The sequence below is a fragment of the Camelus dromedarius genome, chromosome 16, assembly GCF_036321535.1.
Source record: "Camelus dromedarius isolate mCamDro1 chromosome 16, mCamDro1.pat, whole genome shotgun sequence".
Taxonomy (NCBI): domain Eukaryota; kingdom Metazoa; phylum Chordata; class Mammalia; order Artiodactyla; family Camelidae; genus Camelus; species Camelus dromedarius.
Genome location: NC_087451.1, coordinates 58,181,378 through 58,253,466, shown reverse-complemented (window position 1 = coordinate 58,253,466; position 72,089 = coordinate 58,181,378). Strand labels below are relative to the sequence as shown.

The following is a 72,089-nucleotide window of genomic DNA, read 5'->3' as shown; positions in this document are numbered from 1 at the left end:
AATGAAAGCCAGTGGAGTCTGTCTCTGCTGAATACTAAGATCTCTTTAAGGAGGAAAGCAGTATTACAAAACTGAATTGCTTTAGATATTTCGCTTGCCTCTCAAGGGGGAGCTGGTGACGTGATTCTCACTGCCTATTATACTTTTATACCTGATGAATCTAGAAATGTAATCTTACTTTCAAATGGTATGAGATCTCAAATTCAGGACAAAGGAGATGCAGAGGACTATGCATCAGAAGTGAATACCAAAGAATCTAACTAGTTTTCAGGTGCCCCAGACGATGCTCCGATTCAGCAGGAAGCAGCTAGAGGAGAGTAATGCCCATTTCCCTACTCCCATAGAAATGGAAGGAATTAACTAACAGTGGGGATTTGAAAGAGTGGGAAACTAACAAGATGGCTATTGAGTTGTTCAGGCCTGTACTTCTAGCTAAACTGATCTTATGACTAACATGCTCCCCTCCCTATGTATACTTGACTTAGAATAACTTATCCTTTTACCCTAGAGGTCTTGAAAGAAGATCATGGTCTGAACTTCAAGAAATTAGGCAGACCCTCCTAAATTCCTCCATGACAGCAAGTTCTTATCAAGATGAAAATAATGTAGCTCCCGCTCACACCCTGATTATCACCTTCTCTGTTTCACCCAGTTTTTCTATAAAACTTCAAGACCCAAACCCCAAGATGGGTTCACAGTAGTTTAAGGCATTAGCCTGCTATGATTCCCTTTGCCTGGCAAAGCAATAAAGCTGTTCTTTTCTATCTGAAAGAAAGAAAGAAAGAAAGAAAGAAAGAAAGAAAGAAAGAAAGAAAGAAAGAAAGAAAGAGAAGGAAGAAAGAGGAAGGAAGGAAGAAAAAGGAAGGAAGGAAGAAAAAGGAAGGAAGAAAAAAGAACACTGTTAAAATGGCTATACAATCCAAAGCAATCTACAAATTCAATACAATTCCTATTAAAATACTCATGAAATTTTTCACTGGACTAGAACAAATAATCCTAAAATTTATATGAAACCACAAAAGACCCCAAATTACTAAAGCAATCTTGAGAGAAAAGAACAAAGCTAGAGGCACCACCTTTCCAGACTTCAAACTACACTACAAATCTATAGCAATCAAAACAGCATGGTATTGTAACAAAACTAGACATATGAGTCAGTGGAACAGAATAGAAAGCCCAGAAATAAACACACACACTTGTGTTCAATTAAGCTACAACAAAGGAGGCAAGAATACACAGTGGAGAAGATTGCTCCTTCAATAACTGGTACTGGGAAACCTGGACAGCCACATGTAAAACAATAAAATTAGAACATTTCCTCACATCACATACAAAATACACTCAAAATGGATTAAGGAGCTAAATGTAAGACCTAAAGCCATAAAACTCCTAGAAAAGAACGTAGGCAAAACATTCTCCAATATAAATCATAGCAATTTTTTCCCAGGTCACTCTCCCAAAGCAACAGAAATAAAAGCAAAAATAAACAAATGGGACATAATCAAACTTACAAGCTTTTGTACAGTAAAGAAAAGCATAAACAAAATGAAAAGACAACCTACAGACTGGGAGAAAATATTTGCAAATGATGTGACTGACAAGAGATTAATTTCCAAAATATAACAGCTCATACAACTCAATAACAAAAAAACAAACAACCCAATTAAGAAATGGGCGGAAGACCTAAATAGACATTTCTCCAAAGGACACATACAGATGATCAATAGGCACGTGGAAAGATGCTCAAAGTCACTAATTATCAGAGAAATGCAAAACAAAACTACAATGAAGTGTCACCTCACACAGGCCAGAATGGCTATCATTAAAAAATCCACAAGCAATAAATGCTGAAGAGGGTGTGGAGAAAATGAAACCTTTTCACACTGTTGGTGGGAATGTAAATCGGTGCAGCCACTATGGAAAACAATATGGAGGTTCCTTAAAAAACTAAAAGTAAAGTTGCCACATGATCCAGCAATCTCACTCTTGGGTATACCCAGAGAAGACAAAAACTCTAATGGAAAAGATACATGCACACCAATGTTCACAGCACTATTTACAATAGCCAAGATAGGGAAGCAACCTAAATGTCCATCCATAGAAAATGGATAAATATAGGTAGGTAGGTAGATAGATAGATAGATAGATAGATAGATAGATAGATAGATAGATAGATAGATAGATAGATACAACAAATGAACTTATTTATAAAACAGAAATAGACTCACACGTAGAAAACAAACTTATGGTTACCAAACAGGAAAGGGGCAAGAGGGATAAAATGGAAGTTTGAGATACAAACTACTATATATAAAATAGATAACCAAAAAGGCCCTACTGTATAGCACAGAGAACTATATTCAATATATTGTAATAACTTATAATAAAAAATAATATGAAAACAATATATATAACTGAATCACTTTACTGTACACTAGAAACTAACACAATATTGTAAATCAACTGTACTTCAATAATTAATTAATTAATTAAATGAGCTTCTTGTAGAAAATAAAGTAGATAAGCAACAATATATTTTATTTATGTCCATTATCTTGTAATAACTTTTAATGGAATATACTCTGTAAAAATGCTGAACCATTATGCTGCAACCTGAAACTAATATAATACTATAAATCAATTGAAGTATATTTCAAAAAAAATTATCCCTGGGGTTCTCATTAATCAAATTATAGAAGTTGAAGCAAGGGGAACAAGAGATCACTTTCACTATATGATTGTTTTTTAAAGCTTGTCCAGTGCTTATAAATATGCAGCCAGGAATGAGGTTTGCTGCACTAAGTACCTTGATACTAAAACCTGACCCCTGAGTAGGTGCAGATCTGATTGCAAACAGACCCGAGACATACAGCACCAAATTGGGCCCAAAGAATGAAGATGAGTCCTTTTCCCAATTCAGGCCATGGTACGGGAAAGGGTTTTCCTCTGTTAACTGGCACTGATTATGAAAGAACTTGTCAAACTGCCTAAGTTTTCTGGGCATCTGCATATCCACTATGAGACCTTTAATTGAACTTAGTCCCCAGGACATGTCAAGAGACAGCTAGGGAAAGAATACCACCATCCAGTCTCCCTATCAAACTCAATCTCCTACTCGATTCAATCAAAGAATTTTTCCCACAAGATTTATGAGTTAATTGTCCTCAGTCTTCAGCATCTCTGAAATAGCTTGGGAAGACCCTTCCACCCCAAATGCCAGTCACTGAGAGAGCTGGCTATACTGCAGGATATGTTTGCAAGTGAGGCAGAACTTGGTTTATGTGCACACACTCCTGGGTCATGAGTGCTGTAAAATCCTTGCCAAAGATGGTGACAGCCCTAGCATTCTCCAGACTCTTCATGTAGAATCTAACATCAAGTGTAGCATCTCAGCCCTGGCCTTGGTACTTAATGTGCTAGGGTAAGCCCTGAGTTCCTGTATTTGCATGAGATTGCAGCTTTTCCTTTTTAGCTCCCCATCTCAACCCTAACCCTCACTCAAGCCCATCCTTTTTGGCTAGGGGGTCTAACAACTCCTTTGTATTTGCAAACCCTCCAGCACTGGAAGCTAAATCTTATTCTTTGTGCTCTGTGCCCCTGTTCACTAGCTGAAAATTTGCTGTGAAGGGATGTGAAAATGGGCACCTTATCCTCTTAAATATCACTGGTCTTCTTCTGCTTACATGCCCACTATCAAACCCTGAACTAGACTCTCTGAATTCCAACATCTGCTCCAACAAACTGGACTATTTCACAGCTATTTTAACATTGGATGTTGGTTTTCTAAGCCACTCTAACGGGATCTATTGACTACAGTTTTGTCAGTGTCCTTGAATTCTGTCTTCCTCTTCCTTTTTTCCCAGCTTTATTGAGATATATTTGACATATAACATTGTGTAAGTTAAGGTATATGACATGATGATTTGATATATGCATCCAGTGCCAAATGATTACCACATTAAAGTTAGTAAACACATCCATCACCTCACATAGTTTCCTTTTTAGTATGTGGTGACAACATTTAGATCTAATCTTTTAGCTTCTTTCAAATATATGATACAGTAATGTTGATGATAGTCACCATGCCATACATTACATCCCCATAGCTTATTTATCTTATAACTGGAAGTTTTTACCCTTTGACCACCATCACCCATTCCCTCGACCCCCAGCCCCTGGCAACCACCAATCTACTCTGTTTCTATGAGTTCAGGTTTTTAGATTTTTAGATTCCATGTATAATTGAAATCATATAGTATTTGTCTTTCTCCTCTGGCTTATTTCACTTAGCATAATGTCCTCAGGGTCTATCCATGCTATCACAAATGGCAGGATTCAGTTCTTTTTTATGGGTGAATAATATTCCAGTGTGTGTATGTGTGTACGTGTGTACACATATAATAGTATAAAACATTTTCTTTTTCCATACATCCATCAGCAGACACTTAGGCTGTTTCCGTGTCTTGACTATTGTAAATAATGCTGCAGTGAACATGGGACTGTAGAAATCTCTTTAAGATAGTGATTTCATTTCCTTAAAATATATACCCAGATGTGGGGTTGCAGATTATATGGTAACTCCAGGTTTAATTTTTTGAAACTCCATATTGGTATTCATAGTGGCTGCACCAATTTACATCCCTACCAATAGTGCATAAGAGTTCCCTTTCCTCCACATCCTTTTCAATACTTGTTATTTCTTATCTTTTTAATGATAGCCAACCTAACAGGTGTGAGGTGACATCTCGTAGTTTTGATTTGCATTTCCCTGATAATTAGTGGTGTTGAGCACCTTTTCAAGTATCTGTTGGCCATTTGTATGTCTGCTTTTGAAAAATGTCTATTCAGGTCTTTTACCCCCTTTTTAATCAGAGTATGTAGTTTTTTGCAGTTGAGTTTTATGAGTTCTGTCTCTATTTTGGATATTAACCCCTTATCAGATACATTGTTTGCAAATATTTTCTCCCATTCCATAGGGTGTCTTTTTATTTTGTTATTTCTTTTGCTGTGTAGGGTTTTTTTAAATTTTATATGATCCTATTTGTTTATTTTTTCTTTTGTTGTTTGTGCTTTTCATGTTATAGCCCAAAAGTTATTGCCAAGATCAATGTCAAGGACCTTTTTCCCTATGTTTTCTTAGGAGTTTTACACTTTCAGTTCTTATGTTTACGTCGTTAATATATTTCAAGTTGATTTTTGAAAGTGGTGTAAGATAGAGGTCCAACTTCATTCTTCTGCATGTCAATATCCAGTTTTCCCAACACCATTGATTGAAGAGACTATCCTTCCCCATTGAATAATATTGGCTCCTTTATCAAATATTATTTCACCATATTTGCATGGGTTTATTTTTGAGTTCTCAATTCTGTAGTTATATTAGTTTCCTTTGATGGTGTCATATTTGCCTGATTCTTCATGATTCATGTAGCTTTGCATTAATGTCTATGCATCGGAAGGACACCTTGCCCAGTCTTTACACACTAGTTCTGGCAGTTCCCCAGGCTGATGGGATTACCTCTGGGATCATGCTCATACTGCACTGGAGCTGTTATGAGGCTGTTGCTGGGTCTACTGTGGGGTGTGCAGTTGGCGGCTTGTCACCAGAGGTTCAGGAGGGCATGGAACCTGTCTGCTCCCTGGATGGATGGCATTGCCTCCAGGACCCTGTTCAGCAGGGTGGCACTAGGACAAGGGTCCATTTGAGGGTCCACAGTTGAGTCCTCAGACAGCTCACCCATTACCAGGTACATGGGCTGCTATGGCTCCTTCCAGGTCACTGGGTGTGTCTCTGGGTGAGCAGGCCTAGCCCAGGTCCATGGCTGAGAGAGGCTGGAACCATGTCTCAGGGCTGTTTCAGGGTCCACAACCATGATTGAGGTCTACAGACCTGACTTTAGAGGCACAGGTGGGTACATCTCCCACCAGGTTCTCGGGCAGGCTGGACTGCTCCCTGACCATAGCTGGAAGGGCTGATTATAGGACCATTTCAGAATCTCCTGAGGCTCAGACAGGAGTGTATCCCATCGGATCCCAATACCAGCAGGACCACTCACAGACTGTGACTGCAAGGGACTGGAGTACACGGCCCTTTCAGAGTCTCCAGGATTGCAGATGAGAATGTCTCCCACAGGGTGGCTGGACCAGCAAGACTGCTGGCAGACTGTGTCAACCTCTGTTTTACTCAGCCCTGACTTCCTGCAGCACCTCCCCAGGATCCAGGTTCCTGAGGTTCTAGTACATTCCATGAAGACCCTATCAGAATTGTGACTCTTGAAGATTTAGATTTCTTCAAATGGAAAGAAATGGTATTTTTTTTTATAACTTTGTCTTTTTCAGGAAAAAAAAAAAACAGACTTTGATTGCACACCATACACCACAATAGAATTTTGGAAGGAAAAAATTGCTATGCCCTTGAGCAGCCAATAATTTTCATCTCTGGTAGTCCTAATCAGTTAGCAGGGGCTGCCTTGAGAACTAGCCTGAGGAGAATTCTGAGGCTGTCTCTGGGCTTGGCTAGAAATCTTAGCTTGATCTATTAGCAATGTCTGTCGTGGACAAGGAGAGGAAGTAGGAGGATATATGTCAAATATCTTCAGATGTTTTATTTTCTTTCAAGTTAGCCATAGTTAGGCCCCAAACCTAGGTTTCCTAACACCCAGTTGTTTACACATTCCATTGAAAAACATCCAAGAAACATACATCTGAGTTAATCAAATAGAAATTAGGTATAATCTGTTGCATTACAAAACAGCTCTTTGCCTTGAAATTTTTTCGCATGGAAAATATCAAGTGTTTAGTAAATTAAAGGATGGTTTGCAGATCAGTAAGTACTTGACTGTGAATCCTGGGAGCAGATCATTGGGACTCTCACTAAATGACCATCAGAGAGAAATTAAGCTTAAAATATAAGCTCAGAGATGATCATGTAAACTAGCAGTGAAATAAGACAGAGTTTATAAGAATTCCATTTATCCTGAGCTTTTCAGAATCATAGCTCCTAAGGGGATAAATATATACTCAAATTTCAAGGGAAAATGGAGACATAATATTTTACTTTTAGGTCTTCATAAGGTGTGCAAATGATTCTTTTTGGTATACATGACTTATGTAGTTAAACATTCATTTTAAAAAAAGAAAAAGAAGAGTTTTAAAGTTTAAATACTCTTTGAGACAGCAATTTTGCTTGAGTTGATGAATTAGCCAGATGTCATATGAAAAGACATAATACCCCTTTTCTGGGAAAATAAACCTCCAAGTAACTTTGCTAATTGTAACTGACTTGTAATGAGACATGATAAAATAAACAGTAGATTAAGAGAGGATATCCAGGGACTGGGACTTGATAGACATAAGTCTCCTAGGAAGGAGTTGAATGAAGAAGGAAGGAAGGAACTCTGGCCCTAAAGACTCAATAAAACTGACTCCCCATTGGTCACTGAGCTCTGCTGGGCCAGCACTGGCTATGGCCCCTGGAAACACAGGTTTCTCAGAGGAGTAAAGTGAAAGGAGCTCTTCCTCCAAGAAGACGTTAGCTCCCTTGTAGACTTGCTGGTTAACTGTCTTTCTGGTTGATTTGATGGCATGCCAGTGAGCTGGTGCCCTGCAGCACTATACCTGACTCAAGCTTACAGGCCAGGATTTAGGTAACAAGGCCCCACACTTGCCCCAGTGAGGGTTCAGAGCCAGCTGCCTGCCCCTGGTCAAGTCCCTATTTCACCATCACCTTCAAATCTGCTGTAGCATCTTGGAAGAATAAAGATCCCTAACAATGAATGAAATGGAGTTCTACTTCCATTGCAGCAAGAGAAGTAAATCAACATTTTTTTAAGATTCAAGCTGCAATCTGTATTACACCAATAAACTTCAGGAATTGAGACTGCATTGTACAAGTACACAGGAAAAGCTCACTGATTTTTTAACCTACTTTTTTTAATAAAAGAAGGCAAAACAAAATTATATCAATATTTTTATGGACTAAAACTATATATCTATGTCAAGTGGCTGCCTTTGACAATTTTTTTAACTGCATAATTACAAATCTGCAAGATGCATGATATATAATGAAATCGCTGGTGTAACCTTAACTGATTTGATGTTCATAGGTGTCTCTCTTGTTTTGCAAATTATAACCTGCAAAATGATGGCATGCCTGGAAAGCAGTGATCAGAACTCACAAAGCTTAGCACCAAGAGTCAGAAAACGCCCATGAGAAACCACCACAGACAGATTTATGATGACATTAGACAATACGCATATGGCATTAATTATACCCTCTGTGTTTTGCTAGATTGCAGCCCCAGACAGTGTGTCAGGCAGTAACACCGCATCCACAATGTTTCTCAGCCACTTACCAGTGACATCTTGACATCTTTGTCAAAAACAACTTGCATACTAGAAGCCACAGGCTCAGACCAAGAAATTGAAGACTCTAAATGGTCAATCCTGACTCCAACTGGTGGGCAGACAGGTGAACCTAGGCTAATAAAGAGAAAGTATAACTTCTCACCCATAAGACAAATCTCAGGATTTAAGGGGGAAATGACAGAATGACTGAGAAACTGGAGACAGGACTAGAGAAGTAGGGAGAAATTTTTCGAATATTTTTAACTAGGGCAAGAGAAGTTTAGAGATGGGAATAAGAAAAGGGAGGGGGGAGGGAATGTTAATGTCTATCTTTATATTTTTGAATTATTGATCCTCATGACCAGAAAGGACCTACAACTTCTAGCCAACTCTTTATCCTTAAACCCTGATATAACATCCCATCAAAAGGCCATCCTAAACCTCCCAGCAGAATTCCAACCACAAAAACTCACTACCTCCCAAAGGAACCCATTTGATCTTTGGACAACTTTGATGATTAGCAAGTTCACCTTCCTGTTTCCCTACAACTGACAACTGCTAAAGGAAACATGGAATGACTCTGCTCCTCCTTCAAGTGACAGCCCTTCAAGTATTTCATAGAGGCTATTTTATAAAAGCTACAGACAACCCTTCCTCATTTGTCATATATCTGTCTCTAACCCACTGGGACATTATCGTAAGAAGCAATAAAAAGAAAGTATTTAAATAAAGCATTGTATGAAAAACACATGGAAGTATTTGATAATAAAGAACTGTTAAGGGATGATTTTTCACCAAAAAAAAATAAGCATGATTCTCCTACAAATAAAAAATAGACACACGTTAAAGATTTTAACTCATTATTAAATAAGGGAACCAGTAAAATGTTACAACCAGTTCAAAGGGCAAACCAAAGAATAGACACACATAAAAAAATGAAGAATGGTTGAAATGAACATGCAAATAGGAACAAAACTAGCTTCTTTCACAGTAGGGGAAGGAAGCCAATTAAACCGCTACTTGGACAGGACAAAATTTACACATCTGTAGACAAGGATTATTTTGCTTTGCTATCAGTTATCTACAATTCATAGAGTTTAAAAAGCTCAAAGGCAATGAAAGATGTATTAGTTTTCTAGGGCTACATTAACAAAGTACCACAAACTGGGTGGCTTAAAAAAAGAATTTATTGTCTCACAGTTCTGCAGGTCTCTTTTTTTTATGTTTTCAATTGAAGTACAGTTGATTTACAATGTTGTGTTAGTTTTAAGAGTATAGCAAATTGATTCAGTTATACGCTTAAATATACACATATATTTTTTCAGATTTTGTCCATTATAGGTTATTACAAGATATTGAATATAGATCCCTGTGCTATAGAGTAGGTCTTTCTTGGTTATCTATTTTATATATAGTAGTTTGTATCTGTTAATCCCAAACTCCTAATTTATCCCTCTCCCAACACTCCCCTTTGGTAACCGTAAGTTTGTTTTCTATATCTGTGAGTCTCTTTCTGTTTTTTAAATAAGCTCATTTGTATCTTTTTTAGATTCCCCATATAAGGGCTATCACATGACATTAGTCTTTTTCTGTCTGACTTACTTCACTTAGTACGATAATCTCTAGGTCCATCCATGTTGCTGCAAATAGTATTATCTCATTTTTTTATTTTTTATTGAAGTGTAGTTGATTTACAATGTTAGTTTCAGGTACACAGCAAAGTGATTCAGTTATATATATACATACATACATTTTTTTTCTTTTCAGATTCTTTTCCATTATATATTATTACAAGAAATTAAATATAGTTCCCTGTGTTATACAGTTCATTTATTTTATATATAGTAATATGTATCTGTTACTCTCCAACCCCTAATTTATACATCCCCACTCTTTCCCCTTTGCTGACCATAGTGTGTTTTCTCTGTCTGTGAGTCTGTTTTTGGTTTGTAAGTAGAATTTGTATCATTTTTTTCCCTTCCACATATAAGCAATATCATATATTTGTCTTCCTCTCTCTGACTTACTTCACTCAGTATGATCATCTCTAGGTCCATTCATGCTGCTGCAAATGGCATCATTTCATTCTTTTTTTATGGCTGAGTAATATTCCACTGTGTATACACACCACATCTTTATCCAATCATCTGTTGATGGATGTTTAGGTTGTTTCCTTGTTTTGGTTATTGTAAGTAGTACTGCTATGAACATCGGTGTGCATATATCTTTTCAAATTATAGTTTTCTCTGGATATATGCCCAGAAGTGGGACTGCTGGATGATATGCTAAGTCTATTTTTAGTTTTTTAAGGAACCTCCATACTGTTACCCATAGTGGCTACACCAGTTTACATTCCCAAAGAGCAATAGAAGCAGACTTCCCTGCATTGTACTTCAGACAAGTGAGACAAGTGAGATGGGCACTTTTTGTGGCCTTCTTAATGTACCCCCACCTTGTATTGATTCATTTTTGCCAGTAGACCAATGTTCTGATGCATGTACAGTGATGAGGAGTGGGAATTGTAGAGTCTCTAGGACTAGATTGTTATTTGGTCCAAACTGGAGCTTCTCTTTTTATCAAACCAACATGTATTGAATTTCCAATCTTCTTTTTCCCTTTTCTGAGGCCAAATGTTGGGCTTCTCTAGCTAATTTTCATAAGTTATCATTTGGGGAAATATCCCTTTGGACCATGACAGACAGTTTGGCTGCTGTTGGTTCCTTTAACAGCAACATTCCTTAAAGAAATGCCCTCGAAGTGAATTTCCTTAGCTTCCAGAGAGTCAAGTTTAGAATGCCCCAAAATCTTAATAATAGCTAAAGTGGTATGTAAAAACATCTAGTAATTTCTGAACATTAGAGCCATTATTTTTATTTCTGCTGGAAGTAAGGAAGCCATGCTGCTTCCACAACATTCCAAAGTCATGAGCTCCTCTGAAAGCATATCCACTGTCAGTATAAATGTTGGCAGTTTTGCCCTTGGCTAAAATGTAAGCTCATGTAAGAGCATGTAATTCAGTCTATTAGGCTGAAGTAGCCATAGGTAAAGATGCTTCCTGAACGACATCTTTTTTTTAATTTTTGCAATAGCATACCCAGCACAATATTTGCCATTGTCATCTTTTAAATAAGAACAATCAGTGAATGATGAGAAGTCAGCATTACCCAAAGTAATTTCCTGCAGATCATCACCAGGAGCCAGGAGGTGATCCATTACCATCAAGCAAGCATAAGGGAACTCATCAGAGAAGGAAGGGAGAAGAGTAGCAGGGTTAATATTATTACAAAGTGAAAGAGTTTTGTGAAGAGCAGTTAATAAGAGAACTTCATAGAAGGTGAAGTAGCTGACTGAGAAATGTTGAGTGTGATGAAAATTCAGGAGGCTTCTACAGGAGGCACAAAAATGGTTAAAGGAGATCCCACAATTTTCTCAATGATCTTAACCAAAAGGGTAGTGGCAGCAGTGGCTCTAAGGCAAGGGGGTATCCCTATGCCATAGGGTCCAGTTGTTGGTTAAAATATCCTGTGAGTATGGTGGTCCTCATGTTTTTGGGTGAGTACCCCAACAGCATTCCTATCCCTTGCATATACAGAAAAAGGAAAGAGGGAATCTGATATTTCTGAGTGAATATATTAAATTCCTCAGCATATCAATAAGGATATTCAGTTACTTTGGGAAAACTTTTGACTGTGGCTCTCAGTTCAGCTTTTATCCAGGAAATATATAAAAGTAAGGGTTCAGCTTCTAGATCCTCAGAAGGCTTAATTTTAATGGGAGAGATTCTGACAGGTTTAGAGGAAAAAGGAGTGGGAAGAGCTTCAAAGAAAAAGGGAAATTCAGTGACAGAATTAGTATGGGGGAGCTGAGGGAATAGAGGAAGTGTAGGCAGCACAGAAGGGGACAGGCAAGATGGCACTGGAGGTGGAGCCTGAGACAAAGGAGGCAGGGGGGGAGGAGCACGAGGCTTCAGAAGCCGTTTTATCTTCCTTTAAGTGTTTGCCTCAGTTAATCTTAAAATGTTATTTGGCAGAGAAGCAATTTAGGCTCCTGATAATGTTTTTGAAAGTCTCAAAATATCAATCAAAATAGGAATTCCATTCAATTTTGGAAATTTTAGAGTTATAGTGGTCCAATTTGGTTTTAAGAAAAGTAAGTTTGGAGATTTCAAAAGTTCCCCTTAATGACCATTAATGTTCTAAATTGCCTTTGATTAGGTCAGCCCACCTAATTAGAAATGCTCATGATGAAGAACCGTGGTTTTCAAACATAAAATTGTCCAGGATCCCTGCCAGGGAGGCAGTCTCAAAATATTTAGATAACTGGGATCCCATTTTGAGGTTTTTCTTTGGAGTAAGATAATAATTTTTTTATTGTACACCTGTAATTTATTTTTAATTTTTTTAAACTTTTTTTTGATTTATAATCATTTTACAATGTGTCAAATTCCAGTGTTCAGCACAATTTTTCAGTCATTCATGGACATTTACACACTCATTGTCACATTTTTTTCTCTGTGAGTTATCATAACATTTTGTGTATATTTCCCTGTGCTATACAGTGTAATCTTGTTTATCTATTCTACAATTTTGAAATCCCAGTCTATCCCTTCCCACCCTCCACCCCCCTGGCAACCACAAGTCTGTATTCTCTGTCTATGAGTCTATTTCTGTCCTGTATTTATGCTTTGTTTTTGTCTGTTTGTTTGTTTGTTTGTTTTTGTTTTTGTTTTTTAGATTCCACATATGAGCAATCTCATATGGTATTTTTCTTTCTCTATCTGGCATACTTCACTTAGAATGACATTCTCCAGGAGCATCCATCTTGCTGCAAATGGCGTTATGTTGTCGGTTTTTATGGCTGAGTAGTATTCCATTGTATAAATATACCACATCTTCTTTATCCAGTCACCTGTTGATGGACATTTAGGCTGTTTCCATGTTTTGGCTATTGTAAATAGTGCAGCTATGAACATTGGGGTGCAGGTGTCATCCTGAAGTAGGGTTCCTTCTGGATACAAGCCCAGGAGTGGGAGTCCTGGGTCATATGGTAAGTCTATTCCTAGTCTTTTGAGGAATCTCCACACTGTTAAGATAATAATTTTTGAACAGCCTGAATGCCTCAAACAGGTTGCAGGATTAATACCAGCCATTTCTAAAGAAACAATCTGGTCCCAGAGGAGCCAGGCTGAAAGCAGCTCAGAACAGTCCCAATAGAACAGGCTTTATTCCAGAGGGAATTGGGCTGAAGCTTGAACCAGCACATCTCCAAACAAACAGCCTCTGGGAGAAAAGGGAACCGTCCTTCACTGCTGGTGGGAATGCAGTTTGGTGCAGCCACTGTGGAAAACAGTATGGAGATTCCTCAAAAGACTAGGAATAGACTTACCATATGACTCAGGAATCCTGCTCCTGGGCATATATCCAGAAGGAACTATACTTCAGGATGACACCTGCACCCCAATGTTCATAGAAGCATTATTTACAGTAGCCAAGACATGGAAACAGCCTAAATGTCCATCAACAGGTGACTGGATAAAGAAGATGGGGTATATTTATACAATGGAATACTACTCAGCCATAAAAACCAACAACATAACACCATTTGCAGCAACATGGATGCTCCTGGAGAAGGTCATTCTAAGTGAAGTAAGCCAGAATGAGAAAGAAAAATACCATATGAGATTGCTCATATGTGGAATCTAAAAAACAAACAAACAAAACAAAGCATAAATACAAAACAGAAATAGACTCACAGACATAGAATACAAACTTGTGGTTGCCAAGGGGGCGGGAGGTGGGAAGAGATAGACTGGGATTTCAAAATTGTATAATAGATAAACAAGATTATACTGTATAGCACAGGGAAATATATACAAGATCTTATGGTAGCTCACAGAGAAAAAAATGTGACAATGAATATATATGTTCATGTATAACTAAAAAATTGTGCTCTACACTGGAATTTGACACAGCATTGTAAAATGATTATAAATCAATAAAAAATATTAAAAAAAAAAAAAAGAAAGAAAGAATGAAACAGCCTCTGTGGCCTAAAAACTAGTCAGTTCTAGTTGGGAGAGTCTGATTTCAGAACCAGGCCAAAGTGCCAAACAGGTAGTCACATAAAGGGCAAGGCCCTAAAAGAAAGGACAAAACCTTAAAATAGATCCCAAAGAAAGCCTGTAGAGCTTCCAATTGGAAAAATGGCAGAAGCTTGGATCCAGGAGAAATACTTACCCTCAAACCCCAGGACCAGTGAGAAAAGCACTGAGGAACCAGTCCTGGGAATATCAGGGGTATTCTCTTGATTCCTATACAGGCCACCAAAATGTTTGCCTAAAGCAAATAGATTTCCAGTTATTTCTCCAGCAAAAATGGGTTTATTTGGGCTCAGCAAAGAATTACAGTTTGGAATCTGCAACCATGGCAAGCCACGTGTAAATCCCCAGCCAAAAAAAAAACAAAAAAAATGGAGAGGAGGGTTCTTTTATAAAGGGGAAAAGGAAATTGAGAGGATTTTAGTAAACAAACAGCCCATGGCTTTTCATTGGCTGGGTGTGACAGTCTCTTATCAGCTGAGCTCTTGACAGGAGAGAAGAGAAAATCTTTCTTCTTCCTGTTGGGCTCTGCTGTGGTCATAGGGTATGAGAGCTCCCTCTTCTTCCCAGCTCTATTGAACTGAGGTTTCTGTTTATTAATTTTTTACAATTTTATCTTATTGTCCTGTCTTCTTTTTCCCAGTGTCTAACTTTCCCTGTTGATTATTTAAACTGATGATTACTATTTGTTTTGCATGCTATTTCCAATGTTTTATTGAAATGGGGCAAGGAATAAATAAGCTAAAAGTCAGATAACCAGGATTTGAATGCAGTGCCTCTGCCTACATCAACATAGATACTAAAACAGTAAGCCTGGCTCCCCAACCACCTCTCCTACCCTCAGCCCAAACTCCTCTGTCAGTGGGGCTGGTGAACAAGGCTGGTGGGCAAAACTGATGCTCAGAACGCTGCAGAAAACTGACAAGTGTCCCATATTCTATGTACCACACAGATAGCTTTAGCAAAAAAATCATACAAAAAATTACAGCCCCCAGTAGCATCTGCATGTCAACAAGATTGAGAAAAATGACAAGTATATAATCTCAGAATGGCAAAGTACCTGGATATGTTGTGTGACAGGGACTGGCACCCATAAGGTGCTCAATAAATATTCAGTTAATATCCTCCCTTTCCATCCCTTGAGTAATATGAGACCTATATAGCTTGTGGTCTTAACTCATCCACTTCAGAACATGTTTTTCTTATATTTTTCAGAGTTCAAAAGAGAAAATATAAAGTTTCAGTTTTACAAGGTGAAAAAGTTCTGGAGCTCTGTTACACAAAGATGTGAATATATTTAACACAACTGAACTGCACACTTGAAAATGGTTAAGATGGGCTGTTCGCTTGCACCGCGCCCCGAGCTGCGGAAGGACCCAGAGCCCCCGCACCTGCCTGGCCGCTTGCCCGCCGCCATGCCTTTCTCCAATAGCCACAACACGCTGAAGCTGCGCTTCCAGGCCGAGGACGAGTTCCCCGACCTCAGCAGCCACAACAACCACATGGCCAAGGTGCTGACCCCCGAGCTGTACGCCGAGCTGCACGCCAAGAGCACACCAAGCGGCTTCACACTGGACGATGTCATCCAAACCGGCGTGGACAACCCAGGCCACCCCTATATCATGACTGTGGGCTGCGTGGCTGGCGACGAAAAGTCGTACGACGTGTTCAAGGAGCTCTTTGACCCCATAATTGAGGACTGGCACGGCGGCTACAAATCCAGCGACGAGCACAAGACCGACCTCAACCCCGAAAATCTGCAGGGCGGCGACAACCTAGACCCCAACTACGTGCTGAGCTCGCGGGTGCGCACGGGCCGCAGCATCCGCGGCTTCTGCCTCCCCCAGCACTGCAGCCGCGGGGAGCGCCGCGCCATCGAGAAGCTCGCCGTCGAAGCCCTGTCGAGCCTGGACGGTGACCTGGCGGGGAGATACTATGCGCTCAAAAGCATGACTGAGGCGGAACAGCAGCAGCTCATCGACGACCACTTCCTTTTTGACAAGCCTGTATCGCCCCAGCTGCTGGCCTCGGGCATGGCCCGCGACTGGCCGGATGCCCGCGGCATCTGGCATAATGACAAGACCTTCCTGGTGTGGATCAACGAGGAGGACCACCTACGGGTCACCTCCATGCAGAAGGGGGGCAACATGAAGAAGGTGTTCACCCATTTCTGCAGTGGCCTCGCCCAAACTGAAATGCTCTTCAAGTCTAAGAACTACGAGTCAATGTGGAACCCTTACCTGGGCTACATTCTCACCTGACCATCCAACCTGGGCACAGGGCTGCGGGCAGGTGTGCACATCAAGTTGCCCCACCCGGACAAGCACGAGAAGTTCGCGGAGGTGCTCAAGTGGCTGTGGCTTCATAAGCGAGGCACCAGAGGTGTGGACACGGCCGCCATGGGTGGTGTCTTTGACGTCTCCAACGCAGATCGCCTGGGATTCTCAGAGGTAGAGCTGGTGCAGATGGCAGTGGACGGTGTGAAGTTGCTCATTGAGATGGAGCGGCGGCTGGAGCAGGGCCAGGCCATCGATGACCTTGTGCCTGCCCAGAAGTGAAGCCTGCCTGCACCTGCGCCACTGCCAGCCCCACTGCTTCCTAACTTATTGCCCAGGCAATGCCCACTATGCACTCTTGAGGCTCGCTGATTGGCAGCTGAGCCTTTAGCCTCGCTGTAGAGACCTCCTGCCCTTGGTAGAATTTATTTTTGTGATGGCTAAGATATTGCTGATGCTGAAATAAACTAGGGTTTTCCGCCTGCAAAAAAAAAAAAAAAAAGGTTAAGATGTTTAAATTTTGTTACATGTTTTACCAAAATTTTTAAAAAGTAAAGTTGAAGGGAGATCTTTTCAGTGGGAGATTGGGCTTCCCCCCACCCAATTATAATCAAAATTGACAGGTGACTGGGAAAGGGAGCATTCCACTTTGTTTTAATAAAATACCTAGTGTTGGTGATACCTGTTTCATTCCGCAATGGTGGTATGTACATGTTAACTGCAAAAAATGAGGACAAAAAGTGAGAAAGCCATTTTAAATGGGTCTGCTTTATCTAGGCAACTTTGGGGAGGAGGCTGCTTTTTACGAGATCCTCAAAATAACCACTTCCTTTCTCAGATTGATGGTCATTTGGATTTTCCAAGAAACCCTGTGTATGAATTCTAACCCCCCCCAACTCCCTGCACCCACCCTCACCCCACCCCCAAGAATACCTGTTTCCTCAATCTCTCCCTCTGTGAGTGAAAGGCAGCAGCAAGCAGTAATGTCTATTAGTCAAATATAAATTGCATTGTGACAGCATAGACAGCATTTCTCTACCCAAGCAGAGGAAGGAGAATCCTCAAAGTAACTCCAAATGGGTCTTTTAGTCATCAGATATTTACTGAGCACCTGCAATTGTGATCATTTCTGCAGACTATAATTCTATGATGTGGCACACATTTCCAGGCAGAGTTACCACATTGCATAGATGGGAAATACTAACTCCTGTGAGCAAGTCATTAGCTGATCCCCTGCACATACCAGTGTCACAGTAGAGTTCAAATCCTTCTTTCTCCAGTTTAGAAGTGCTTTTACATTTCCTACAGCTCCACACTAAATACTTTTTCTTGCAAAGAATCCATGTGAATCAAAGGCTTTACCTTGCTTCATAAACCTTTCACAAATAAAATTTAATACAGCAGGAAGCAGGCATCGCCCTGCTCAGGTGATACCCATATTAATAGGTGAGTGCAGGGCCAATCCTTTCACTCAGGCCTCCTCTTGGATCTGAGAAACAATCAGGACAAGAGCTGGGGAGAATCTCAGGAACAGTCCACGCTCACCTCTTCTAGTTACAATGGGGGAACCTGAGACCCAGAGAAGTTAAGCAACTTGCCACAAGCAACTTGTCACACAGCTGAAGCCAGGACACAGATCTGACCTCAGACCAGGGACTTTTCCAACACACATGAAAGGTCTTGGTTTGAATTTAAAACACTCACTCTTTCTCCTCCCATGATTTTTATGTATTTCCTTGCTGTACAGTTTGTATTACTGAGGCTTTTTTAGTAAAATAAGGAAATATTGATTTGAGGACTGCTTTTGAAATTTCTTGATCTCTCTTAAGATCACTGGAGAATTTCAGTCTGTAGTTTTTAACCACATGACCTACTAACTCCCTGGACCTGCTAACACTGAACCTTAAGGATGACATCCAGCATCTATATGTTTTAAGCTGCACAAAATATTCTGAAGGTTGGAAACCGCAGCTCCAGGTTGTTACAGAGTCACTTGTAGGAATGATTCTTCACAAGGCACATTTGTTCAGCACAATCATTTGACTAAGAAAATAACACTGATTGATAGTGGCCAAGATGGTGGATTCGGAAGACCCTGAGTTCACTTTCCTCCTGTGGGCACACCAAAATTATAACTATCTACAAACAACTATTGATGACAAAGATAGGAATCTAGCAGAAAAGATCTTCTACAACTAAAGATACAAAGAAGGAACCACAATGAGAAGGGTAAGAGAGGCAGAGAAGTGGTATAAAGACCCATACCCACCAGGTGGGCAACCCACAAACAGGAGGATAATCACAATTGCAGACGTCCTCCCCAAGGACCAGTGGGTCTGAGACCCACATTAGGCTCCTCAGCCCAGGGATTCTGCACCAGGAAGACAAGCCCCCAGAACATTTGACTTTGAAGGTCATCAGGGCTTACTTTTGGGAGAGCCAGGGGGATGTGGGAAATAGAGACTTCACTCTTAAAGGGCCCACGCAAAATCTTACATGCTCCAGGAGAAAGGGAAGAAGCAGTCATTTGAAAGGAGCCTGGGTCAGACCTACCTACTGATCTTGGAGAGCCTCCCAGAGAGACAGGAGGCAACTGGAGCTCACAGACACTGATGGCACCAATTTGGAGAAGTTCATTCTACCACAAGGATGCTGGAAAGCACCATTTTGGAATCCTTGCTCTAGACTATTAGCCCTGGAACTGGCCACACCCACCAGCCAGCCAACACCAATTCTGGAATGCCCCAGGCCAAGTAGCTAGCTGGTTGGAGACACAGCCCCACTCACCACCAGTCAGGCTACCTTAAGGTGTCCTGAGCCTACATCTGCTCCAAGACATGGCTCTGGGGCACAGGACCTGGATCCACCTACCAGTTTGGCACTAGCTTCAGGACCTGAGGACCTGGCTGCAGGCACCAGTGGGAAGGCACCAGCCCCAAGACCATCTGGGGCCCAGCCCTGCCTACCAGTGAGCTGACACACCAACTTTAGGACCTTCACAGCCTGAAGCTAGAGACACTAAGACCCATTTCCAAACTCCAGTGGGCCAGCACTAGCCTCAGGATCAGCCTCACCCACTGGCGAGCTGGCATTAGTCCCAGGATCCACTAGGCACAGCCCTGCCCACCAGCAGGCAAACACCAACTCTAGGATATAGTGGGCCCCACAGCCAGTGGCCTCAGGATCTGGCCCCATCCACCAGTAGATGGACAACAGCTTCAGGACCCCCAGGGCACTGCAGCCAGAGACCCTAACAGCTCTATCCACATGTGGGCCAGCACTAGTCCTAGGACCCCTGGGCCACAACCCTGCCAACCATCAGGCCAACACAAGCTCCAAGACACCTTTGGCCTCTCAGCCAGCAACACTAGGATACAGCCCCACTCACCAGTGGGCCAGCATCAGCTTTGGGACACCCCAGAACCTGTATCCAGTTATGTCAGGAAGTGGCCCCATCCACTAGCAGACCAGCACTAGATCCAGGAACTCCAGTCCCACAACCACGCACTCTAGAACCCAGCTTCACTCAACAGAGGGCAAGCACTAGTCCTAGGACCCCCCAGGGATATGCAGCCACCCAACTCATGACCCAGCCCCACCAAAGAACAGCCACCATACAAAGAAGGATCAGCCAGACCAGGAGTCAGCCATACCTACAACAGTAGTCAGCCTTCCACAACAGAAGTACCCATACAGACCACAAAGGAGGTACCCCCAAGAGCATATAGTTCTGGTGATCAGTGGAGCATGAGCAGCTGGGATACAAAGGACATCTCCTACAAAAGGCCACTTAACCAAGCAAGCAGGAAACAAAAACAACCTACTAGAGACATAAAAATAAAAATAACAAATTAGACAAAATGAAGTGACAAAGGGGCATATTCCGTATGAAAGGATCATGTAAAACCCCAGAAGAACTAAGTAAAGTGGAGATAGGAAATCTACCCAATAAAGAGTTCAAGGTAATGATTGTAAAAATGATCAGAGAACTTAGGGGGAGATTAGATGAACAGCATGAGAAGTTAGAAATTTGTAACAAAGCATTAAAAAACATAATGAAGAACCAGAGATAAAGAATACAATAACTGAAATAAAAAGACTCTAGAAGGAATCAACTATGAGATATCAATTAGATGATACAGAGGAACACATCAGGGAGCTGGAAGAGAGAGTAGTAGAAATCACTGAAGCTGAACAGAAAAAAAAGAAGAAAAAGAAATGAGGACAGTTTAAGAAAACTCTGGGTCGCAGAAACAAAAGAGAGAAAGAAGAGGAGGCCATATTTGAAGACATAACAGCTGAAAACCTCTAACCTGAGAAAGAAAACAGACATCCAAATCCAAGAAGTTCAGAGAGTATCGAACAGGTTCAACCCAAAAAGGAAAACACCAAGACACATTATAATTAAGATGGCATAAATTAAAGGTAATATTAAAAGCAATAAGGGAAAAGCAACACATTACATACAAGGGAATTTCCATAAGGCTATCAGCTGACTTTTCAGCAGAAACTCTGTAGGCCAGAAGGGAGAGTCATAATATATTTAAAGTGATGAAAGGGGAAACTACAGCCAAGAATATTCTACCCTGCAAGGCTTTCATTCAGATTTGATGGAGAGATCAAAAGTTTTACAGAAAATCAAAAGCCAAAAAGTTCAGCATCTCAAAATCAGCTTTACAAGAAATGTTAAAGTGACTTCTCTAGGTGAAGCAGAAAAGGCCACAACTAGAAATATAAAAATTATTAAAGAAAAAAGCACATTAGTAAAGGCAAATGTACAGTAAAGGGAGTAAATCAACCAATACAAAGCTAGTAGGAAGATTAAAAGACTAAAGTAGTAAAATCATTTATATCCACAATAAGAAGATAAAAGACACACAAAACAAAAAGATGTAGAATAAGATGTCAGTAATTGTGGGGAATGGAGAGTAAAAAGGCAAGGTTGTGAAAATGTGTTTGAAATTAAGAAATTAGCAACTTAATCATGTATAAATATAGATTGTGATAACCACAAACCAAAAATCTATAATAGATACACCACACACACACAAAGAGAAAGAAATCCAAACGTGACTCTAAATATAATCATCAAATCACAAGGAAGAGGACAAAAGAAGAAATGGCCTCCAAAAACAACCAAAAAACAATTTTAAAAATGCCAATAAGTACATACCTATCAACAATTACTTTAAATTTAAATGGACTAAATCAAAAAACATAGAGTGTCTCTGCGGTATAGCTTTTTATTTCTTCTCTTTCATTTCTTATTTTGTTTACTTGGGTCCTCTCTCTTTTCTTCTTGATGAGCCTGACTAAGGGTGTATCAATTTTGTTTATAATTAAGAAAAAAAAACAGATCTTGGTTTCATAGATCTTTTCTATTGGATTTTTTAGTCTCTATTTAATTTATTTCTTCTCTGATTTTTCAAATTTACATCCTTCTGCTGACTTTGGGCTTTGCTTGTTCTTCTTTTTATAATTCCTTTAGAGGGAAGGTTAGGATGTTTATTTGAGATTATTCTTGTTTCCTAGGAAAGGCCTGTACCACTATAAACTTCCTTCTTAGAACTGATTTTGCCATTTCCCCTTAGATTTTGGAAAATCATATTTCCGTTTTCACTTGTCTTGAGGTATTTTCTTATTTCTTCTTGATTTCTACATTGACCCATTTGCTTTTTAGTAGCATGTTCATGCTTTTCTCATTTTTCTTCCTGTAATTGGTTTCTAGTTTCATACCCTTATGGTTTGGGAAAATGTTTGATATAATTTCTATACTCTTAAATTTGTTGAGACTTGTTTTATGGCCTAGCACATGATCTCTCATGGAGAACACTATGAGAATAATATGGACAGTTATATACCAACTAATTGAACAAAATAGAAGAAATGGATGTTACTAGAAACATACTACCTGTCAAGACTGAATCAGGAAGAAACAGACAATGTGAACTGTGATTACTAGTAGTGAAATTGAACTTACAATTTTAAAAACTCACAGCAAACAAAATCCTAGTACCAGATGGCTGCACACAGAAATTCTACCAAACGTATAGAGAAGAGTTAACACCTAACTTTCTAAAACTATTTCAAAAAGTTACAGAGGAAGGAACACTCTCGAACTCATTCTGTGAAGCCAGACAGACCAAAATAAAAAAGATATCACAAAAAAGAAAATTGCAGGTGATGGACACGGGAAAAAAATCTTTAACAAAGAAATTAACAAACCAAATTCAACAATACATTAAAAGGATAATGCACCAAGATCAAGTTAGTTTTATCCCAGGGATGCAAGAATGGTTCAGTATCTGAAAATCAATCAATGTGATATACACGTTAATAAATTGCAGTAAAAAAATCATATGATCATATTAATACAGACAGAAAAGCTTTACACAAATTTCAACATTCATTTATGATAAAAAGTTCTCCACAAAATGGGTACGGAGGGAACATACCTCAACATAAAAAGGCCATATAAGCTTACAGATAACATTATACTCAGTGGTGAAAAGCTGAAAACATTTCTTTAAGATCAGAACAAGACAAAGATGTCCACTTTTGCCACTTTTATTCAACATACTATTTGAAGTCTTTAGCCACAGCAAAAGACAAGAAAAAGAAATAAAAGGAATTCAAATTTGATAGGAAGAGTAAAACTGTCACTGTTTGCAGATGACATACTACTATACAAAGAAAATCCTAAAGATGTCATCAAAAAAACTGCTAGAGGTCCTCAAAGATTTCAGTAAAGTTGCAGGATACAGAATTAATATACAGAAATCTGTTGCATTTTTATACACTAACAACAAGCTACCAGGAAGAGAAATTTTAAAAACAATCACATTTACCATAACATCAAAAAGAATAAAACACATCAGTATAAATCTAACTAAGGAAGCAAAAGATCTGACTTAGCAATATATAAGACACTAATGAAAGAAACTGAAGATGACACAAACAGACAGAAAGATATACCATGCTCCTGGATTGGAAGAATTCATATTAAAATGACCACATTATCCAAAGAAATCTACAGATTCAATGCAATTCCTATCAAAATTCCAATGGCATTTTTCACAGAACTAGAAAAAATAAAGATCTAATCTGTTCTTAGAAACAATAATTAATACATATATGAAAACTTGAAAAATGTGCAGTATACTGTATATATGTATTTACTTGCAATATAATGTGTATGTGCAGTTGAATTGTAATAATTCTACATAATAAAACTGAAAAAGGGGGGGGGAAGAAAAATAATTCTAAAATTTGTATGAAAACATAAAAGACCCTAAATAGCCAAAACAATTTTGAGGAGAAAGAACAAAGTTGGAGGTATCATACTCTCTGATTTGAAACTACAATACAAAACTAAAGTAAAGAAAATGTACAGTACTCGCACAAAAACAGACACATAGATCAATGGAACAGAATAGAGAGTCTAGAAATGAACCTACATTTTTATAGGCAATTAAACTATGACAAAGGAGGCAAGAATATACAATGAGGAAAAGACGGCCTCTTCAACACATGGTGTGGGGATAAGTGGACAGCTACATGCAAAAGAATCAAACTGGAATACTTTTTCATGTAATGCACAAAGACAAATTCAAAATGGATTAAAGACTAAAATGTAAAACCTGAAACCATAAAACTTATTTTAAAAAACATAGGTAGTACATTCAGGACATTTTCTGACATCAGTATTTGTAATTTGGGGGGGGGGCAGGGGGAGGATATGTCTCCTCAGGCAAGGAAAACAAAAGCAAAAATAAGCAAATGGGATTATAACAAACTGAAAAGTTTTTGAACAGTAAAGGAAACTAACAATGAAGTGAAAAAGCCATCTACTAAATGGGAGAAAATATTTGCAAGTATAGACTTGATAAAGATACATCCAATAAAAGTTAATGTACAAAATATACCCCAAAAAGTACACAAATCAGTATCAAAAAAAAAAAAAACCTTATTTTAAAATGGGCAGATGACTTAATAGGGAAAAGCTGAAAGCATTTCCTCTAAGATTGGGAACAAGACAAGGATGCCAGCTCCACTACTTGTATTCAACATAGTTTTGGAAGTCCTAGCTATAGCAATCAAAGAAGGAAAAGAAATAAAAGGAATCCAAATTGGAAATGAAGAAACAAAACTGTCACTATTTGTAGATGACATGATACTATACATAGAAAAGCCTGAAGAAGTGATCAGAAAACTACTAGAACTCATCAATAAACTTGGTAAAGTTCCAGGATTCAAAATTAATGTACAGAAATAGTTGCATTTCTATACACTAACAACAAAACAACAGTAATTAAGGAAACAATACCATTTATGACCACATGAAAAAGAATAAACCTAGGAATAAATTCTTTAGGAAACCTAGGGAAAAGAATTTACCTAGGAATAAACTTACCCAAGGAGGCAAAAGACCTGTATGCAGAAAACTATGAGACACTCATGAAGGAAATTGAAGATGACATAAACAAATGGAAAGATATACTTGGATTGGAAGAATCAATATGTTAAAATGGCCATGCTACCTAAGACAATCTACAGATTCAATAAAATCCTTATCAAAGTACCAATGACATTTTTCACAGAGCTGGAATAAAAAACGTTAAAATTTGTATGGAAACACAAAAGATGCCGAATATCCAAAAAAAAAAAAAAAACTTGAAAAAGAATAGAGCTGGGGGAATCATGCTCCCTGGCTTCAGACTATACTACAAAGCTATAGTAATCAAAACAGTATGGTATTGGCACAAAAACACACACATAGATCAATGGAAAAAGATAGAAAGTTCAGAAATAAACCCATGCATTTATGGTCAATTAAACTATGACAAAGAAGGCAAGAATATACAATGGAGAAAAGGCAGTCTCTTCAATAAGTAGTGCTGGGAAAACTGGACAGCTACCTGTAAAAGACTGAAATTAGTACATTTTCTAACAGTATATACAAAAAAAAACTCAAAATGGATTAAACACTTAAATGTAAGACCAGATAGTATAAAACTCCAAAAGGAAAACATAGGCAGAACATTCTTGGAAATTAATAATAGCAATGTTTTTTTGAACCAGTTCCTGGAATAATGGAAACAAAAGCAAATATAAATGAATGGGATCCAATTAAACTTAAAAGTTTCTGCACAGCTATGGATATCATAAACAAAGTGAAAAGACAATCTATGGACTGAGGAAAATATTTGCAAATGATGTGACCAACAAGGGACTAATTTCCAAAATATATAAACAATTTATAGAACTTAATGTTAAAAAACAAGCAACTCAATCAAAAAAATGGGCAGAAGACCTAGACAGACATTTACCCAAAGAAGATATCCAGAGTGCTAACAAGCACATGAAAAGATGCTCAACATCACCAAATGAGAAATGCAAATCAAAACTACAATGAGATATCACCTCAAACCAGCCAGGATGGCCACCATTAAAAAGTCTACAAATGGTAAATACTGGAGAGGCTGTGGAGAAAAGGGAACACTCCTATATTGTTGGTGGAAATATAGTTTGGTGCAGCCATTATGGAAAACAGTATGGACGTTCCACAAAAAACTAAAAATAAACTTACCACATGATCCAGCAATCCCACTCCTGGGCATATACCCAGAGAAAAATATAATTCAAAAAGACACATGCACCGCAATGTGCATAGCAGCACTATTTACAACAGCTAAGACATGTAAACAACCCAAATGTCCATCAACAGATGACTTACCATATAACCCAGGAAGGGACAAATGAACATAAATACAAAACAGAAACAGACTCATAGACGTAAGATACAAACTTGTGGTTGCCAGGGGGGAGGAGGGTGGGAAGGGACAGACTGGGAGTTCGAAATTTGTAGATGCTGACAGGCATATGTAGAATAGATAAACAAGATTATACTGTATAGCACAGGGAAATATATACAAGATCTTGTGGTAGCTCACAGCGAAATGTAAACTGATTATAACTCAGTAAAAAAAAAGAAAAACCATAAAATAAAATGATAATAAATAAAAAATAAAAGAATACTATATGCAACAACATGGGTGAACCTGGAGATCATCATTCTAAGTGAAGTAACCCAGAAAGAGAAAGAAAAATGCCATATGATATCGCTTATATGTGGAATCTTTTTTTAAAAAAGGACACAATTTAACTACTTATTATTTACAACTTAGATGATTGATTTCTTGAATATGTGTAAGCACATTTGACTGTCCTTTATGATTGGATTACCACATTCCAAATTTATCCCTCCCCACCCCTTTCCCCTTTGGTAAACATAAGATTGTTTTCTATGTCTGTGAGTCTATTTCTGTTTTGTAAATAAGTTCATTTGTGTCATTTTTTAGATTCTACATATAAGTGATATCATATATTTGTCTTTCTCTATCTGATTTACTTCACTGAGTAGGATCACCCCTAGGTCCACTCGTGTTGCTGCAAATGGCATTTCATTCTTTTTTATGGCTAGTAATATCCCATTGTTATATATACACCATCTTCTTTATCCATTCATCTGTGGATGGATGGACATTCAGGTTGTTTCATGTCTTGGTTATTGTAAATAGTGCTGCTATGAACTTTTGGGTGCGTGTAGCTTTTCAAATTAAGAGTTTTTGTCTTTTCCAGATATACGCCCAAGAGTGGGATTGCTGGATCATATGGTAACTCTATTTTTAGTATTTTAAGGAACCTCCATATTGTTCTCCATAGTGGCTGCACCAATTTGCATTCCACCAACAGTATAGTACTCTCTAAATCTGACTGTTAGAGGCATTCTTTCTCAAACATGCACATTCAAGAAGCTTTTAAATGAAAGGACATTTGTGTGGATATATGTGTGCGTGTGCATGTGTGTCTGTTGTGTGTTAATTTTGTTACACTTTGTAGTACTTGCATTTTATATTCAATTTGGGATGTTAATGGGCTCCCTTTAGTCACTCAGATGGAAAGATGAGCCACAGCTCCCCCTCTGAATAATGTTTTATATCTTAGTTTCCTCATCTGTAAAATGAATTGATTGAACCAATTGACCTGTAAGTTCCCTTCATTCTTTCAGGAAACTGATCAGCTATTTTTTGAGTTCTCACCACTTGCCAAGTTCTGACCTGTCAATTGAAAAAATGCACAATATGAGAGTTGTGAGTTAAGTTTTATTGCAGGCAAAATGAGGACTATAGCCCAGGAGACAGCATCTCAGATAGCTCTGAAGAACTGCTTCAAAGAGGTAGGGGGGAAGGTCAGTATTATATGTGATTTTAGTAAAGGGGTTACATGAAGTCAAGCACACATTTAGGCAGAAACTTGCTGCTAGTCACAAGAAGCAGATGTCTCCATTAATGATTTTACTGCTTTTCTAGTTATGAGGAGATACAAGAATTTGGGCTCATAAAGTCTTCTCCTGAAAATATGTAACTATCTGAAGGCCCATCTGCCAGTTTTTCCCAGAGCACAGAGTGCCTCATTCCTGACCTCCACCCTGAACTCCTGTAAGGGTGTGTTGAAGGTCAGTGATCACAATGGCTAGTGGCTTAATCCTTGTTGAGGTAGGTGGCAAGTTCCAATTTTTAGTTGGCAAACCCTGCATCTCCGTCAGGTCTCATGGGCCATGGACAAACTTATTCAATCATTTATTCATTACATATTTATTGAGCCTCCCCAAAAGTCAAGCTCTGTGCCAGGCACTGGCCGACAAAGATGAGAGAGGAGCTGTGGGCACTACTGGCCCATAGGCCAGAGCATGTGTGAACTGGACAGGAACTCCTCCAGTCCAGCCCCATCTTTTCACAGGTGAGGGACGAGAGATCCCACCAAGGGATATGACTACCCCAAAGTCAGGTACCTGATTAGAGGGAAAGCCATGGAGAAACCCTGATCTAGCTGACTCCAGACTAGGGTTATCGCTATTTCCATCCCAGCATTTTGCCAAGAGACTTAGGGTTCTTTCAGTGGAAGACTGTGGTTTTGAATGTGATTTCTGGATGGCTCTCTCCTTGGCTTATTTGATTGGATCAAGACATCTTGAAACTAAAACTTTAAGGCCTGTCTCCTTGATAAAGTAATAAACTCAAGGAATTGTGTCTGTTTTCCCTATTGTCTCACCAGCATCTACAATACTAGACATATACAGGCATTCAATAACTATTAGTTGTATAAATGAATGAATGATCAGTCTGACTTCAAAAAACTTATATGGCAATTATTCGAATAAAGAAAAAAAGTAACAGAATAGTGCACCATGGGCAAGTACTATCTCTTGCAATTTTTATGAATCATAATATAAAATGTATTTCTTACTATGGGTCTCATTCAAAGAAGTCTGAAAGTCCTCTGCTAGAAAATGGAGATGTCCTTATCAGAAACTGGAAATATGGGACGATGGAGAAGTTTGGAGCTGAGATGATGAATTGAATTGAGAACTTGCTGCTTCAGAAGTGTGGATGAAGACACTTAGCAGCCAATTGAACTTGAGGCTCTAACAACAGAGAGATGTGAGGTAGCATTACCCAAATGAGGGTGGTGGCAGTTCAAGTAGACAATAGAATGATTTTCAAGAGCAGTGCATATTTAAATGCCAAGTTAATTTCACACTTCACAATGATAATGGTTACAGGAGCCAAAGCAGGGAGGCACAGCTTCAACTAGGGTAGAGAGGAAAGCTTAAAGGACAGGTAGCATTTGAAACAGGTGAGAAAAGCAAGAGCAAGCCAGCCAGGACAAAGAGAAGATGCCCAGAGGAAAAAATCTTAAAGCACTAGAAATAGTGAGGAAACTAGCTTGGCTTGAACAGAGAATACAGGAAGTAAGTGGATGTAGCACTGGGAAATGACAACTATTTGTAAGTTATTCTGATGGATTTGGATCTTTGTGGACCTGGTATTGTGGCAAGAGCACTGGAAAGAATCAGATAACCCAATCCTTCATTCAAAAAAACCAATTGAGCAGCTTCTGTTGAGTTCCAGGCTCTGTACTAGTCCACTGGTGCTCAGCTATGACTACACATTCACATTACTTGGGGAGTTTATTAGTCAGCTCAGCTACATAACAAAGTACCATGGACTGGTGGCTTATGCAACAGAAACTTATTTCCTCACAATTCTGGAGGCTAAAATTCTGAGATCAAGGGTTGGTTTCTTCCTGATGGAATATTACTCAACCATATAAAAGAATGAAATATTGCCATTTGCAGCAACATGGATGGACCTAGAGAATATTATATGTAGTGAAACAAGTCAGACAAAGAAAGACAAATATGTGATATCATTTATATGTAGAATCTAAAAAATGACACAAATGAACTTATTTACAAAACAGAAACAGACTCAGAGACAGAGAAGACAAACTTATGGTTACCAAAGGGGAGAGGGCGGGGAGGGGGACAAGTTAGGAGCATGGGATTAACAGATACAAACTATAATGCTTAAAATAGAAGAGCAACAAGGATTTACTGTATAACACAGGGAATTATATTCAACATCTTGTAAAATGGAATATAATCTGAAATGGAATATTATCATTAAAAAATAACTAATCACCAAGCTACACACCTGAGACTAACACAATTTTATAAATCAACTATAGTTCAGTAAAAATTAACTAATTAATTAATTTAAAAACTAAGGTCCATTTTCAGCATTGAAATTTTCACAGCACAAAGGAAAGAAAATAGTCCACAGTCTAATTCTTCTTTTCATCCTAGGCACTGCTACCTTTCACAGCATCCTGATAAGAAGTGGCACATCTGAGGTTCAAAAAGTAAATGCAAAGAAACTCAGAAAAGTTATAGGAGGATCAACTTCTGGCCAATCAAGTGTTCCCCAGCAACACAGTTGGGCAAGATGCTCATGGCATTCTGCCCAAATGCTTTTGCAGCTAAAAGCTACCGAGAAAACATCAAGGGGCCCTGTCATTAGCATCACCACACAGTTGCAGTGGGACTCTTCTGAGAGCAAATTTGCACAAAGACTGTGGTATGCTAATTAAAATGGAATTCTGTGTGGGCTTTTCACTTGTGGATTACTTAAATGCAATTAGCATCTGGGGCAGAAAGGGTACTGTGGGAAAGAGGCAGAGCTGGATACTTTTTTGGTTGGAATGGAAGGGTTAGGCTTTGGCTAGAGTGCTTGAGGGTGCTTACTGCACTCTCCTTGAGGGCTCTGTCACAGTGAGATGAAATCCAAAAAGCAGGCTGGGAGAATCTAAATGCCAGGCCATGTGACAGATTTGTTGGGTTCTTGAGCTTATATCATTCTACTTTCTACTTTCTGCCTGACACACCACCATTAGAAGCATAATATAATAAAGATTAATATATGGCATATTCATTTGTAGCCAGCTGGTAATTTGAGACATTAAATAGCATGTTTCCAGAAAACCCGTACAAAGAACCTTTTCTAAGGAAGGGCTGGAGGTAGGCCCCAAGGTGCTACGTACAGTGGACAGTGGGCCAAATGAGGCAAATCACTGGAGGGCATGTATGAATTGAGAGGACTGATTTTTCTTCTCTCTGACTAAAGGCAAGATAAAGAGGCCTGGAAATGAGAGACAAGAGTTGACAGAATATGAAATATGTAAGAGGGTTGAGAGTCCTCCGATTAATGAGAGTAAAGCAAGGGCAAGGGAAGAAAATATGAGAGGATCCCCCAGGAGTTTGGGTATATCTGTAAGCAGGTGGACCGATGTGCTTTTTTTTTTTAATTGAGTTATAGTCAGTTTACAATGTGTCAATTTCCAGTGTAGAGCACACTTTTTCAGTCATACATGAACATACATATATTCATTGTCTCATTCTTTTTCACCATGAGCTACCACCAGATCTTGTATATATTTCCCTGTGCTATACAGTATAATCCTGTTTATGTATTCTGCATATGCCTGTCAGTATCTACAAATTTTGAAATCCCAGTCTGATTGATTGATGTTAGAAATTGAGAATCCCACCTATGTCACACACAGCACAAGACATGGGCAGGACAGTAAAGAGACAGCAGCAGGGGTTCCAGACAGAAAATGGCAAAGAATGTCCCCTGGTTCCTTGCAGATTACACTTGACATGGTGGAGACCCAGAAGGTTCCCTGTGCCCAGTGGAAAAAAGGAGAGAGAGTCAGAGAAGCTGAGAGTCTTGGTTAGTGTGACTGACCAGGAATTTCCATGGCTGGAAACAAGATGACCCTGGAATGGAAGGCTTGAAAGGCAGTCTGTCCCAGCCCCAGAGGATCCTCAATTCCAGCCAGAAACAAGCCTAAAGTTCCCCCAAAAAAGATTACTAGCTACCAGACAGGGTCCAGTCAGGAGACACAAACCATAGCAGTTATTTGTGAAAAAGAGGAACTTACTATAAAAACTTATAACTAAGTATTTGGAAATTTCAAGATATGGAAGTAGCAACTGCAGTAAGAGCCCTAACCCTTCAAAACTGAGAGAACAGGAAAGAGATTGGGTAACTTGGGTGGGTTCAACCACAGAATTCTGGCTAACAAATCTTTCCACCTTTGAACTGGATGCCCTCTCACTTGTCAATCAATTCTTCTCACCCTCTTGGAACCTACAATTAATCTCTCCTCTCTCTCTCTCTTCCTCTCTCTCTCTCTCTCTTCCTCTCTCTCTCTCTCTCTCTCTTCTCTCTCTCTCTCTCTCTCTCTCTCTCTCTCTCTCTCTCTCTCTCTCTCTCTCTCTCTCTCTCTTTCTGACTTCCTTCACATCTACAGTTAAGTGAACTTAGGTCTACTTAATCTTTAAAAATCCTGCCTCCTCCTAGAATTCCCCTCCAAAGGTGCCCTTACTTTTCCCCTCTGGACTTCCTCAAACCTCTTAGAAGAGCTGTCTACTGGGTCTCCCCTTCCATTAAATCCTCAACACATTCGCTAGTCCCATCATTCACCTAACACGGTTATCACAAAGCCTCCTCTCAGAGGAAACCTTCCAAGCTCTCAGCAATCATAGCATCTTGTACCCCTCACAGAGCTACATTTATTCCCTATTTTCCTCCACTAGACTATAAGTTTCCCACACAGAGCTACATTTATTCCCTATTTTCCTCCACTAGACTATAAGTTTCCCAAAGGCAGGGACTTTCTATCTAGTTCACATCAGAACCTTTAGCACCTAGCATAGTGCATGACCTACAGTGGATGGTCAGTGATTGTTGAAAAAAATGTTTAGAGAGATTTTTAAAATCATGAATCTTATCACTTGGTGAAAAGTCAGCATTAGAATTTACAGTATTCCCTTGAAGTTTTATGCTCATTTACATTTTCATCATTGTGTGTGTCTGATTAGTTTTAATATATCACCATATTTTGCCATTTTTCCTCACGCTTCTGTTGAATGTCTTAGATTTTAGCCCTGAATGATTTTACTAAGAGGGAGTTTAATAAAAACAGTCTGAAAATTGATAAGGGCCACTTATACAAAATTGTATATTTGGTCACTAATTGTGTCTTAAATTGATATAGCTATTGCATTCAAATAAAGAGTTCTCAACACCTTGACTTTTAGGAACTTCAATCATACCTGTTTACCAGATGGTTCCTTTGAGAAGCCTCAGGGACTGAGCAGAGAGGAGAGTCTGTGTGATTAATATAGAGGTGTCATTTTAAGTCCAGGCAGATGTCATGGACAGGCCTTAACAGGTACAGAGCAAATTTTTTTTCCTTTTTTCTTTTTTTATGGAAATATAATTGACTTAAAACATTGCTAGTTGCATGTGCACAACATAGTGATTTGATATTTCTACACAAAATGAACATCTTGATATGTCTAGCTACCATCTGTCACCATGCAAAGATATTACATTATTATTGACTATATTCCTCATGCTGTACATTTCAACCACATCACGCACTTAATTTGTAACTGGAAGTTTGTACCTCTTAATCTCCCTCACCTATTTCACTTATCCCTCACATACATCTTCCCCTCTGGCAACCACCTGTTTGTTCTCTGTATCTATGACTCTGTTTCTGTTTTGTTATGTTTATTCACTTGTTTTGTTTTTTAGAATCCACATATAAATGAAAACATACTGTATTTGTCTTTCTCTGTATGATTCATTTCACTTAGCTTAATACCCTCTAGGTTCATCCAAGTTGTTACAAATGGCAACATTTCATTCTTTTTTATGGCCGAGCAATAGTCCACTACACACACACAAACACACACACATTATAGTTGTGATAGTACCTGGTGCGCTGCACAATGATTTAGTTTATATGTGTATATATAGTTCCTTGTGCTAGATAGATACATATATAGATGAATGAATAAAGCAGTTATACCACACCTTCTTTATCCATTCATCTACTAGTGGACTCTTAAAACTGCTTCTACATCTTGGCTATTGTGAATAATGCTGCAATGAACATAGGAATGGATATATCTATTCAAACTAGTGTTGTTTTCCTCAGAAGAATACCCAAAAGTGAAATTGCTGGATCATATGGAAGTTCTATTTTTAATATTTTGAGGAATTTCCATCATGGTAGCTGCACCAATGTACATTCCCACCAATAGTGCACAAGGTTTCCCTTTTCTCTATACCCCCACCAAAACTTGTTATTTCTTGTCTTTTTGAAAATAGCCATTCTGAAGGTGTAGGTAAGATCTCTTGTGGTTTTGATTTGCATTTCCCTGATGAACAATGGTGTTGAGCATCTTTTTATGTGTCGTCCATCTCATGTCTTCTTTGGAAAAAAATGTATACAGTCCCTCTGCACATTTTTTAATCAAGTTTATTCTTTTGATATTGAGTCATGAGTTCTTTGTATATTTTGGATATTAATCCATAGTCAGATATATGATTTGCAAATATCTTCTCCTATTGAGTAGGTAGTCTTTTACTTTCTTGATCGTTTCTTTTGCCATGCAAAGGCTTTTTAGTTTAATATAGTCCTAATTGTTTAATTGTTTTCTTCCAGTTTTATTGAGATATAACTGCCATACAGTACTGTACAAGTTTAAGGTATAAAGCATAATGGTTTGGCTTACATATATGATGAAATGATTACCACAATAAGTTTAGTGAAAATCCATCATTTCATATAGATACTACATTAAAGAAAGAGAGAAAAATTTTACCAGGTGATGAGACCCTTAAGATTTACTCTGTTAACAACATTCATATAAAACATACAGCAGTGTTCATTATATTTAGCATGTTGTTACAGTACATCCCTATCAATTATCTCTCTTATAACTGCAAGTTTGACATTTTGACTCCCTTCATCCAATCTCTCCTCCCCACATCTCCCCACCTCTGGTAAACACAGATCTTATCTCTTCCTCTGGAATTCGTTTGGTTGTTTCTGAGGTATAATTTACCTACAATACTTTGTTAGTTCCAGGTACAAAACATAGTGTCTCAGTGTTCCTATACATTTCAAAATGATCACCATGATAAGTCTAATGACCATCTGTCACCATACAAAGATATCACATAACTATTGGCTCTATTTCCCACACTAAATTTCATAACCATGACTCATTTATCTTGTAACTGAATATTTGTCCCTCTTAATTTCCCTCCTCTATTTCTCTCCTTCCCACACCCAGCTCCCTTTTGGCAACAACCTGTTTTTTCCTGTAGCTATGAATGTTTCTGCATTGTTATGTTTGTTCTTTTGTTTTTCTTTTTTTACATTCCACATATAAGTGAAATCATACGTATTTGTCTTTGTCTGTCTAACTTACTTCACCTAATATAATACCCTCTGGGCTCATCTAAATTTTCACAAGTGGCAAAATTTCATTCTTTTTATGGTTGAGTAATATTTCTATATATATATATATATATGTATGTGTCTACACATATATACATGTCTATATATGTGTGTATATGTATATATGTTTATATACATATGTGTATACATATATATGTATATCACATCATCTTCATTTATCTATTTCTAGGCACTGAGGTTGCTGCCATACCATGGCTATTGTAAATAATGTTGCAATGAACATAGTGGTGCATATATCTTTTTAAGACAGTGATGCTGTTTTCTTCAAATACCCAAGAGTGGAATTGCTAGATCTTATGTTTAATTTTTTGAGGAACTCCATACCATTCTCCATAGTGGCTGCACCAATTTACATTCTCATCACAAGGGTTCCCTTTCCTCCACATCCTCACCAACACTTGCTTTTTGTTGTCTTTTAATAATAGCCATCCTGACTAGTATAAGGAGATATCACATTGTGGTTTTGATTTGCATTTCCCTGATGATTAGTGATGCTGAGCATCAATTCATGTATCTGTTGTCCATTGGTATGTCTTCTTTGGAAAAAAGTCTGTTCAATTCTTCTGCCCATTTTTAAATTGGGTTGTTTGATTTTTTTTTTTTTTTGATATTGAGTTGTAGATTTTTGTTGAAGTATAGTTGATTTACAAAGTTGTGATAGTTTCAGGTGTACAGCAAAGTGATTCAGTTTGTATGTGTATATATGGTTCCTTGTGATATACAGTAGGACCTTGTTGTTTATCTATTTTATATATAGTAGTTTGTATCTGCTAAACGCAAACTCCTAATTTATCCTTCCTCCCTCTTTCTCCTTTGGTAACCACAGGTTTGTTTCTATGTCTGTGAGTCTGTTTCTGTTTTGTAAATAAGTTCATTTGTGTCCTTTTTAGATTCCACATATAAGTGATATCATATGACATTTGTCTTTCTCTGTCTGACTTACTTCACTGAATATGATAATCTTTAGGTTCATCCACGTTGCTGAAATGGCATTATTTCATTCTTTTTATGACTAAGTAATATTCCATTTGACATATATATATATGATATATATATATACATACATATATATCACATCTTCTTTATTCAATCATTTGTCAGTGACCATTAAGTTTGCTTTCATGTCTTGGCTATTGTAAGTAGTCCTGCTATGAACATTGGGGTGCATGAATCTTTTTGAATTCGAGTTTTCTCTGGCTATATGCCCAGACTGCTAGATATTATGGTAACTCTATTTTTAGTTTTTTTAAGACCCTCCATACTGTTTTCCATAGTGGCTACACCAATTTACTTTCCCAGCAGTAGTGAAGAAAAGGTCCCCTTTTCTCCATACCATTTCCAACATTTATTGTTTTTGGACATTTTAATGATGGCTATTTAGATGGTGTGAAGTGATACTTCATTGTAGTTTTGATTGCATTTCTCTGATAATTAGTGATATTGATCATCTTTTCATGTGTCTATTGGCCATCTGTATGTCTTCTTTGGAGAAATGCCTATTTAGGTCTTTTGCTCATTTTTTGATCGGGTTGTTTGCTTTTTTGTTATTGAGTTGTATGAGTTGTTTGTATATTCTGGAAATTAAGCCCTTGTCAGTTACATCATTTGCAAATACTTTCTCTCAGTCTGTAGGTTGTCTTTTTGTTTTGTGTATCATTTCCTTTGCTGTGCAAAAGCTTATAAATTTGATTTGGTCCCATTTGTTTATATTTGCTTTTATTTCTATTGCCTTGGGTGACTGACCTAGGAAAACATTGCTACAGTTTATGTTAGAGAATGCTTTCCTATGTTCTATTCTAGGAGATTTATGGTGTCCCATCTCATATTTAAGTCTTCGGGCCATTGTGAGTTTATTTTTGTGGGTGGTGTGAGGGAGCATTCTAACTTCATTGATATACATGCAGCTACCTAGCTTTCCCAACATCATTTGTCAAAGAGACTTCTTTTCTCCATTGTATATTCTTGCCTCCTTTGTTGAAGATTAATTGACCAAAGGTGTGTGGGCTTATTTCTGGACTCTCTGTTATGTTCCATTGATCCATATGTCTTTTTTGTGCCAACTGCCATACTGTTTTGGTTATTTTAGCTTTGTAGAATAGTTTGAAGTTAAGAAGTGTAATAGCTCCAGGTTTGTTCTCTCTCAGGATTGTTTGGTTATTTGGGGTCTTTTGTGTTTCCATACAAATTTTAGAATTATTTGTTCTAGTAATGTGAAAAGTGAAAATTTTCATTTCTATTTTGATAGGCATTGCACTGTATCTATAGATTGCCTTGAATAGTATGGTCATTTTAGCAATATTGATTCTTCCAGTCCATGAACATGATATATCTTTCCATCTGTTTGTGTCATCTTCAATTTCTTTCATCGGTGTCATATTTTTCTGAGTATATATCCTTATAACATGGGTAAATTTATTCCTAGGTATTTTATTATTTTTGCTGCAATTGTAAGTGGGTTTGTTTTCTTAATTTCTCTCTCTGGTATCCCATTGTAAAGATATAGAAATGCAACATATTTTTTATATTAACTTTATATCCTGCAACTTTACTGAATTCATTTATTAGCTTCTCATAGTTTGCAGTGGCATCTTTAGGATTTTCTATATATAGTATCATGCTATCTGTAAACAGTGAAGTTTTCCTTCTTCCTTTCCAGTTTGGATTCCTTTTATTTCCTTTTCTTGTCTGAATGCTGTGGGTAGGTCTTGCAAAACTATTTTGAATACAGTGGCAAGAGTGGACATCCTTATTTTGTTCCTGACCTGAAAGGAAACACTTTCAGCTTTTCAATGTTAAGTATAATGTTAGTTGTGTGGTTATCATATATGGCCTTTATTATGCTGAGGTATGTTTTTCTCTCTAACAACTTTATTACAATTTTATCATAAATGCATGTTGAATTTTGTCAAAAGCTTCTTCTGTATCTATTCAGATAATCATATGATTTTTATTCTTCAATTTATTAATGTGTGCGTCACATTGACCGATTTGCAAATACTAAACCAGCACTGTATACCTGGGATAAAACCCACTTGATTATGGCATATGATCCTTTTCATGTATTGTTGAATTTGGTTTGCTAATAGATTGCTGAAGTCTTTGCGTCTATATTCATCAGAGATATTTGCCTGTAATTTTATTTGTGGTGCCTTTGTCTAATTTTGGTATCAGGGTGATGCTAGACCCAGAGAATGTGTTCAGGAGTGTTACTTTCTCTGCAATTTTCTGGAATAGTTTGAGAAGGATATGTGTTAACTATTCCTTAAATGTTTGGTAGACTTTACCTGTGAAGCCATCTGGTCCTGGACTTTTATTTTTGGGGAGTTTTTTTTTTATCATTATTACTGGTTCAACTTTGTTACTGATCACTGTTGTTCTTTTTTTTTTTTTTTTCTTGAGTTTTCCAAAGATTTATTGAAGCAGAAACAAGTTGGATCAGATACTTGTTGGGAAAAAGCAGTTTTAATGGTATTCAAAAATACTTTTTAAAAAGTATTCTAGCACAAGGCTCCTTCAGTAAACTAGATTATGTTGTAAACTTTTTTCTAAATCTCTTACAAGTGTTTGTTCTTAAGAAATAGAGCTTATTCCTATTCCAAATCTATCTTGTGCTCCTGAAAAAACTGCAGAAAGGCACTTGAAAGCTGTTTCTCTAAGGTATGAATTTCTTTTTTTATTCTTGCTGGTCGTATTTTGCTGCACCGAGTATGTGCAGTTTTTATTCCAGATTATCATGATGCTGGGAAGTTTCACTGATAACCTGTCCATCTCTGGTTTCCACTGTCTTAATCAGAAGTGTCCTTTTGGGATGGGTGTCAACCAGAGGAAGTGAATCCAGATTGGTTTCCCTCAGGTTCAGGGAAGAAAATTTTGGAAGAAGCAGAGAAATCCTGCTCTCCTCTCCTTCCAGCAGCTTCCTGTAGGTGGCAATCTCAATGTCGAGAGCCACCTTGACATTCAGCAGGTCTTGGTATTCGCGAAGGTGACGCGCCATCTCTTCCTTCATGTTCTGAATCTCATCCTGCAGGCGGCCAATAGTGTCTTGGTAGTTAGCAGCTTCCACAGCAAAGTTCTCTTCCATTTCACGCATCTGGCGTTCCAGAGACTCGTTAGTCCCTTTGAGCACATCCACTTCACGGTCAGAGACTGCACCTGTCTCAGGTACTCATTGGACTCCTGCTTCGCCTGGCGCGGGGCATCGTTGTTGCGGTTAGCAGCCTCAGAGAGGTCGGCAAACTTGGGCTTGTACCATTCCTCGGCCTCCTGAAGGTTCTTGGGGGCCACGCTCTCGTACTGCTAACGGACGTCACGGAGGGCAGCCACGAGGTCAGGCTTGGAGACGTCCACATCGATTTGGACGTGCTGTTCCTGAATCTGGGTCTGCAGCTCCTGGATTTCCTCATAGTGGAGTTTCTTCAAGAAGGCAATCTCCTCTTGCAAGGATTCCACTTTACTCTCCAGGTCAAGACGTGCCAGAGAAGCAATGTCAACATCCTGTCTGAAAGACTGCAAGGTGCTCTCGGCCTCCTCCCTCTGGACCATCTCCTCCTGCAATTTCTCCCGGAACCGCATGATGTCCTCGGCCAGGGTGTTGCGCTCCACCTCGACGCGGGCCTTGTCGTTGGTGAGCTGATCCACCTGCCGGCGCAGCTCGTGCATCTCCTCTTCCTAGAGGTCCCCCAGGCGCGACTTTCTCTGGTTCTTGAGCTGCTCGAGCTCGGCCAGCAGGATCTTGTTCTGCTGCTCCAGGAAGCGCATCTTGTCGATGTAGTTGGTGAAGCGGTCATTCAGTTCCTGCAGCTCCACCTTCTCGTTGGTGTGGGTGTTCTTGAACTCGGTGTTGATGGCGTCGGCCAGCGAGAAGTCCACCGAGTCCTGCAGCAGCCGCACGCCGGGCACACTGCTCCGAAGGCACACGGCCGAGGAGCGTGTGGCATACAAGCTCCCCGGGGACAAGGTGTAGAGGGTGCGGCTGGTGCTGGGGCGCAGCGCACTGCCCAGGCTATAGGTGCGGGTGGACGTGGTCACGTAGCTCTGGCTGGAGCTCGGCCGGCTCGCTGTGCCCAAGCCGCCAAACATCCTGCGGTAAGAGGACGAGGACACGGACCTGGTGGACATGGTTGCAGAGGGTGGCGGTGGTCTGGGCGGCTGCTGTGGCGTGGACCGGCTCCGGGAGGAGAGGCAGCAAGGGCGCGGTGGGCGTGGGCGAAGGGAGTGCTGCTGCGTCTCTGGAGCGAGAGTCGCAGAGCTCATTGCTGTTCTTACGTTCTATTTCTTTCTGGTTCAGTCTTGGGAAAATGTATGCTTGTAGGAATATATCTATTTCTTCCAGGTTACTTATTATATTGGCATATAAGTGTCTATAGTAATCTGTTAAAATTTTTTGTATTTATGTGGTGTTGGTTGTACTTACTTTTCACTTCTGATTTTATTTATTTGGGCCCTCTCTCTTTTTCTCTTAATGAGTGTGGATAAAGATTTATCAATTTTGTTTATCTTTTCAAAGAATTAGCTCTTCATTATTGATCTTTTCTTTTTTCTAGTTTCCATTTCATTTATTTGTGCTCTGATCTTTACTGTTTCTTTCTACTAACTTTGGGTTTTGCTTGTTCCTCTTTCCTAGTTACTTTAGCTGTAAGTTTAGGTTGTTAATTTGAGATTTTTCTTATTTCCTGTGATAGATTGTATTGCTATAAACTTCCCTCTTAGAACTGCTTTTGCTATATCCCATATATTTTGGATTATTGTGCTTTCATTTTCATTTGTCTCCAAGTATTTTTTTATTTCCTCTTTGATTACTTCAGTAACCCACTGCTCACTGGTTGTTTAGTAGCATATTGTTTAACCTGTGGGGGGGTGTTTTGGGGGGTTTTTTTTGCTGTTTTCCTATTGTTGATTTCCACTCTTACAGCATTGTGGTCAGAAAAAATGCTTGGCATTTCAATCTTCTTAAATTTACTCAGACTTGTTTTGTGGCCTAGCGTGTGACTTATCTTGGAGACTGTTCTGTGTGCACTGGAAAAGAATATTTGGCTGAAAAAAATGTTCTATATATATCTATGAAATCTAACTGGTCCAATATGTCATTTAAGGTCAGTGATTCCTTTTGATTCTATATCTGGATGATGTGCCAATTGATGTAAGCAGGGTGCTAAAGTTCCCGACTATTATTGTGTCTGTCAATTTCTCCTTTTATGTCTGCTAATATTTGCTTTAGGTATTTAGGTGCTCCTATATTGGTTGCATATATATCTACAATTGTTATATATTCTTGTTGGAATAATCACTTTATCATCATGTAATCTTCTTTGTCTCTTTTCACAGTCTTGGTTTTAAAGTCTGTTTTGTCCAGAGAAAGACAAATACTGTGTGTTGTCACTTATATGTGGAATCTAAAAAATAAAAGAAGTGAATGAATATAGTAAAACAGAAACAAGCCCACAGATATAGAGAACAAACTAGTGGTTACCAATGAGGAGAGGGAAAGGGGAAGGGCAATATAGGGGTAGGGGATTAAGAGTTACAAGCTACAGGGGAGGGTATAGCTCAAGCAATAAATTGCATGCTTAGCATGTACAAGGTCCTGGATTCAAACCCCAGTACTGCCTCCACATATAAATAAATAAACTCAATTACCCTACCTCATTAAAAAAAAGAGAAAAATAATAATGATAATGATAATAAAGAGTTACAAGCTACTACTTATAAAATAAATAAGCTATATTGCACAGCACAGGGAATACAACCAATATTTTATAACAACTTTAAACAGGATATAATCTATAAAATTTTGAATAGCTATGTTGTACATCTGAAATTAATATAATATTATAAAGCAATTATACCTCAGTTTAAAAATAAATAAACAAATTTTCATAAATAAATATACAAAGTCAATTTTGTCTGATGTAAGTTTTGCTACCCCAGCTTTCTTTTCATTTCCATTTGCATGTAGTATCTTTTCCCATCCCTCAGTTTCAGTTTGTATGGGTCTTTACGTCTGAAGTGAGTCTCGTAGGCAATATATACATATATGTGTGTGTATGTCTCTGTGTGTGTCTCACTCTCTTTTTTCCCATTCAGCCACTCTATGTCCTTTGATTGGAGCATTTAGTCCATTTAAAGTAATTATTATTAAGTATGTGCTTGGTGAAGTTTGGTTAATTGTTTTCAGGTTATTTTTACAGTTCTTTTTTGTTCCTTTCTTCTTCTTTTGCTCTCTTCCCTTGTGATTTGACAACTATCTTAGGTGTTGTGCTTGGATTCCTTTCTCTTTTTTGTGTTGTGGTTACCATGTAGTTAATAGATAGATGGATAGATAGATATGATTTATACATATATACATATATGATTATGTTAATGATCTCTTAAGTTCAAATTCATTCTCATAGCCCTTTATTTTCACTCCCACTCCCATAGTCAATGTTTTTTACATCATATTTTACTTTTTTGTTTGTTTGTTTCGTGTGTCCCTTAACTACTTACTTTGGATATAGATAATGTTACTACTTTCATATTTTAACCTTCTTACTAGATTTATAAGTGGTTGGTCTACTACCTTTACTGTATATTTGCCTTTACCAATGAGATTTTTCCTTTGCTAAATCTTATACTTCTAGTTATGGTCTTTTCTTTACTGTTTAAAGAAGTCCCTACAACATTTTTTGTAAAGACAGTTTAGTGGAGCTGTACCTTTGCTTATCTGTGAAATTCTTGATCTCTCCTTCAAATCTATATGATAGCATTGCAGGGGAGAGTATTCTTGGTTGTAGGGTTTTCCTTTCATCACTTTAAATATATTGTGCCACTCCTTTCTGGCCTACAGAGTTTCTGTTGAAAATGAGCTATAGTCTTATCTGAGTTCCCTTGTATGTACCTAGTTGCTCTTTCCTTACTGATTTTAAGATACTGTCTTTATGTTTAATTTTTGCCATTTTAATTACAGTGTGTCTCGGTGTGATCTTCTTTGGGTTGATCTTTTTTGGGGACGCTCTGTGCTTTCTGGACCTGGATGTCTATTTCCTTTCCCAAGTTAGAAATTTTCTTTGAGCTATTATGTCTTCAAATAAGTTCTCTGCTCCTTCCTCTCTCTCTTCTTCTCTGAGACCGCTATAATGAAAATGTTAGTATTCTTGATGTTGTCCCATAGGTCTCTAAAACTATCTTCATTTTTTTAAATTCTTCTTTCTATTCAGCTTGGGTAATTTCCACTAGTCTGTGCTCTAGTTCACTGATCTGTTTCTTTGTATCACGTAATCTACTGATGATTCTCTGTGGTATATTTTTTATTTCAGTTATTATATAGTCTTCACTCTGTTTGGTTCTTCTTTATATTTTCTAAATCTTTGTTAAACTTCCCACTGTGTTCATCCCTTCTTCTCCCAAGTTCATTGAGCATCTTTATGATCATTTCCTTGAACTCTTTGTCAGACAAATTGCTTACCTCCACTTCATTTAGTTATTCTTCTGGGGTTTTATCTTATTCTTTCATTTGGAACACATTTCTCTGTCACTTCATTTTGTCTAATTCTCTGCTTTTAAGCATTAAATAGGTCACTTACATTTCCCAATCTTAGAGAAGTGACTTTATGTAGGAGACATCCTATGGGGTCTGGCAGCATACTCCCTTCTGGTCACCAGAGCTACATGCTTTAGGGGTGCCCCTTATGTGGGCTGCATGAGCCCTTCTGTTGTGGCATAGTCGACTATTTGTGCAAGCTGATAGATGGGGCTGGCCCCCAGCCCCATTCACTACCAGGCACTGCCTCATGCTGAGGCAGCTGCTAGTGGGCTGGGCCAGGTCCCAGGGTGGCTGACTGGGAGCTCATGGGGCCCCCTGATGAATAAGCCATAAGCACTAGTAGGTTAAAGGGACAACTCCAAAATGGCACTTGTCAGCACCTGTGTCCTTGTGGTGGAATGAGCTCCCTGAAATGGCTCCCACTATCATCTCTCTTCCTACAGGGAGTCCCTGTTGCATCCTCTCTCTCTGTGAAGATTTCTAAGATCAGAAAGTGGGTATGACCCTGGATCCTTGCAAATTACTGCCCCTGTGCTGGGACTTGGAGCAAGTGAGATTTTTGAGTGCCCTTTAAGACTGGATTTTATTCCCTACTGCCCTCTAGCTGTCATATATGCAGGCCCCACTGGCCTTCAAAGCCAGACCTATGGGGACTTGCCTTCCCATTGCAGGACCCCCATGCTGGGAAGCCTGCTCTGAGGCTCGAACCTCTTGCTCCTTGGGGAGGACCTCTGCAGTTGCAAGTATTCTTTTGTTTATGGGTTAACCACCTGGGGTGTAGGTCTTGACTACACCACATTTCTACCCCTGCTACCTATCTCATTTCATCCCTTCTTTATATCTGTAGTTATGGAGAATCTTTTCTACTAGTCTTCAATTTGTTCTCATCAATAGTTGCTCTGTAAATAGTTGTTATTTTGGTGTGGGAGAAGGTGAGCTCAGCATATTACTACTCCACATCTTCGCCACTCCCCTGTAGAGGAAAACTTGGTTCCCTCTAAGACCACAGTTTTGTTGACCGTGTCTGACAAACAGTTCAGCTTCTCTTTTCCCCCTGAACTTCATGCAAACATAGAGGGAAGTAGAGATGTTTATGTAGCAGGTCGTGATTTCTGTCATAAATCACAAGCATGAACAGCAGGCTCTGGACTGGCAGTTTTAAGGTTCATTATGTTCTGACTCACATAGTCACGAATGACATCAGCAAGAGCTCAGTTTTGAAATATAAGGTGACAGCAACCCTGACTGATGCCCATTTTTAGTTTCCTATTTTTTGAAAGCCTAAATGAGTCCTTTCTCCTTCCAGATACAGTAAATTCATGATGGCTTAGGAGATGCCTTCCCAAGTAAGATGTCAAACTGTATCTAAGGGATTCCTCTTGGACAGTGGATGCTACCACTGGCTCAGCTGGCTGCTCTGCCGTGCAGAATCCTTCAGGGTCACTGAGGCGAGGGCCCCCTTCTTAGTAGTTGTGGCTCTTGTTCTAGGGACGCTTAAAAATAGACAGAAACCAGTCTGATTACCATTTACCAGAGAGGCTTGGTCACCTTCTTAGAGCCAAAGGGTCTGAAAGAGGTTAATACAGTCCCCAGGCCTCTGTCAAAAGTGCCCATTTTTTTTATCAAGACTGCAGTTGCTTCACTCCAAAGTGGCCACCATCAATTCTTTCCTCCCTGTACACACACGCCACCCTTCTATTGAGAGGCAGAGCCTGTTTCCGAGTGCAGTAATAAGTGGGAAATGTTCCCCTGGGCATTAGCCCCTAGGCAAAGCTTTGCTGAGTCCTCCAGGTGGCTGTGAGCTTCCTCCTCTCAGTACCCATTGCACTGTGTACATTCCTTTATGACAGCACTTACCTTACTATGTGTGACTGTACTATACCCATCAGACTATAAGGCCCTTAAGATTTTCAAGAGCAAGCTCTAGCAGGGAGTGGGCAGCTTACCACAGTGATTAACTCCAGTGGTTTTGAAGTCATTCGATACCAGATTTAAAGTCTGATTTCCCCACTTACTTAGATGTGTGACTTTTGACAGTTTCTTAACTTCTCTGATTCTTAGTTTCTTTACTCCCAAAAGGGGATAGAGATGTGTTGTCTGAGCATTCAAATGAGATAATGTGTGTAAATCACTCAGCACAGGGCCTGACAGAGTAAAGCCTTCAATAGCTGGTATATTATTATTATTATTATTATTATTATTATTATTATTATTATTATTATTATTATTATTATTATTATTATTATTATTATCATTAGGCACTCTGCAAATGTTATAGAAAAAAATGAAAACACTCCTAAATTCTCACCTGCTCTACCGAGATAACTCCTTCTCTTACTCCCCTTCTGTAATCACTTCAATCAATAGCCCTCTATGATAGTCTCACAGTATAATTACCTGGAGAGCTCTAAAATGTCTGATACCAGGTCAATGAAATCAGACTATCTGGGGATAAGACCTAGGCGTCAGGAGCTCTTATGGTCTCCAGGTGCTCTAGCATGGGGCCGAGTTTGAGAGCCACTCCCCTAAATGGAGGCACTTCTTAAGGACCAGCCTTTGTCCTCTGCTCTCCCTGCTCTGGGTGTTCTCCCTGCTTCAGAGCTGTCGCCCAAGCTGGTGTCTCTCAGGAGTCTCCTTCCAGACTACGTTCTCTCCCTAGCTCCAAACATGCATTTCCTTCTGCTGCTTTGTTCTTTTATCTGGGTATCTCACAAAGCTTTAAATCAACAAATCCAAAACAGAAGTCTCTAACTTTCATCCTAATATTCAATCTATCTTCATCCTGGGTTTTCCATCTCAGTTAAGGACAGGAGCAGCTTCCCAAATACTCAGGCTGAAAAATCACAAAATCATATTTTCTCCTTATGTGCTCTCCCTCCAGCCCCACAAAATTCAGCCATGCAAACGTCTCAGTTTCATCTTCACATTGACTTTCCATTATTCCTATCTTTATGCTCAAATTACCTCTGCCTTAAATCAAACACCAACTGCCTCTAGCTCAGACCATTGCAGAGATCTCCCATCTAGTCTGCCTATCCTCCCATAAATCTTTCCATGCTTCCTGCAAGATATTCCTAAGGCACAGCTCTGCTCAAGTCACTTCTCTGCTTTAAAATATCATGGCTTCCCATCATCCCTAGTCCAACTCCTTGCCTGGGCTCAGAGCTTTCCAAGATTTGAAACCAGCTATCTTTCCCATCTCCCACCTAACCTCATCTGCAACTTGCTCTCTAGTCATGGTTTACTACTCACTACCAGGACAACCCAACAACACACCCTCATGCCCTGTACTCTGGCCTTTTGACCTCTGTTCAAGCTGGAGTTTCCATTTAACTCTCTCTCTCTCTCTCTCTCCCCGCCCCTCCCAACTTTCCTTCTTCCTCAGAGTCAATGCATCGCTCATACCTCCAAAAACAGTTCCAGCTTCCTAGTCAGCTGTAAGGCCTCAGCTAGTTATCTATCCCTGGGTCTCCTCCAATGATAGCCTTGAAATGGAAATTCCAGGAAAAACTCCATGATCCTTACTCCTCTGTTCTATCTGCAACTGCCCAGACTAGGACAGTTGAGCCCCTTGAGGGTCCTTCACCCCTAACCCTAAAAGGATAGTCCTGGGCAGATGGAAGCCAATCTCTCTGTTAGTTCCATGATTGAATGCAGGGTGTCCAAGACACTGTTCTGCTATCTTGGTGCTGAGAGGCCTATTACCTGTTGTGCACGGGATTAAGGGCACAGATTCCAAAGCTATGTTTGACTCCTGGCTCTACCACTTATCACCCATAAGACCTTAAACAAGTTACTTCTTTGCTTCAGCTTTTTCATTTGTAAAAGGGAAATAGTAATAGTACTGACTTACAGGGTTGTCATGAAGATTAAATGACAATATTATAAGATCCTTAGAAAACTATCTGGCACATGGTAAGCATTGTGTAAGGGCTTGCTAAACAAATAGGAAATCTTAGTATGTGTTAACCAGTCATCTAATAGAATGTAAACCCCCTCAGGGCAAAACTAACTTCTATTTGTCTGGAACAGAGTAAGTGTTCAAAAAATATGTGAGTGCTGATACCTCCTGGTACTGGAAATTGGTATATTCCTGGAGGCTTATTGGATAATACGTACCAAAATTTTCAATATGACTTCTCTTTCATCCAATAATTCTACCTCTCAGAATGTTTTCTATAGACATAACTTTTAAAATGTGAAAAGATGCATCTGTGGGGATATTAATTGTATGTAGTAGGAAAAAGATGGAAACAAATTTAATGTTCTTAAAGTCAGTTACATCAGCCATGGGACACATACACAATGGAGTACCACATGTCTATTAAAAGATTATAGTGTGTATCTATATTTTGAGGACATGGAAAGATGTCTAAGATATAGTATTAGGTTTCAAAAGCTGCACAACAAGTATAGTATGATCTCATTTTTTACACACACAAGTATATGTATTTCCATATGGGTAGAAACATCAGGAAGAATATACATCAAATGTTAACATTATCACATCTGAGCAATGAGCTTGTGGGTAGTTTGCACATTTTTTTCATTTTTAAATTGTGAAGTATTACACTTTTAATTAACATGTTTTTATTGAAATAATACTGAAGCATATGTAGAGAAAAAAGTGAAAGTGTCTTCAACTTCCCAATCACTCAGCATAAAGTAACACTCACTAGATGCAGCTGAACAGTTCAGTATGGTCTTCCTGAACTTTTTCTTCCTGACCTTTAGCTATGTGCATCCAAATATACTCAGGTATAGGTGAGATTTTTATAAGCTTTAGGATTTAAATAAAATTGGCACCAAAAATTTGTGCCAGTGCCTCTGCCCACATTCTGCGGGAAATCCAATGCTCTCCTGAATCATTCTATGAATCGCCAAAGGCATACGTTCTGCTAACCTCCGCTGGCTTCCAATCTCTGCTCCTACCAAATTCTCTGTCTCATTTATGAATTCCCTTACCTGCCTCTTCTTTCTTCTACCCTTACCAATCCTAATGTACACCAGAGTTACTTTCTCCTGACTGCCCAAAACCATGCCCCAAGCCATAGGTCTAGAAAAATTTACTGAGAGTTTATTCCAAAGAAAAACAACTTGCAATTTAACATCACAAATCCCCATTCTTGAAAATCCCCTCATGCCTCCTTCCCCCAAGCAATGGGAATTTCTCCCCACCATCTTCCTCAGCAGACTCAAGACTCCAGCCAGTTCTCTTAAACTTTTCATATCTCCCAAGACCCTCTTCATATTTACTTTTGCACATTTGAGAACTTATGAACTCTGCTCAACAAAATGCCATGCTCTCTGGGTTTCATCCTTACAGTGAGATACTGGGGACCCCAGAACACACTGTACAGCAGAAGCATCCAGATATTCCCCCAGATGGCATCCAAAGGTGGAAGCAGGGGCTCACCACATTCCACAGAGCACTGACCCACACGGGCGAGGACTTTGTCTCGTACTCCAGGGGCTCTGGAAATGATCCTAGAGAAAGGATGAATTTCTAACTCTCTCTGTAGAGACATCCCTCCTGTTTCATTTCTTTTAGAGGGGTTTCTTCCTGCCACTGACAGTGTATGTTACTTCACCTGCTCAGAACCCTCGGTTCAGTGAACTGATTTGAGGGGCCCCATATTTAGCTGCAGATCCTAGTGTGGTCAGGAGGTGTGATTCTACCTTCCAGGGCATCATCTGTCCCACTGTCAGCCTCAGACTCACTATCCACCGCATCTTCCTTTCTTCCTAACACTTTAGAAAACCTCCTTAGAATATCTCCCAAAAGTCAGAAGGAAGTTTGGAAATTCCTTTGAGGTCAACCTTACAACTTGGAGTTGGGTGCAAGTAACCTGTCAGAGAACCTGGCATGCATAGAATGAGGTCCAGAAATTTCTCTGGATAAAAGCAAGTAAAGGAGGCCCCCATAAGCTGGTCATAAAATATCATCTTCAAACACAGGATTTCTTTAAAAACTGAAGTCTTTTTTGAAAGACACGCTTGGACTGATCAAAAATTTCTACCCAGCTCTCCCTGCCAAGGTACAAGTCTGAGGAGACTGACTGATGCAGTGCAGGAAGAAATTAGGTCCACAATGGACTCCCCAGTAAACCTATGTGCTGTAGGCACAGGGAAGTTCTAAGAAAAGGCAGTGCTGAGTCTGAAGAGGATTGTTGCAATGTGTGGTTAGACACGCTCTGCAGATGTTGTTACAATACTGGCAGAGCCTCAGAGCAGAGGAGTGGAGTCGACAGAAAGTCTCCAAGTCCCAGCTTAAAAGCTTCAAACGCCTCAGTCCCCATGGCTGACTGCCTAACAAAATTCAAACAGGTGGTTGGAAATGCAGAGGGAAGCAGGAGCCCAGACGCTAACATTTTGACTGCATATCAACAAAAAAGGAGAAAAGATGTCTTCATATGTGTGTGCTGAGGACAGCATGGGAGTGGAGATCTGGCTGCAGAAAAAGGCCCATCCCTGGCTGCCATCGAGGTGGTGATCCCGAGCCTCTGGGGCTCTGCCCTCGACATTCAACATTTGTGGAAGTGGGACAGATCCCCAGCTCTGTCAGAGGGCTCCCAGCATATACATAGAAAGAGTCAGTGATCCTGACCACTATTTGGCCACCAACAGAGATGCCCACAAACATGTTCATTCTGATCAAGAGGTAAATTACCACCCAGGGCTCAGCAAAGAAAATGTGGCAGATCCAGGAAGTAGCAAAGTATGTTAGCAATCCAGCCTTGGGGACTCAGGTTCTGTGAAATGTCCCTGAGTTGGCTGCAGGCACCTTAGCTTTGGAAGTGGAGCTTAGAATTGGAAACACCTTGCATGTAACATGGTGATGTTGCGGAAAAATGTGTTACAGCTCGGTGTTGTGACAGCAACCTTGATCCGGGCGAGAGACCAAGCAGCACTCGGAGAGCTGGAGAACTCAGGTTTATTACACCCGTGGGCCCAGAGGAGTTAACACTCCAAGCTCTGGACCCTGTCTGTAGGTTTACACAGGCCTGTATAGGCTGCCAGTTTTACACTTTGCAACATCATATGCAAATAAAGTATAACAGAAGTTGACCAACTAGGAACAAGCTTTGTAGAAATAGACCAATCAGGAGTGAGAGAAATAACCAATCAGGGGTGAGCTCCATGCAAATAAAGTACTACAAATGGACCAATCAGAAGTTAGGGAAGTGGACCAATCAGGAGTGAAGGGAATAACCAATCAGAAGTGAGCTCAGAGAACCAATAGAATTTTAGGGGTAAGTAAGCCGTTTCAGAGGCAAAAACTGAGATAGAGCCTCTGGGCCAGGGAACTGGATGGTGCTGGCAGGAGAGTAGTGGCCCTGCTTGGAGGTCCTGCCGGTCTTTTTATGGGGCTTCCCGCCTCAGTGACAGGAGAGTTTCAAGCTTCAAAAGTTCAGGTAGGGGGACAGGGAAGCCAGTAAGCAACAAGCTTCAAGCATGAATCCAAGACTTGTTAGCCCCTTGTCCTTTTGACCACAGTAGACCCACCTGTATCAGGCTTCAGAGACAATTTTTACTCTGTTTTGAGGGTATTAAATGTACTTCTCAGCATGTCAACAAGCGACCTCTCTTCCAACTATAAGGCATCGTAAGTTGGTTAAGGAGTGAAATCCATACTCTTACAACACTGATGCCTGAACTTTCCAAATCAGCTGACAGGTATTGGGATCTAAGTAGCACTGGTGCATGTGCCAGACAGGCTTGAGTGTCACCACTCAGTTAAATATTAACTTATATGTAGTAGCTGCATTTATTGACATCTTCCCATGTGTCACGCACAGTGACAGTGCTGAGTGCTTTACACAGATCATCTTCACAGTACCCATTGTTGTTCTCCCCATTTTCCAGATGAGGAACTTGAAGCTCAGAGAGATTAATTAATTTTCCCCAAGTCACACAGCAAATAAGGAACTGAGGCTCCAAGAGTCATGCTCTTAACCATGCCTCTACACTGCCCCCAGAGAGGGAGCAGAAAGGAGCAGGCATTCATTGGGCTACCACTATGTGCCAAGTGCCGTTCTAAGGGCTGGAGAGACAAAATTGAAAAGAAATACTCTCTCTGCTCTTGAAGAAGCATAAGGTCTCCTGAGGAGTGAGTTACACAATGCAAGTTATAATACAGTGATATGAAGTCAGCAGGTTTTCATGGCTTCTCTGGGAGCCCTTCCAGGCCTGAGTTGGGTGCTCACCTTAAGGCCCATGGCATCCTCTGCTTGCTCTCCAAATCACTGCCCATCTCTGCCTCTGTCTCTCCCACTGAGCATGGAAGAGTCGGTGCCACGGCTTGGTCAACCCCATGTCCCTGCTTGCAGCTCTGTGCTCACAAAAGCAAATGCACTTCAAGTGAAAGATTCATGTACTAAAATGAAAATTAATACTGAATGTGCATTAATTAGAGTGTAAAAATTGAAATATTCACACCCTCGAGACAGGCTCAGTGTGCAGACCAAGAGCTCCCCTCTCACAGGAAGCTGGGAGCCCACAGTAGGAAGAAACCTAGGCGAGGGCCAGAGGGCTGGGGTTCTGGTTTCGCTGGGCCTCTAGAAAGTATGTGGTCACTGGGTCAACCTCTAAGCCCTATTTGTCTCTAAAATAGGAATATCACATCGGCTTAGCCTACCTCATGAAGCCGTGGCAAGGATCACACAGTCGGTGAAGAAGCAGAATGTTAAGGAGAATGTTTCTAAACTATCAAGAGCTACCCAAGAGTCAGGGGCTGAAGTGGTTCCCATGTTTCCCACCGGATGGGCAAGAAGGTCACTCCAGGCCAGCAGGGGAAGTGGCATCTCAGGGCCAGAAGAGAAAAAAGTCCTGACCAGACCCCCTCCCAACCTCCTTCAGTAGCACCCAACTCATACTGGCTTCAAGGACGTTCCCCAGCACCTTTCCTCCCCGGGGGCCTGGGCCCCATGGACAAATCAGCAGACCAGCAGCATCTCTTTCCCCAGGAGAGAGACTTGTGCAGGCCCTTACCGGCCTGGGCAATTTAAGCTGAGGGACACTGGACCCCTCCCTTTCATCAGAAACCCCTTCCTGCACCACTTGACCGAGGCCATGCAGCCCAGTGTAAATATCACTCACCTGCGGAGGGGCAGCAAATCTCGGCTCTGGGCTCATCTCTGCCTCACAGGAGCTGTGCTTCCTGGGGGAGGGCTCCTGACCTCTCAGAACCCTGTTTACACACCTGTAAGTGCAGGATTACCCAGATCAGTCTTGGCACCACTGACGCTTTAGGTCAGATGATTCTGGGATGTGGGCCTTGCAGGACGCTCAGCAGCATTCCTGCCCTCCACCCACTAGAGGCTAGTAGCACCCCCACTCCCACCACGACAACCAAAGATATTTTCGGTCATTACTAAAACCATTACCTACTGCCAGTGGAGGGCCACTGACCCGACGGTTTCTAAGGCCCTCCAACCTGCCTCAGCTACTCCAGGACAGGCCTCTCATGCTTTAGACAAACACCCCCTCATGTCAATTGTCACCTCCTCTTCAAAACCACAGCCCAAACAAAGGCATTCACATATACCCAGGATTTTATCAATTATCTGCATTCTTGTATTTCATTTAAATGATGGCCAGAGATGGAACTATCAACAAAAAGAGCCCAAAGGGAGACTTCTGGAATGACCTCGGAGTCAAGCAAATCTGAATTTGAATCCTGGCTCTGCTAAGCATCCTGCCCAGCTCCAGTTTCCCGTCCAAAAGGTGGGGTAATGAAACAACGTTGGAGGGTTGGCATGGTGATTAAGTGAGACAGGCACTGAATGGGCCTTTCGCTGTGTCTCCCTCATGGCAGACTCCGAATGTGTGGTCACTCCTTCCTGGAGGAACTCACTGAAGGGAAGTCCCTCCGGCTCTTTGACCAGACTCCTTGTGCAGCCTTCACTGACACCCCATGGCTTTGCTCCAACTCTGGGCTGTGCCGGCGTGTGGCCAGAACACTGGCCAGTCTTCCCTCCGGCCTCAGCAGCAGATGTCTAATCCCCAGCCTTCCAAGCCGCAACTAGGGCAGAGCAACGAAGGCCTTCTTCACACCCTATCAGGACATCCGGACTAAGCAGGGACGGCTGCCAGGGAATTCATTACTTGCTGAAGACAGTCCTCTTTTTACCCTGCTTCACCTCCCTTCCTGCTAGCCCTCCCCCATCCTTGAAGTTCAGTAACTTAATGGGAAGGAAATCCAGCCAGCAGGAAACAGAGCTGCCTGTCTGTTTGCAGTAAACACAGTGAGGTCTCACTTCAAGAGCAAATCCAGGAGCACAGGCTGTGAGTCGTGCCTACCTACCGATGGCGCCATCTCCCTCCCCGACTGCAGTGCCTGCCCTGAGACCAGGAGAGGCATGCAGGGAAAGCACACGGAGCTGTGCAATGCATGTATGCTGCCAGCCTGTCTGCCTTGCCTTCTCTCTGTCAGGAAACATCAGAGCAGATCAAGTGCTTCTGGAGGCCTTGGAAAGTTATTTAACTGCTCTGTGCCTCAACTCCTCATTTGTAAAGTGATAGTGTCAATAGTACCCTACCGTATAAGGTGGTTGTGAGGATTAAGCAAGTTAATTATAAAGCACTCAGAACAGTAGCTGTAACATAGTAAGTGCTTATATAAGTGTACATCGTCACTACTGCTCCTGCTGCTGCTGCTGCCGCTGCTGCTGTTGTTGTTGTTGTTGTTAGTCTCTGTTTCTAGTTATTTTGGGCCCGCAGAGACAGATGAGATCCAACACAGAACCATGATCCATTCAAGTTTTCATGACTGCAATCACAATCAGATTCAATGTTTATTGAGAACTTACTATGAATTTTTTTAAATCTTTATAACAATTCTATGTGGCTTGTATTATTATTATCTCCATGTAATAGACAATAAGACTGTGGCATAAGGAACTTCAGAAAGTTATCTGAGGACGGCAGTAACCAAAGAAGCCCTCGGACATCACATTTGATTTGGCTTAGGTCTGTTTCATTCCAGAGTCTGCATATCACAGGGTGACATGACCCATACTTTCCAGAACTCTGGAAATATCTGAAATGTCGAGCAAACATTCTCTCCACAAGTTCACATTTAAGAAGTTTAGCAGAAATTTTCTCAATATTTACAAACCTATGGTTGCAAATAACAGAATCTGATTTTGCCTAACTTAAGCAGAAAGGGATAACAACATCAAAGGAGACTGGGGCTCTCAGAATCTACCAGAAGGCTGGGACCCAGGCCGGGACACTGCTAGGGCATAGACAGCTCCTGGAAGCAGGAAGTATAGGAAGGTCCTGCTGCAGGAGTGGCTGGATCCAGATGCCGAATGGAGTGGGCAACACCAGGCATTTGCAGCCTTCTCCTATTTATTTGCTCAAGATTCAAATTCCAGGAAAGAAACATCTGACTGGCCCAGTTTGGGTAATGTGTCCCTATGTTTATAGAAGGACAGGACCTCACCAGACTAAAGCCACCAAGGAAGAGGTAATTGCCCACTGGGGTGCTGTTAGGAATGGGAAATGGATGTGGGTTGGCCAAAAGAACACTCTCCATTACCGTGATGCTTTACAAAGTTCTCACATTGTGGCACTCAAAGAAAAGGGAGTCCTCTGGTGAGGGATGAGTCAAGCTATTTTGGGTATGACAGTGCTGGATAAGAATCATAATTTGCTAGACTTTGAAGGAAAGGGAACTTAGAATTATCTAATCCACTCCCTCTTTTTTATAAACAAGAACACTAAAGATAGTGAGTTACCCTAAATCTCACCACTGATTAGTAGCCAAGCCAAGACTCTCCAGCCTACCCAGTGCTTATTCCACTACAAATGAAAGATCTGTCGCTATCCAGAAGTAATATGTTGGATTTGAAACCCCTAGTCAGGACTCCATGCAGCCCCAGAGATCTTTCTGGGGTTGGGAAAACCAGGTCAATCATCCCACTCTGGACTTTGCAGGACCTCCCTCCCCTAAGGAGCCAGCCATTGACGTGTGTAGGGAGAACAGAACCACATAGAATGGGGAACTTTGGCCAGTCATGGGGCAGCCCTACTCACACGTAGGATCTGAAAAGGGAGAAGAGTTGCTCCTTGTTCATTTCTCCTTCTCCATACCCCTCCCAGGTTTACATGGTCCTTCTTTGCTGTATCCTTTCAACCTTTCCTTGATATTCTCTTTAACCAGATTTCCTGATGGGGAGGGTCTGGGGGTGCCTTGGTGAGACAACCCCAGATGCCACCCTCAGATAAAGATAGACTTGTTGGTCTTGGTCTTTTGGATTATGAAGTCTGGGTTGCAGTTGCTTGTTGCCCTAACTTAGACTCTGCTTTCCCACAGAGGGAGAGGTAAGGGGAGACAGAGAGGATAGTGTCCCCAGACACCAGGGGGGTTGGTCCCTGCAAAGATGTTAGTCTTTGCAAATTCTAGCCTAGCGATACAGCCTATCAGGAGAGTGGGCACATCAGCCAGGGGCATCATTAACCTGTCAACTCCATGCCTTCCCCGTTCATATACTAAGCCAGGGTCATGGAGGTAAAAAAAAATAAATACTGCCCAGTCAAACTTTGGGATAGGGAAGAAAACTCATTGCCCCAAATGCTTTTTTAATAATATAAGAATGTTGATGCTGCTACCAGAAAAAATGGCTTAGATGAGAGCAAATTTCCACCGTGAAGGCAGAAAATAATAAATTGTTCTTCCTCCTTTTCAAATGCAAGGGAACTTGCATTCCTCTGAATTAAAATGGAGTACTCTTCAAAACTTTCAGGAAAACCAATAAAAGACTGATACACTATCACAGATGGAAGGAGGTTAAGGGCCTGTGACAACTAAATGTAACATGGGATCCTGAATTTGGTCTTAGAATATAAAAAAGACATTAGGGGAAACCCTGGAGAATTCTGAAGTCTGTAGTTTTGTTAATAGTATTGGACCAAAAGTTGTTGATATTAAGGGAAGCTGCATAAAGGGTATTTAAGAACTCTCTGAGATACTAAATACTATATATGAAATAGATAAACAAGTTTATACTGTATAGCACAGGGAACTATATTCAATATCTTGTAGTAACTTACAATGAAAAAGAATATGTATGTATATGTATGACTGAATTATTGTGCTGTACATCAGAAATTGACACAACATTGTAAACTGACTATACTTAAATTAAAACAAACAAACAAAAAAACTCTGCAACTTTTGTGACCATCCAAAACAAAAAGCTAATTAAAGGGAAGGGGGTCCTCAAGTCATCATCATTTGGTACCAGCCCAGCATTGGTAAACAGGAGCCTTGAGTGAAGCACAGTTAAGAGCAAATCTATCTTCAACTCACTCAGGCCCTCAGCATTTGGAGATACTGGAGTTAACAAGCAACACCAGCAAAAAATAGCAAGGAGAGGTCAATTGGCCTTCTCTTCCCTGCCATGGGGACTTTGCTCATCCTTGTTAAAAAAAAAAAAAAAAAGAAAGAAAGAAAGCAAATAAACATTGAGCTGGGCCAGCTTGGGTGCTCAGCTCCCAGATTTAAAATTATATAAATATATATATAATTTTATATATATGTGTATACACACACTGTGCTTTGTAATAAAGGAAAATCTTAAAAATTTTAAAGTAGCATTAAAAAGGGAGTCAAGGGTTCAGGCAAACAAATGGTGGGGAGGAGAGAAAGATGAACACCAAGTCTCCTCAGGTCACAGGGGAGCAGAAATTAATCTGAGTGAACAAACAAACCCGCTGGAAACCCAGCACGCCCTTGCCAAGCCTCCAGGTCACCCTTCTGAAGCCCTCTGCCAGGTTGACTCCTGGTAAATAGCAGGACAGCACAGGCTGGCACCCCACGTGGTGAGCAGATTGAGTTTCACACAGGGGCCCAACTGGCTGTACGTATGGGCTTGGGAAGCCACAAAGCCCCACAACCTTGCCAGCACTCCCACCTGCATTCTGCAGCCACCCCTTGGCCAAGCTCGCTGAAAACACTTTCAGCTGAAAAGCAAAGGCAGCAAGGACTCCAGGTCACAGTCTTCATGTCCAGAATACATTTCAGAGTCTGTGGGGCTTTGACTCTCTGTTTCTCTTCACTTTGCATACATCCATCTGTTCATCCAGAAATTGTGCACCATGGTTCTCAGAATTCTTGTAGATTTGATCCTCTTAACTTTGATAATTAACCTACCAAGTTATTCCCATCTTAGAGTTGAGGAAGCTGAGAGTCAGGATGTTAGTTGTTTACTTAAGCTCATGTCACTGACAAGTGGCAGAGCTAGGACAAACACAGGTCAAACTTCAGGGCCAATTCTGTGTGTCCTACATCACACTACCATCATGATTTGGTTACCATGTGTGAGGCTCTGAGGAACATAAGGAATTGGGTTTTTTTAACGGTCTCTGTCCTCAAGCTAATGAACAAAGAGACCAAAAATGCCTCTTACAATTCAATTGAATAAACATTTATTAATAATTAAATCTAAGTAAATGATAAAAATGTAACTTAAAACTGCAATGCAAGTGTTAATGGATTATTGAAATATGAGGCATATCCTAAGAAAAACAGTTAATGCCATAAAACTAAAATCCTTTTAATTATTTCAATAAAACTGTAGGGACATGGTCATTATTTCATTTTTGTAATTGTAAGAGAAATATAAGTTTAAATATATATTAAATATTTAAATGTAAACACAAGTAGAATATAAATGCATAGTAGAACTGCCAATTCACTGGAAAGAAAAAGAAAGAAAGAAAATTTCTTCAATTTAACAAATGTAAATAAAGGGAAAATGACAAAACAAATAGAAAGTATAATAGAAATAAAATATAAAATTAAATGGCAGGTATAAGACCAAACATCTTGAGTGCTAAATAAATGTAAGAGTCTTGAATTTGGCTATGAAAAGACAAAGATTCTTAGAATGAGTCTGCAAAACAAAAACCCAATTATATGTTATCTTAAAGGGATGAACTTAAAATGACATAGGGAAGTTGAAAAAAATTAGATGAGCAAACAGATACAGAAATATTACGGGTTAAAGATAGAATGTTAGGTCAAATTTTTAAACAGTTTAAAGAAGAACATTCTAAATGACAAAAGGACACTCCTTGAACAAGTAGGCCTGAACATTTACACACTAAACAATAGCTAAGAGCAAAGACTCTTAGAAATGCAAAGAGAATTCAATGAATTCAGTGGAAAAAGAAAAAGAAAAGCATAATGAGAGAGGTCTAAAACACCTTTCTTCAATTTTTTTAATTAAACAGACAAAAAAAGAATAAGTATATAAATGATTTTGACAACATAATTATCAGTCTTGATTTAATAGATACGCACAAAGAAAACCATGTTCACTGACTATACTGTCATAAGTTCAGAGATAGGCAAGCAAAAAGTTTTAACGATTGAGGAAACTTGGAAATTATCTTTATTACTTAGGAATTTAAATAATTATTAGAAATAAAGTGACAAAATTATTTAGAACTAAAAAAAATGTAGAGTCTTTGCAAACCTTTTGGAATATGGCTAAACCGACACTCAGAGGAAAATTCATAATCTTGAATTATTTATTATTTAATTATAAGAAAGATATTTAAATGAATTACACACAAATAACAAGCACATAAAAATACATTAGTCTTCAGGGAGATTAAAACCATGATGAAATATCACTACATACTTGTTAAAATTGATAAAGTGAAAAATAGACAACATCTAATGTTGGAGAGGATGTTCAGTAACCAGGACTCTCATACATTTCTGATAGGAATGTAAAATAGCGTAAGGAGTTTGGAAAACTTGTTGGCAGTTTCTTAAAAAGTTAAATATACATCTACCCTCTAATCTAGAAATTCCACCTATAGGCATCTATCTGAGATTTCATTAATTAATCCCTAAAAAGACTTTAGAATGATGCCTGGCACAGCACATGGTCAATAAATGTTAGTTATTATTATTTCAAAAGAAAGGAGCCAGTGGCTGAGAGGCCAAATGATTTGAAGCCTTCTTTCCCTATTAGAATGTCTCATCTTTTAATAATGTACAATTGTATAGCAGATCAAATAGTGCAATCACGCTCCTTACCAAGGGATTTCTCGCCTTTTTCTATGGACCATAGCAGAAAACATCTGAATAAGGATAATACCTGCTAGGTCACTTCAGTCAAAAACTAAGAGTGTGAACTGTAAAACCCTGCTGCCATTTCCTCCCATCTCCTTTCATGAGAAGCAGAGGCCAGCTAAGGGCGTAAGATCAATGCAAGCGGCGTTGGCAAGTCGCTCGCTCAGTTCTGCTCAAAACAACGTATCGCCTGTGCCGCTGTCTACAGAGGCTCCATTCGCCGAGAGCAGCGGCGTGTGGAGGAAGCACCCGGCGCGCACGCCGCCCCGCCTGCCTCCCACTCGGCGAGCAGGGCGGGCGCGGGCCGCCTTTCCCCGAGAGCCGCGAGGAGGCCATCCTATGGGCGTGCGGGGAGGTTCAGCTGTGACACTCCCAAGCAGCACCGGGACAGCCGTGTTGGGTACATTTTAATTCTCTTCTTCGCTGAAGGCCTTTCTTGGTCACAAGCGCCCCTTCTGAAAATTTAATTGCCTGAATTGTTTGAATTTTGTTTATAATGAGCATGTCTCACTATGTAATCAGAAGAAACAACAAAGGCATTCCTTCCACAGATTTAAAAAAAAAAAAAAAAGCTGTAACTCTGAACAATTAACCTTCTAAGCATTTATTACCTAATCTCTGAACAAGGCAGATTGGACGAAGGGAGCAGGGAGTGGGTTGGACGAAGGGAGCAGGGAGTGGGTGGGCAGCCGACCAGCCAACAAGGATAATAATGACAACAGGCTGCAGTCACGCAGCAGTTCTCCACTAACAATTTTGCTTTCACATGCGACTTTGCTTCATTCGTTCGTGAAAGCAGTGCAGGTACCTGGTATCCCTCCCTGCAGTCCTGACACCCTAACAGAGAAGCTGCCCGTGACCACACCAGTAGACACACCTCTCTCTCCACTGCACTGTCCCCTGTCCTGCTCTGTGCGACTACAGAGCAGACCACACCCTGACTCTAAAAACAGATAGACCTGTATCTACTTCTCTAGACAGACACAGAGAGATAGATTAAGATTTTCTTCTACATGTATGTCTGTGTCTACTATATCCTGATCTAATTCTCTAGATAGAGAGAGATCTAGATCTACGTATACTGTGTGCGTGCGTATCTGTATCTACTTCTCCAGACAGATCTAGATCTACAACTTGTACACACATAGCTGTATTCAGAGAAGTAGGTACAGATACACATATAGATATAGATGTACGGCCTCTCTCTCCTACCAGAATGCACGCTCTAGGAGGTACAGAATCTTGTCTGATTTGCTGTTGCATCACCAGGGGCACACAGCAGGCACGTGGTAAACTTTTGTCATAATGGATAAATGACTGCGATAGGCAGCCTGTAAGGTGGCCCAGTGATTCCTCCTCCTGGTATGCGTGCCCTTAGGTAATTTCCCCTCCTTGAGTGTGGTCTGAAATGAGTGACTTGGTTCTAAAAGTCAAGAGACGCCAGAAGTGACAGGAGGTCATTTCCAAGATTAGGTTACACAAAGACTGTGTCTGGGGAGAGTTTTCTGACTCTCTAGGACTGCCACCCATCATGTAGTAAGGACACTGAGACAGCTCATGGAGTGTCCCATGTGGTGAGGAAGTGTTAGGGACTCAGCTGTGTCCCCCCGAAATTCATGCATAGAAGCCCTAACCCCCCAATATGATTATATTTGGAGAAAGGGCCTTTAAAGAAAGGTCATTTAGGCTAAATGAGGACATAAGGGTGGAGTCCTAATTCATTATGTCCACTGTCCTGTAAGAAGTGAGAGGGACCCCAGGGACTGAATGCACATAGAAAGACACAGCAAGAAGCAGCCATCTGCAAACCAAGGACAGAGGCCTCAGAAGAAACTACACTCATCAGCACCTTGATCTTGGGCCTCCAGTCTGCAAAACTATGAGAACACTAATTTCTGTCACTTAAGCCACCCAGCCTGTGGTATTTACTTATGGCAGCCCTAGCAGACTAAGACAGGAACCAAGGACATGTGAGTGATCATAAAGTCAGATTCTCCAGCCCCACTTGAGCTTTGAGATGACCATAGCCTTGGCCCACAGCTTGATAAAAACCTCATGGGAGACCCAAAGCCACAGGTACCCCACTAAGCTGGGCCTAGCTTCCTGACAAACAGAAACCAAGAGAGAATAAATATTTGCTGATTTAAGCCACTGAGTTGTGGTATAATTCGTTGCTGCAGCATTAGGTAACAAATCAATGGACAATCCTCTGAGTTAGATAAAGGCAGTGTTATCATTATCCCCTGTTTATGGGTGAGGAAGCCAGTGCCTGGCCTAAGGTCAAAGAGCCTGGCAGGCCCTCTTGCGGGAGTGTAAGAGGAAGCCAGAGATAAGCTTGGGCCTCGTACAAGTTTTGCCTTGGGCTACCCTGCTAGACCTGTCCAGCTGGGGGCACCAGGACACAGAGAATGTTCCTGGAAGACCCCAGAGTGTCACTTTAATGGTCTCCTTGGAGTCTTTGCTGCCAAGCAGGGTTTGTTCCTTGGAGTCTTTGCTGCCAAGCAGGGTTTTAAAAGAACTGGTATTTTAACAAGGTCCACCTTGGTAACCTTACCACCAGCGGTAATGAGGTCCCTTGGACAGGGTCTAAGAGAGCCATCTCCCTCACACGAAAATGTGCTTCTGAGAGTCATGTTTAAAAGGACTCCAATGTGTGGGATCTTAGCAGAAAGTATAATAGCAAAGACTTTTAGAACAGTAGCTGTATTCTAGGCAGTGTTCTAAGCATTTTATTATATTTATTTAACTCTCTGAAGCAATACTGTTGTTATCCCCATTTTACAGAGGAGGAAACTAAGGCACCAAAGAGTAGAACAATTTGCCCAAGGTCATACAGCTAAGCAAATGGTAGAACTAAGATTTAAAGCCAGACATTTTAGGTCCAGAGTTAACGCTTTGACATTTTTCTCTAGTTTTTTAATATCCACAATGTAATAGTAACTTGTTGGCAAGTCTCTATCCCATACTCTCCCTAAGTGTTAAGATAGTGAAAAGTAATCGCAGCCTGTGAAGGCTACATTGCCATGCCCATGGAAGCCTTTTAGGGGCCCCCTTCTGCCCGGGGTGTGACTGATGAGGCCTCCAGGCTCTGACTCCTGTTTGTCCCCAGCCTGAGCCCACGACTCCCTCTCCCACCCCCATGGCCGCCTTTCCTCTTTGCTGTGAGCAGTCAGCCAGCTCCCATGTCTCCCTGCCTTTGCACAGGCTCTGCCTGGGAAACTGCCCTCACTCTCCCCTCTTCCTGCCAGTCAGTCACTCTTCATCCTCACCTCCCCTGGGAAGTCCCGCTGCCACCTAGACAACAGTCAGGCACCTTGGCCCTGCCGCCACCACACCGTGACTGCCCTGGCCCAGCACTGGGTCTTACCCACTTCTCTCCCTTTGCCACTGGACTACGGTTTCTGCAAGAGCAGAAACAGCTCGTCTTTATATTCCCCCCCAGTGAGCACAGCCACACCTGGCACCCACCAGTTTTTCGACTGAGCACAAACCCTCCAAAGAACCTAGCAACATTTTTAGTTATTCACTCCAGTTGTCTCCACTCAAAAGTCCTGGAGTCACAAAAGTCACACTGGAAGGGACCCAGGAGAGATCCTGGTCTAGTTCAATACCTTCAATAAACAGGTGAAAAAAATGAGTTTAGTGAAAAGAATCTAGTCAGGGCAGCCATGAAAGCACAGTGGGGTCGTTTCCAGGCATCTGATCCCCCCATCGCCACCTCACTGCAAACCCTCAACGGTATCTGTATTGTTTCCTATTGCTGCTATGACAAATTATCATAAACTTAGTAGGTAAAAAGCAATACAAATGTATTATCTAACAGTTCTAGAGGTGAGAAGTCCAAAATGACTCTCACTAACCTAAAATCAAGGTGTCCTTTGCAGCGGGGCAAGCGGGGTGGGTTGAGGGGGGGTGGCTGGCTTCCTCTTGGAGGCTCCAGGAAAGGTTGGTTCCCAGACAATGGCCACTGCACTCTTGCTTGACTTGTGACCCCTTTATTCTTCAGAACCAGCATCGTAGCACCTTCATATCTCCCTCCTCTCTAGTCTCTGCTTCTGTTCTGTCCTCTCCTGCCTCCCTTTTTCCCTTATATGGACCCTGCTGACAATCCAGGACAATCTACTCATCTCAAGATCCTTACCCTATTCACATCTGCAAAATTCCTCTTACCATGCAAAGAAACATATTCACAGATTCTAGGGACTAGATGTGGACATCTTTGAAGAACTACTCTTCTGTCTATCACAGCATCCTAATGTTTCTGATACAAAAACAGATTCATATCGTGTACCTGAAACTAATATAATGTTACATGTCAATGTACTTCAACTTAAAAATTTAAAAATGAGTAAAATAATGCTGATTCATTCTCTGACAGCATCCCCTATACACAGGGTGGCCAAAAAAAAAAAAAAAAAAAAAAAAAAAAACCTTTACCAATAGTCAAGCATATTTTATTCTCTTTTTTCATTTCTAAATGTCTAGTTTTGAAGAACTGGTGGGAGACATGGTTCTCAATATATTTGTATAAAATATGGTATTTTGAACAACTATAGCATACTCCTCTGTAATGCTTGTGGTTTAGTCAAGGATATCTAATTTGCAAAGAGAAATAGTGGAAAGAAGTAACAGGTATTGCCATGTGCCTAGCACTCTGGGCCTTACTTAATTTAAACCTCACAGTAGCCTTCTGAGCTTGGCTCTGTTATGTCCTGTTTCACAGATGAAGAAACTGACTCTTAGATGATGTCACTCATCTAAGTCATAGAGCCAGTAAGTGGCAGGATGGGTTTGAAATACATATTTATTTGACTCTAGAACTCATGCTCTTTCCACTAGCCCTGGTGCTTCCCCAAAGTTCAACTTTCTCTTAGCTGCGTGGTTGACTGACTGATGCAAAGAAGCAGAGGAAATGGGGGAGGAGAAAGAAAGCCAGAGACTGAGAGAGACCACCAGGTTGGATAAATTTGCTTGAAAATTTCCATGAGCAAGCAAGTTCATACTGAAGACAGTATGGATGCCTCCATCAAAATCTGCAGTGAGGTCCAGGAGGGTGCTGGTTGCTAGGTAACTCTTCAGCAACCACTCTCCACACTAATCTAATTAGCAGATTTCACCTGAATTCCAACTGTTGCTAAGTAACTCTTAGACTGGGGCCTTTTCCCCTCCCCTTCAAGTCAACACTGATCCCAAAGGAAAAGCAGTGGCTGTTTATAAAAAGAAAATTCACTGACAAGATTTTTATATTTATATATATTTTTATATATATGTGTGTATACACACACACACACACACATATATATATAACTTCCCCTTGTGGCTTCACTATATCCACCAAGAGTAAGCAAATCCAGGATGTATAATTCAGGGACACTGGTATTGATTCTTCAGAGGGGCAAGAGACTCATGGGACCAAAAAAGACCAGAGACAGACAGAACTATCTTTGGAAACCACTTCAGACAAGAACTCTTAGTGCAGATTCCAAAGGCACTGATTCTTTGGAACGTTCTGAGCAGGAGGAAAGAAGACTAATACATATGGAAGACCTGTTATTACCTGGCAACAGGTTAGATGCTTTCCTAAACATCTCATTGAGTCTTCGCAAAATCCCTGTCAATGGGTATCGCCGTCTACATTTTACCAATGAGAAATTGCAGTTCAGAAATAGTAAGTACTTTGAGCCCACACACTTGCCCAGAGGAACCGGAAGTTAAAGCTGGGGCAGCCTGACTAAATTTCATGCATGATCGGTCCACTACTCCCTGTATGGGGCTCTCTCCGCAGGATGACACGTATTGTCATTCACTCAGTATAACCTCAGTATTAAAACAGACAACCGCCAACAAGTATGCAAGCTAGGAAAACATGAATTCCCTTCCCCAGTCCGCTGCTAGGAATTTACCACTACCTTAAGCAATGGTTCTCAAAGTTTTTGGTCCCAGGACCCCTTTACATTCTTAAAATTTAATGAGGGCTCCAAAGAGCTTTTGTTTATGTGGGTTACATCTATTAGTATTTACCATATTAGAAATTAAAACTGAAAAAATGTTAAAATATTTACATATTAATCTCAAAAACAACAATAAACCCATTGCACAGTTAACATAAATAATTTATTTTTATGTAAAATAACTACTTTCAGAAAAACAGTGGTGAGGAGAGGGGCACTGTTTTACATTTTTACAGACCTCTTTGATGTCTGGCTTCATAGAAGATCTGGATTCTCACGCCTGCTTCTGCATTCAGTCTGTAACATTATCACAGGCCGTACAGTCCCTGGAAGATTTCACTTCCTTCTCCACCATGTACTCGTGAGCAAATGAGCGTGAAACAAGCAAATAACATCCTATATTATTATGAAAATAGTTTTGACCTTAAAGCCCCACTGGAAGGGTCTTAGAGTCCCCCAGGGATTCCCCAGGCCATACTTTGAGAAACATTGCCCTAAGGCATAATACTTTGAATGCCCAGAATGCATTCAGAGCTTGACTCTGTTCCTTCTATTTTTCCAGCCAATTGTTTAAGAATATCCCACGTCTTTCTTGCCTGTAGCATTTTATGGTCCCTTAGAATCCCAGACTACCCACTCTGGTATAGGATTTTTGCATGCTATCTGCAAAAAACAAGAAGAGATACCGGCTGCCTGAAACAGTTAGAAACATTAGAAGATGTGGTTTCTGTCTTCCCAGCAGCCTTTCCCCCACCTCTTCTGGTAACTGGTGCGAAAGAAGCATGAGACCTCCTGGCCTCTGCGATTAGTACAAGGGATGGGCGTTAGACCCAGCCAGGCTCATCAGAACCCTTCCTTGAATTTTTTAACCTGACTTGGGATTTCTTTTTCTCCTGAGGTGTTGGCATCTCATACTGACTCATCAACTTCATGTGCTGTAGAGGCATCACCCACCTCCCACCCCAGCACCACGCTGACAGCTCCAGGTGCCGGGGTTCTATCAGATGATTTCTGTTGTCTCTTTTACCACTGATGTTCTGTTCCAGTTTTTCTTGCTGAGCACCTTATTGCCCCTATGAAATTCCACCTCAGCTGTCCTGCCCTTCCGAGTCCACGGTGCCTGAATTACTCCCCATAGCCTGAAACACTGCTGTTTCACACACTTGCCCAAATTCCTCTTTAGGGAGCTCAAGTCTTCTCTGCTTTCACAGCAGGGCTGAAGCAGCCCAGGATGCCCCCTCAGCATGCAACTAAGGGCCATTCACTGCACACCTACATTTACGGATGTCGACGTCTGCCGTGGCAGGGCATGCCTGTGTCTGCGCGTGAGCCATTCCCGCTGCCTGCAAGCATTTACTGAGCGTCTGCTTTGTGCTAGACACTCCACTGAGAATACAGAAAAGCATAAAGGACAGTCCCCACCCTCAAAGAGGTCACATCTAGTACAGAAGATGAGATATAACCAATAACTAAAATAAGAGCTGGCTGGTAAGATTACGTTGCTCACAGGACTCTGGCAGAACAAATCAGAGAACTGCCATCCGAAACTGGCTCACGCAGAAAGGATGGTCGGGTCTCCTAACTAACAAATGTAACGGGGCATCAAGCGCAGCTCTGTGCTGCTTTTCTCCATTTACCTGCCCCACTTCAGATCCGTTCTCTGCCCTTCTCTACCCTGCACTGCCCTGGGCTTGCTCTCTGGCTTTAATTGCATCCAGCCTGTGCAAGAACCAGCAGAAGACCAGAAGACTAGAGGAGGGCAAGGTCAAAGTGTTTATTGCACCCCCCAGCCCACCCCACTCCCTCTCTGCCCGGACAGTCTGGCAACAGCTGTTTTCCTCTTCCAGCTCTTGTCAGGCTCTGGTAACCCTGTCCCCTCCATCCCTCTCTTCAGGACTAAGGGTACCAAAGCCTCTCACTGTTGCTAGCCCCTGGGTCCTTCACTATAATTCTGTGTTCCCTAAATCCTCCCCGATGACTCTGTAAACACTTCTGAATTAACCTCTCTTCACTTAAGCCCTCTTGAGTATTCCATCTCCCCGCATTGAGAGCGGGGTGAGGGGAGGGCAAGGTGGCTGCTGGCATCTAGAGTCTCCCATTCTCACTTGGTCAAGGTCCAAGGGAGCAAAAAGAGAATGCCTCGCCTTCCTGTAGTGCCCACTAAGTCCTGGTCATGTGCCCACACTGATCCAGTCACTGAGGCTAGAGGAATTCAGTGTTCTGATTGGCCAGATGTGGTCACATGATACACCCCCAAAGCCAGCAATGGAGCTATTTTCACCCAAAGCTGTTGCCTACATCATTAAAAGTCCACAAACAATAAATGCTGAAGAAGGTGTGGAGAAAAGGGAACGCTCCTACATTGTTGATGGGAGTGTAGTTTGGTGCAGACAAAATGGAAAACAGTATGGAGATTCCTTAAAAAACTAAAAATAGACTTACCATGTGATCCAGCAATCCCACTCCTGGGCATACATCCAGAGGAAATGCTAATTCAAAAAGAGAAATGCACCCCGATGTTCATAGCAGCACTATTTATGACAGCCAAGACATGGAAGCAACCTAAGTGTCCATCAACAGATGACTGGAGAAAAAAGTTGTGATATATTTCTACAATGGGATACTATTCAGACATAAAAAATAATAAAATAATGCCATTTACAGTAACATGGATGGACCTGGAGACTGTCATTTTAAGTGAAGTAAGCCAGAAAGAGAAAGAAATATACCATATATCACTTATATGTGGAATCTTAAAAAATGACACAAATGAACTTATTTACAAAATAGAAACAGACTCACAGACATAGAAAACAAATTTAGGGTTAGCAAGGGGGGAAGTGGGGGTGTAGGGATAAATTGGCAGTTCTAGATATACAGATACTAACTACTATGTAAAAAATCGATAACAACAAAGTCCTACTATACAGGGAACTATGTTCAATATCTTGTAATAGCCTCTAATGAAAAAGAATATGAAAAGGAAATACTATATATATATAGTATATATATATATACACACATATATGTATATATATATATGTGTATATATATTACTGAATCACTATGCTGTACTCCAGAAATTAACACATTCTTTTTTTTCTTGTTTTTGTTTTTGTTTTATTGAGTTATAGTCAGTTTACAATGTTGTGTCAATTTCCAGTGTAGAGCACAATTTTTCAGTTATACATGAACATACTTATATTCACTGTCTCATTCTTTTTCACTGTGAGCTACCACAAGAGCTTGTATATTTCCCTGTGCTATACAGTATAATCTTGTCTATCTATTCTACATATGCCTGTCAGTATCTACAAATTTCAGACTCCCAGTCTGTCCCTTCCCACCCTCCTCCCCGCTGGCAAACACAAGTTTGTATTCTATGTCTATGAGTCTGTTTCTGTGTTTTGTATTTTTGTTCTTCTTTTTTTTTTTAGATTCCACATATGAGAAATCTCATATGGTATTTTTCTTTCTCTTTCTGGCCCACTTCACTTAGAATGACATTCTCCAAGGACACCCATGTTGCTGCAAATGGTGTTATGTTGTCATTTTTATGACTGAATAGTATTCCATTGTATAAATATACCACTTCTTCTTTATCCAGTCATCTGTTGATGGACATTTAGGCTGTTTCCATGTCTTGGCTATTGTAAATAATGCTGCTATGAACATTGGGGTGCAGGTGTCTTTTTGAAGTAGGGTTCCTTCTGGATATATGCCCAGGAGCAGGATTACTGGGTCATATGGTGAGTCTATTCTTAGTCTTTTGAGGAATCTCCACACTGTTTTCCACAGTGGCTGTACCAACCTGCATTCCCACCAGCAGTGTAGGATGGTTCCCTTTTCTCCACAGCCTCTCCAGCATTTGTCATTTGTGGACTTTTGAATGATGGCCATTCTGGCTGGTGTGAGGTGATACCTCACTGTAGTTTTGACTTGCATTTCTCTGATAATTAGTGATACTGAGCATTTTTTCACGTGCCTATTGATCATTTGTATTTCTTCCTTGGAGAATTGCTTGGTTTTGTTTTAACATTTTTTATTGATTTATAATCATTTTACAGTGTTGTGTCAAATTCCAGTGTACAGCACAATTTTTCAATTACACATGAACATATATATATTCATTGTCACATTCCTTTCTCTGTGAGCTACCATAAGATCTTGTATATATTTCCCTGTGCTATACAGTATAATCTTGTTTATCTATTATACAATTTTGAAATCCCAGTCTATCTCTTCCCACTCTCCAACCCCTTGGCAGCCACAAGTCTGTATTCTATGTCTATGAGTCTATTTCTGTTCTGTATTTATGCTTTGTTTGTTTGTTTGTTTGTTTATTTTTTAGATTCCACATATGAGCGATCTCATATGGTATTTTTTTTTCTCTTTCTGGCTTACTTCACTTAGAATGACATTCTCCAGGAGCATCCATCTTGCTGTAAATGGCATTATGTTGTCGGTTTTTATGGCTGAGTAGTATTCCATTGTGTAAATATACCACTTCTTCTTTATCCAGTCATCTGTTGATGGACATTTAAGCTGTTTCCATGTCTTGGCTATTGTAAATAATGCTGCTATGAACATTGGGGTGCAGGTGTCTTTTTGAAGTAGGGTTCCTTCTGGATACAAGCCCAGGGTTGGGATTCCTGGGTCATATGGTAAGTCTATTCTTAGTCTTTTGAGGAATCTCCACACTGTTTTCCACAGTGGCTGTACCAAACTGCATTCCCACCAGCAGTGTAGGAGGGTTCCCTTTTCTCCACAGCCTCTCCAGCATTTGTCATTTGTGGACTTTTGAATGGCGGCCATTCTGACTGGTGTGAGGTGATACCTCATTGTAGTTTTGATTTGCATTTCTCTGATAATTAGTGATATTGAGCATTTTTTCATGTGTCTATTGATCGTTTGTATGTCTTCCTTAGAGAATTGCTTGTTTAGGTCTTCTGCCCATTTTTGAATTGGGTTGTTTATTTTCTTCTTATTGAGTAGTATGAGCTGCTTATATATTCTGGAGACCAAGCCTTTGTCAGTTTCATTTGCAAAAATTTTTTCCCATTCCGTAGGTTGTCTTTTTGTTTTACTTATGGTTTCCTTTGCTGTGCAGAAGCTTGTAAGTTTCATTAGGTCCCATTTGTTTATTCTTGCTTTTATTTCTTCTAGGAGAAAATTTTTGAGATGTATGTCAGGTAATGTTTTGCCTATATTTTCCTCTAGGATGTTTATTGTATCTTGTCTTATGTTTAAGTCTTTGATCCATTTTGAGTTGATTTTTGTGTATGGTGTAAGGGAGTGTTCTAGCTTCATTGTTTTACATGCTGCTGTCTAGTTTTCCCAACACCATTTGCTGAAGAGACTGTCTTTATTCCATTGTATATTCTTGCCTCCTTTGTCGAAGATTAGTTGACCAAAAGTTTGTGGGTTCATTTCTGGGCTCTCTATTCTGTTCCATTGGTCTATATGTCTGTTTTTGTACCAATACCATGCTGTCTTGATGACTGTAGCTCTATAGTATTGTCTGAAGTCTGGGAGAGTTATTCTTCCAGCCTCTTTCTTTCTCTTCAGTAATGTTTTGGCAATTCTAGGTCTTTGATGGTTCCATATAAATTTTATTATGATTTGTTCTAGTTCTGTGAAATATGTCCTGGGTAATTGGATAGGGATTGCATTAAATCTGTAGATTGCCTTGGGCAGTGTGACCATTTTAACAATATTGATTCTTCCAGAGAATTGCTTGTTTAGGTCTTCTGCCAAACCAGCTATACTTATATAAAGTGTGTGTGTGTGTGTGTGTGTACACAAAGCTGTGACCTGAGAGTGAGACAGAAGGGGTTGCCCAAAGGAAATTCTGGATGCCATTACCAAAACAAGGAATTGGCCTGGGTGACCCCAAAACAAGGAATTTCTACTTCAGCATGTCACAGGAGAGGGAACCACATGAAAACTGGTGGAGTTAGAGATGAGAGAGGTTGCCAGTGGCAAGGATTGTCCCTCTGCTGACTACCTGTGCCAGGAAGTTCTTGTCCCCTTTTTACTTCTAAAGTAATTCTCA

The 72,089-nt window shown here is 40.3% G+C and overlaps 1 protein-coding gene and 1 pseudogene across 1 annotated transcript; one reads left to right on the top strand and one right to left on the bottom strand.

Moving 5' to 3' along the window:
* Positions 1 to 15,855: 15,855 nt before the first annotated feature.
* LOC105090313 (creatine kinase B-type-like) lies at positions 15,856 to 17,064 on the top strand. Its single transcript, XM_064494909.1, is given in 1 exon segment — positions 15,856 to 17,064. A coding segment is annotated over 1 exon segment (1,143 nt). The 3' UTR covers positions 16,999 to 17,064.
* A 21,913-nt stretch (positions 17,065 to 38,977) lies between these two features.
* LOC105090391 (vimentin-like) lies at positions 38,978 to 40,616 on the bottom strand (annotated as a pseudogene).
* Between the last annotated feature and the right edge of the window lie 31,473 nt (positions 40,617 to 72,089).